Source organism: Geotrypetes seraphini, chromosome 2, assembly GCF_902459505.1.
Source record: "Geotrypetes seraphini chromosome 2, aGeoSer1.1, whole genome shotgun sequence".
NCBI lineage: Eukaryota > Metazoa > Chordata > Amphibia > Gymnophiona > Dermophiidae > Geotrypetes > Geotrypetes seraphini.
Window position 1 is genome coordinate 298,151,647 of NC_047085.1, and position 72,089 is coordinate 298,223,735.

Below are 72,089 nucleotides of genomic sequence, written 5' to 3' on the forward strand. Positions count from 1 at the left end.
TTAGTATAACCCCTAACTGATCTATAATTGGACTGTGTGAGACATAGCTTTCTTGCTTGTGAGAAAATCTTTTTGAAAAGGTACATGGCACCATTTGGACTAGTAAATGGGGTGGCAAAACTCTAGAATTGGCCAATGTGTAATGTTTCATGGGATACCCCATTAGCTAAACAGACAGACAACACAGAGACCACATGGCATAACAATCAAACAAATAGCAAAAAAAGAGGAATGGAGGGAAAATATACAATATATTAGAAAAAAAATCATTCTATCTGATCAGTACACACCAACGCCAGAAAAAGTATTTTAAGGCGAAAGAAAAGCCTCAGACATGAAGAGGTGTTCCCACTCTCTTCCACCCAAGCATCACTGGCAAAAAAACTTTCACATATAACTTATAACTGGCAGGTGGGGAGCCTGAAAATAGTCAAAACTAACTAAAAAAACAAGCTAGTTAGGAAAGAACCAGGCTGACGATCATTTTGTGGCTTTTAAACCACTGCTTCAGGACCGTGACAACAAACAAACAAACATAGAGCTCCAGCAGGCTTTAGGTTTTCTTCCCTGCAATCCAATCTACAAAAATAAGCAGGTCTTATTAGTATAAGGTATAGTGTACAGTTTAAAATGGACTACAAGCAGGGGTGCTCCAATCTACAAAAATACCAAAGGGGGTTTAACTGAAGGTATAATGGTTAACAGTGTTAGTTACCGAGGTATTTTGAAGTGTTACAGTACTAGGGATAAGAGGAAAAATAAATATTTTCAAGGTCACTTGGAGCAGAACTTTCATATTCAGCAAAACTTTTCTATATCATCAAGGTCGATTAATATTTTTCTGTGTTCTTGTCCAGCTCAAGGTCACTTAGAGCAATATTTGTACATATAGCCCCAAGGTCATTCAGAACAATATTTTAACTGTTTTCTTGTCCAGCCTACACCACATGTCTGCCAATTGAGTCACACTGCAATCTTCAGAGTGGTCCCTGTTGTGGAGAAGTCCAGTCCAGGCCGGATGCGTCTCCTCATGTCTCATAAAAATCTGTACTTTCAGGAAGGGCTGAGACAATGTCTCTTTTTGACAGAGTAGGAGAGGCAGCTATACCTTCCTGCTTATCTGGGGGAAAATTTTTCTCCTTATGGGAGTCTTGTGTAACAAGGTATAAAATTTGTGCTATGAGAAGAACATGGCTTGGTTCCTCATTCCAATACTGCATGCTCTCACCATAAGATTTTAAAATTTCACAAGCTAGCATGCAGTTTTCAGCATCTTAGTACCTGCATCTATGTATTAGGGTTTTGGATGCAGTGCTGGGGCCTGCTTCTGATATGGCTTTGGATCAGGGTATAAAACAGGTCCAGCTGCTGCTACTAGGTGTGAAGCATAAGGCTGATATTTTTGGACATTCATGGCCTTTATACACAGATCTCTAGCAGATGCAGGCTCGCCTGTTGCCCAAGAACACAAGGCTCTTGCTATGGTAGGATGCATGCCTTGACAAATCTCTCTGAGGTCCTCTGTGTCTACGTGGCAATCTGAGAAATCTTGTGCCAGTAGGCCTCTTGGGTCTCTTCCATCAGCTAGACCAGTCATTACCAATAATAGAACTGCTCTACGGACACAGTCAAGTTCAAGTTCAATTTATTTGATTTACTGCAAATAGAAAACCAAAGTTAAAATCAGTTTACAATAATGTAATAAATATATAAAAAGGGGAGAGGAGATGAAAGTAATCAATAAATCAATACATATAAACAGATATGAAACATAAAGAAAAGAAATAGAGGTTGATTACAATAAAAATTAAATTCAGAGGGTGAGAAAAGGAAAAAAAACTTAGGGTTGCATTACTGCGCTGTCATTCAAATTACTAGGTCAAAATACTTATGTAGAAGTAAAAATAAATGTATATTTTAATACTTAAGTTATTGCCTAATACTTGTATAATACATTTTGAGTAAAAAGTAAAAGTATCACAACCACAATGAATGCAACCATAGGCAGTGGAACGATTTTTGTTTGGGGGAGGCTAAAAGCTCCACCCTAGATGACACACAAGCCCCGCCCAAGCTCTGTCCCAGATCCCACCCCATAATAATAGTACAAATTGTAATACCATTTCTTTCATTCATTCTTCATATACACATAATATAATCTTATTAATATTACACAATGGTAACCACATATTATTATTATAATTAAGCTACACAAAGCACACTAGGCAGAGAAAATTTTAATTAACTATCATTTTTTTCTGCTTTTTTCAGAGAGGTCAAAGCAGATGCAATGTTACCGTAGTAACTGCTACAGAAAACTCCCCTTCAGTGCCAAAGAAGTATATCAAGAAGTAATACAAAACCCTGCAAAGAGCATAAGAATAGTAATACTGGGTCAGACCAATAGTTCATCTTGCACAGTATCCCGTTTCCTTTATTTATTTATTTATTTGTGTAACTATTAATTTCAATAAACAACATACATTGCACAAACTGTGAAGTGTTATGAGTTCTTCAATACCCACTCTCAACACAAATCACTGCAAAAAATACAGCAGAGTGATAGGACAGTGGTATTTACTAATTTTTAATTTGGGGCTGTTTTGAGTCCAAAAAAGCTGAAGGAGAGACAACAAATATTTTCCTACTTGTGGTTACGACACCAACCAAAGTTTCTGACTTCCATCCCCACCAGAACACCTGGCCTCATTTACACATGCAGAAAAAAAGAAAAAAAACCCTTTCAAAAGCAAACCCATAAACAAAAAGTACTATTGTACACAAATGAAACACTAATATGCCAGACTCTGTACACAGTACACCACAAAAAAAATAGAAAGAAATGTATTTCTTCCTGAATAGTTCAAAATATAAAAATTAACGATGTAAATTTTCAAAATTGGCATATTTCAATCACTAAATTGAAAATAAAAACAGTTTCCTACCATTGTTATCTGGCAATTTTTTTTCTGATTGTCTTATCCCTATGTACAATTAATTCTGTTTCCAAAGCTCCTTATGCATTTGCTGTTTCTATTCCTCTCCTTCTTCACCCTTTGCACGACATTCATCTTTGGCATTGATTTCATATTCAGTTTTCTTCCATTTTCTGCCTCCATCTCAAATCTATCTAACTTTCTATCATTTCCACTCATCCTCCATCCATTTGCACCATCTCTATAATTTTCCTTCCACCCATCCATCCATGGGCACCATCTCTTCCTCTCTCCTCTTCCCCACCCCTCCATCTATGTGCACCATCTTTTCCTTCTCTCCTCTTCCCCACCCTCCATCCATGTGCACCATCTCCTCACTTTCCTCTTCCTACCTCTTTCCTTCCTTTCCATCCATGTGCACCATCTCTTCCCTCTCTTTCCTTCCCTCCATCCATGTGTACCATCTCTTCCCTCCTATTCCACTTCCCTCCATCCATGTTCACCATTTCTTTTCCCTCCCTTCTTGCCTTCTTCTCCATCCACATGCCATTATCTTCTTCTCCTCCCCTTTATCCATGTGTCCCCGGTTCCTCTCCTTTCTGCCTCTCCCATTCAGCATCACTCCCTTCTTCCTCCCCACTCCCACTCCCATGTTCCACCATATAACCTCCCCACTCAGTTCCTAAGCCCCTTTATACCTTGAAAACTACAATGAGATTGTTGATGTTGGAGCAATTCTCTTGCGCTACCTGCGCCTCCTCTACACAGTTCCTATGCTGTGGTCCATCCAACCAGAAAAAGTAAGTTGCTTCACTGTGGAGGTTGACCACGGCAGAAAAACAGTGCAGAAAAGGACACCTCTCTTTCCCTCCTGCCAAGTTTCAAGTTTATCACTTTCTTGATACTGCCCATCAGGAACATCTCTGAGTGTATACAATGTAACATATCACATGGAAAAAGGAAATTGGAGAAGAAAAGTAATAGGGAAATAAAGGTTGGGAAGGTGGGTAGAATTACAATAATTTGATAGAATATAGTTGCAGGGAAAAAGGGGGCTGAGAGGAAATACACACACACAGACTGTCTTCACGAGAGGATCCCACTGCTCAGAACATTGCTGAAGGAAAGTCGTACCTTTTGGGTAAAGAAAGGAGATAGGCTAAATGCGTCAGTAAACAAAAAAGTCTTGAGTGTCATCTTGAATTTGTCCGGGGAGTTTTCTAGTCAAAGGAAAGTTGGGAGTACATTCCAAAAGGTAGGTGCAGTTATTGAGAATATACTGTGGTGAGTAGTATCATAAGTGATGTTACATGTTGCTGGTACTATTAAAAGATTTTGCTGAAGGGTATGAAGAGTTTGGGATGGAACATAAGGATCAACAGTTTGATCTAAGAAGGGACGGAGTACAGGCCTGTCTTATTTTTAAAGGCCAACCGGAAACCAGTGCGACAACTTAAGAAGTGTGGTGACGTAGTCAAATTTCATAGACCCTGAGATTAATTTCACTAAAGTAGTTACTGAAGTTTCTCCTCCTCTCTCTTCCCATCCCCCATAATTCAACATTATTCCTTTTCTTCGTTCTTCTTCCTTTCCCTTTGATGCAGCATCTCGTTCCTCCCTCCTTTCCACCTCCAGACCCAATATTTCTCCCTTTCTCTTCCCTCACATCTCAAGCTCAAACTTCTTTCTCTTTGTTCGATTTCTCTCCCATTCAGCATCTATCCCTCCCTTCCCATCATCCCTAGGCCACCATCTCTCCTTCTCACTTCTCAACCTGCCCTCCCATCCCGTTATGCTGCCTGGGGCCTCCTTGGTGCTCTTTCTCTACCACGGTCTACCCAGGAAGTGCATCAGAGGTGGTTTGGACTGCAGTATAGGAAAAGCGCTGAAGAGGCCCTAGACAGCATACCTGTATTTGGAATCACTGCCATACTGGCAACCCCTTGCAAAGCAAAATGCATTTAAAACTAAACTGGGAAAGTGAAGGAGACACTAGGTGAGTTTGGAGAGAAGGAGGACACAGCCAGCCTACAGAGATGTGGGGCCCTGAGCAACTTCTCTGTTTGCCCCTCCTAATGATGCACCATCACCATTTTCAAGATAGTAAGATAGTGGCCTTAGAAGAAACAGCAAATGGGCATCATTCTATTTTCAACTTTTAAGCTATGGGATATGTGGGAGTGTCTGGTTACCCACTAGACTTACAGGCTGAGCCTGGTCTGGGCCAGGTTCTAGGGGGGGGGAAGGGGAGGGGCCCTCCTGGTGGGTCTGAATCTTGACTAGCCTAGCCAAGGGAGGGGCGGGGATCCTACTTGATCACCAGGTGTTTGTTTTCATTTGGATAGGGTATGTGTTGGATGCCAAGGGGGTTAGCAGTTAGGGGACTACTGAAACACCAGGGGCCCTTTTTTAGTGTTGGGGTAGGGTGTTAGAGTGACCATCAGATCACCAGGGCTTTTTAGGGGGGTGAGAGGTGTGGAAGCCGGTGGTTAGATTGGTGGGAGGGGAAAGGGTGCCACTAAGGCACCTCTTCTGTCAACCAGTCCTCCCAATGCTGCCCCAGACCTGGCATTAGGTTTGAAACGCCTTAGCTTTTTTTTTTTCTTTTTGAGCATCCATGAGGGATGTTTAATGACTGCATTTAAATGTAGTCTGTGATAATGGCTTCAGTGTTCATACTAGTGCTAGTGCTAGTCCAGTGCTAATTTCCTTTAGCACTGCATCAAGGCCCCACCTCAAAATCCTCTCCACATAGTATATACCCCTATAGTTTTTCTCTTGGTGGCATCTGCAGCTGTCTCCTGATGACCTTCCTCCATAACTGAATCCCTTCATTACTTCTCAAGCTTTCTGTCTCCTTCACTTGCATATACCTGTTGCAATTCCCGCCTCATGCACACAGATATTTGACTCTCTCCCTTCCTGGCAGAAAGGACCAGAAACAACTCTTTGTTCTTCCCTCCAACTCTTATAGTACAAAGGCACCCAGCGCTCTCTCACCTCGACCACTATAGCACAGACACCCAGTACTCTCTTTCCCTCCAACACCTATAGCACACAGACACTCAATGCTTCTCTCCACCCCCCTACCCCCTGTAGTACCCAGACACTGGGTACTCCTCTATGCTCTGATTCCTGCAACACCCAGAGTTTCTTCTCCCCCCCCCCGAACCCTACAGCACCTAGCGCTCTCACCCTCCCCCACCCACAGCAACACAAGCACCCTGCTCTCAATCCCTCCCTCATCTCCTATGGCAGACACATACCCGGCTCCCCTTCCACCAGCTTGTCATAGACAGAAGCAAGAAGGAAAAGGGAGCAACCGCATGTCAGCAGCAACCTCCTCTTCTTCCATCCTGTTGAAATTTTGCCCAGGTTCAGTATCACGTGGCACGTTTATGTCTGACGTTCTGCAGTTAAATTTTGGGAGGCGTTCCTCTCTGTCCAGCGCCATTTTCAACTTGCCTGACTACTTTTGCTGTTTTACTTGAGAGCGTACAGTGATAGCAGAGCTGGTTCCTGAGGAAGAGGGGTTTCCCTTGAAACGGAGCCCCATTGGATGGGTTCAATTCAATGCTGGCTATTCATTTACTTTCTCCAGATTTCTACAGAGAAGTTAAGTACCTATCAATTTCATGTTCAGCTTGTGACCGTGCTGGCTAGGCTGACTTTGGATGCTGCTGCACCCCTCGGATGAGGGGCAGAGACAGCTTAACTTACCTATTGATGTGCTTTATCCATTTATTTAATTTATTTCCACTTTTAGCACACTGGTTTGTGCACTAGTTATTCACGTTAAATTTGCACTTGGGTTAGCCGGGGGATGCTTCACCTTTTGGGTGTATGACTATGACAGCTGGTGCATTAGGGGCTTGTTCCCACTGCAGGCTGTGAGACTGAGGGCTTCCCATTCACCCCAATAAATTTTGGAAGGTTGTTCCCGTTGGGCTGTCTCTTCCCCTCACCCTTCCTTTTGGGTCAGGGGACTTGGTCTCTCGAAATTTTGCATTCAGCATTGGGCATCACAAGAGAAGGCTGCTTCTAACATGCAGCTGCTCCCTTTTCCTTTCTTTTTTTCTATGCAGGCTTGGGCCTTGGGGGAGGGGAGAGAGATATACTGTATATTCTTGTGTGCATGTACATACATAAGCAAAGGAAAGAGATAATCCACTGGTGTTAGTGCTCGATCTCTGCAGCTCCAAAGGAGCTGCTTGCTGCCTTGTGTTGTGCTGGTAAAACTCAAGTGCAAGGTCCGGTCATTTAGTCACCAGAGCAACCTCACCCCAATGGTTTTGTCAAGTCCTGGCATATTTATATATAATGTGACTCTCCAAAAGGTTAATCCTACCCTGCTATGCCCTGTTAAAATAGTATTTTAATGCATATTTTATTGATTGATTGGGATTTATTAACCACCTTTATGAAAAAATTCACCCAAGGGCAATATACAATAGGTACAGTTTAACATAAAACCATTTTGTTAACAGCATAACAATAGTAAAAATGACAAAATGTAAAGCATACATATATACAATCAGTGCAATAAATTTGGAGATGACAAATTGAAACCTATGTAATAGACAAACATGATATAGTATCAGAAAATATAAACATTATCAGCACTGAAGAACATCATATAACAGAAATATGATAAATGTTGGTACCAATATACCATAAATAGCGTGAAGTAACATTCGTATAACATAAGCATGATACTCGTACATAAGCTTGATTTTTAGTGCATAGGATGAGGGAAGCCAAGGAGAGTGCAGAGGCGGCTGAACCGGCAGAAGGGAGAGGCAGGAGGCGGAGAGAGGCAGGAGTGGAGAGATCGGGAGGCAGGAGGGTAACAAGGGACACCCGAGAGCAGGGCACGTGAGAGAGAGGGGTAGAGGCGAGAGATAGCTCCGCCCACCCCTCCAACGTCACCAGCACGCCGAGGGCTGGAGCTCTCCCTTAAAAGGAAAGGGAGCCAAGTGGCGCACAGCTGTTCGGGCGCATGGCGAAGGCGAGCGGCAAAGACGCTCGCCTTAGTGAGAGCGCCTTTGCGAAGGAGCCTTAGAAGGAGCTGGGAAACTAGGACACCCAGCAAGCAACACAGCAAACCCTCACCAGGCAGGAAGACAGCTACAAGCCCTAGTCTTAGCTAGCTAGCCAACAGGGCATACTCCATCACATATCACATACCTAGAGGGGAAAACTAGCACTAACACAGTAACACAAGCAGCAACACCTAGAGGAGAAACTAGCACTAACACAGTAACACAAGCAGACTTCGGAACAAACAGTAGCACCAGCAGAGACAGTAACACAAGTAACACCAGCGGGACTCAGAACAAACAGTAACACCAGCAACCCACACCAAGCAGGAAGGCAGCTACAATCCCTAGTCTTTAGCTAGCTATGCAACAGGGAACACTTCCTCACATACCACACACTCAGAGGGGAAATGAGCACTCACTAGCACTAACACAGTAACACTAGCACTTACTAGCACTAACACAGTAACACTAGCAGACTCTCAAACAGGAAGCCAGAAACGTCCAGCTGACAGTGACAGAAGGGTTCACAACTGATTCGCTCAGACAACTCAGGAGGAGAGCAAGAGATGACGCCCAAGGAAGCCTGAAGATGAGCTTCCCAGTCTTCTGCACCGGCTGCAACATGTATGACTACTTCCCTTCGGGGATTCGGGCATACATTAGGCAGTCATTGCATGGAGCTGGATAGCTTGAAAAGGAAGGTCTAGCTGTTAGAGGAGACAGTGCTGGACTAAAAGAACTCCTCACCTTTGAAGAAGAAGTCCGCGAACAGGTAGAAGCTTCTAGTGGAGTACACAGTCCAAACGACGATACATCGAAGAAGCTCATCAACAGCATGTGGAGGACTGTACCCGAACAAACCCAGGAAGAAGGCCTAGATGAGATGAAGAGAAGACAAACCCCTTCAAATTCTGGAGAGACGGAAGCAGAGATAAAAGGGCAATCGCAGACCAGGAGTAAGAATGGGGAAGTCCCCCCCACCCAAAGAGCAGAAATCAACCTCAGGAGGGAGAAGATTGGTCCTTTACCATGGATGTCGACCGTGCGACCCCCAAGGAACCCACAAATATAGAAGATGGGGATCATCGTGGGAGACTCCATCGTACATCAGTGTGGACAGCCACACCGCAGGAGGGGAGAGAGGATAGAATCGTCACCTGCCTGCCTGGAGTCAAGAGTGAAGGATGTGGCCAACAGGATTTCCAGGATCATAGACAGCGCTGGGGGAGAGGACACTGCTGTGCTTATCCACGGTGGAACCAACGAGTAGAGCGGAGGGAAGTATGACAGGGAAGAGATGAAGGGACAGCTCCGCTCACTTGGAAGAAAATTGAAGATCAGGAAGGTGAAGGTGGCCTTCTCCGAAATCCTCCTGTACCAAGAGCGGATGCAAAGAGAGACAAGGGGAACGGCAAGCAATTCAATGCCTGGATGAGACGATGGTGTGAAGAGGAAGGCTTTGACTATCGTGTGCAACCGGACGGTGTTCCTGGGAAAAAAGCAAGTACTACAGAAAGGACGGACTGCACCTCAACAAGGAAGGAGCAAGAGTACTGCAGGCAACAGAAGAGAGGGCCATCGAGTAGGCATTTAAAGCGTAAAGGACAGGGGAAAGCTGACAGTCGACCATCAGTTGAGCAGGTGACAGGATGTCCCGAAGAAGGAACTACGACAACTACTCAGACACAGTAGGGGCCAACCACAAAGCAAATGAGGGAGACAACATAGCAGCAGAAAAGGGACCGTGGAAGAAACAGTAGATACTGGCTAAGCTTAGAAAGTCCAAGAAGATAACACATAGGGAACTCAAAGGTATGTATACAAATGCTAGAAGTTTGGGAAACGAAATGGGAGAGTTAGAAGCAATAGCAAAAAATGACGACTGGAAATCATTGGTATAGACAGAAACCTGGTGAAATGACGAAAACAAATGGGACACAGTAGATAGGGAGATAGAGTGGGGCAGAAAGGTGGAGGTTATTGCTCTATATGTTCGGGAAGGAATAGAATCCATGAGAGAGACTATGGCGGAAGAGAAAGAGAAGCTGGAATCCCTCTGGATCAGGATTCCCAGACACAACGATGCATGACATAAAGATTGGCCCTTTACTACCAACCGCCAGGACAGAGGAGGAGACAGACTTCGAAGTGATAGAGGAAATTAAAAAAGAATGTAAAACAGGTAATGTTCATAATCTTGGCGGATTTCAATTTCCCCGGGATAGACTGGGACCTGGAACCTCTAACTGTGGCAAGGAGGCAAAGTTTCTGGAAGTGCTATGGGACTGCTTCCTGGAACAGATGGTAGGAGAGCCGAAGAGAGGAAACGTCATCTTGGGCTTGGTCCTAAATGCATTACGGGACCAGCAAAGGAAGTAGAACGAGCGATCACAATATGATCAACTTCAAACTTGATGTCGGGAAAGGGAAAGGTAACCAAAACCTCAACCACGACAACTTTAAAAAGGGAAGATACGACAGCATGAGAGCTATGGTGAAAAAACAGATCAAGAAAAAGATGGACAAAGTCATAAACGTGGAACAGGCATGGTCCCTAGTGAAAAATATTATCACGGAAGCACAAAGCCTCTACATCTCCACGGATGTCCAAAGAAAAGAAAACCAAAGGCAAAAGAGAGTCGGCGTGTCTTACCAAAGAGGTGAAGGAAGCCATAAATGAAAGAAGGAGGACTCCTTTAAGACATTGGAAATGCACAAAACATCCGAAGCTTGGAGCAAACATAGAGATGCTCAGAAAAAAATATTACAAGGCAGTGAGGGTTGCCAAAAAGGTCTACGAGGAGAAAATAGCGCAGGAGGCCAAAAATTTCAAGCCCTTCTTAGATACGTCAAGGGGAAAAAACCCAGCAAGGGAGCAGTGGGACCGCTGACGACCTGAGAGGAAAAGGGTGCGTCAAGGATGACAAACAAATTGCAGACAAACTGAATTCCTTCTTTGCGTCGGTCTTTACAAAGGAAGACACCGCAACAATACCTGACACAGTGAAAGTGTTCAAGGGAGTCGTACAGTACAACCTCACCACAGTAGAAGTGGACTTGGACCAGATTTACCACCAGATCGACAAACTTAAGAGTGATAAATCTCCTGGACCGGACGGACGGAATTCATCTGAGAGTCCTAAAAGAACTAAAATTTGAAATTGGAGAACTATTGTAAAAACTTGCCAACCTGTCAATCAAAACAGGACAGATACTGGATGACTGGAAGATAGCTAACATCATGCCGATATTTAAAAAAGGATCAAGAGGAGCACCAGGCAATTACAGACCTGTGATTCTCACGTCTGTCCCTGGAAAGATGGTTGAGGCACTGATCAAAGATAGCATAGTCCGGCACCTAGACACACACGACCTGATGAGAGCCAGTCAACATGGGTTCAGGAAAGGGAAATCATGTTTGACGAAACTTACTCCAATTTTTTGAGACAGTGAATAGACAAATTGATAGTGGAGAACCGGTGGAAATTGTATTCTTGGATCTTTCAGAAAACGTTTGACAAGGTTCCATATGTAAGACTTCTCAGGAAACCACAAGGACAGGAATAGAGGGAGATAATACTACGATGGATAGGCAAAAGGCTAGAGAACAGAAAACAGAGAGGGGCAATAAATGGGAAGTTCTCAGAATGGGAACAAGTGACTAGCAGTGTACCCCAGGGCTCGATACTTGGACCCATCTTAATTTAATATTTTCATAAATGACCTAGAAGAAGGAACATCCAGTGAAATCATCAAGTTTGCAGATGACACAAAGCTATGCCGGGCAATCAGATCGCAGGACAGCGAGGAACTCCAGATCAACTTGAATCAATTGGAGAGGTGGGCAGATAAATGGCAGATGAAGTTTAATGTGGAAAAATGCAAAGTGATGCATTTAGGCAGGAAAAATAAAGAACACAAGTATAGCATGTCAGGTGTAATTCTGAGAAAGACCAAACAGGAAAAGGACCTGGTGTACTGATAGATAGGACCCTGAATGCCATCAGCGCAATGTGCGGCGATCGGCGAAGAAAGCAAATAGAATGCTAGGCATGATTAAAGAAGGGAATTACGAGTAGATCAGAGAAAGTTATAATACCATTCTACAGAGCCAATGGTCAGACCGCACCTGGAATACTGCGTCCAGCATTGGTCTCCATACATAAAGAAGGATATAAAACTGCTATAGAGGGTGCAGAGACAAGCAACGAAGCTAGTGAAAGGTATGGAGAACCTGGACTACGAGACTGGATTGTTCTCCCTTGAGAAGAGGAGACTGCGAGGAGACCTGGATTGAGACTTTTCAAAATACTGAAAGGATTCGACAAAATAGAGCAGGGGAAGCAGTTATTTACAATGTCCAATGTGACACGGACAATAGGACATAAACTGAAGCTGAGGGGGGACAGGTCCAGGACGAATATCAGGAAGTTCTGTTTCACGCAGCGTAGTGGTGGACACCTGTAATGCTCTCCCAAGGAAGTAATTGCAGAATCCACCGTTCTAGGATTTAAGGGTAAACTAGATGCACATCTCCTTAAGAGTGGCATAGAGTGATACGGGTAAGGGTAAATTAGATGCACATCTCCTGAGAAGCATACAGTGATATGGGGACTAAAACTAGGCCAGGGTACACTGGACTTGATGGACCCCAGGGTCTGATCCGGAGATGGCAATTCTTATGTTATGTTAATCTCCTGACATTGATATTATTCTATATGGTGTTTCAGATGTGTTAGAAATTACAATATTGATGCAGCTATCATAGAATACAGTACTATTGAATGCAGAAAGAATGCAGAATCTTTCCACTCTCTAGTTATTCTATAACCTCTACCACTAGATGGAGCCCTTTGCAAAGATTTGAGAACAGTTTCCGTAGTACTGTATATCTGTTACTTGGGATTTGGAATCTAGCTGCCTGTAGGATTATGCACAGCTCTGAATGGTTCCTTTAGCATTGGGTGTTTCTCCAGGCATACTCGAGCTGGTCTTATGTATCTCCCATGAGTGAATCGAACTCAAAAATCCGGATGCCTCACAGATGCCAAAGTGCTGGGGCTCAAAAAAGATGTCAGTCTTGAATCCAGCACCCCAGATATGAAAATACAGTGGAGTACATAAGTGAAAGACTGCACAGTGGGAGGCCAGAGACCTGGGTTCACATGAAGTGTAAGAAACCAGTGATGGGAAGAACACATGAAGCATCTTTGAGATTTATGAGCCTAAGAACATGGGAAGTGTCGTGTGATTCTCCACTGCACAAGGCCTCCCAATATAGTGAAACATGGTCCATACAGATTATTCAAACTCTAGCAATCAGATCTAGATTTTCAACATTAAAAGCTACTGGAAATATATTGTAATTAGGGCTATGTTTTGATTATAATTTTTAATCGCAATTAATTAGACTGTTAAAGGTATTTCATTTATTTATTTCCACTGTAGCCCCATGTGATTCTGGGCAGCTCACTTAACTTTCTATTGCCCCCAGGTACAAAATAAGTACTTGTATATAGTGTGTAAACCATTTTGATTATAACCACAGAAAACGGTATAACAAATCCAACTCCCTTTCCTTTCCTAACGAACTGGTAATCCTCCTTTCCTTCCTCTCCCAGACATAACATCTCTCCTATTCTCTTCCTTCCTTCCCTTTCCTCTTCCCCCAGGTCCATTATCGCTCTTTCTCTCCTGGGGGCAGTTTTTCTCCCTCCTCTCCACCCCCATGTGTGGCAACACAAATATGATGGTGAGCAGCACCAAGTTCTGGTCAAAGCTGCTGAAGCTCACAGCCTTGGCCATAGCTTTCACCAGTGGCCCTTTCTTATTCTGCTTGTAGGTATGTAGGTCACATCTGCCACCCCTCAATCCCCCCCCCAACTGTCTACCTTAAAAGTAGTTTTCTATTGGTCCCCAGGAGTGGCAGTATTGCACATATACTGCCTGAGGCCTGCTCCAGAGTTTTCCTTTTGACCCATCCCACCGCTTCTGACATAACTTCCTGTTTCTGCTTGGGCAGGACAGGTCAGAGGGAAAGGTTTGGAACTTTAGACCAGCCCAAAGGCAGAATATTTGCAATGCAGCTACTGCCAGGGACCAACAGAATATTATCTTTAAGGTAGACTGGTGGGGTGGAGGGGATGCTAAATCATGGATGGCAGGAAAGATGCCACATTGCACCAAAGACATGGATTGAGAATAGGAGAAAGCAGAAGAGATGTTTGGAAGAGACAGGGAGATGTGGTTAATTTGTTTAATCATGATTAATAATTAATGCATTAATTGTAGACTTGACTGCTATTAACTTACAGCTCTAATTGTAATACATTTTCAACTAAAGTTAGCTTTGGAAAAGAATGCCAAGTGCAGATTGGTGGCTTCCTGGAAGATGCATGCTGTATAGTACCATGGTGAGGAACCATCTTTGATTCCTGTGTCAGATTGCCTTTCCCTGGATAGTACAGAATTAGAGATGCGGCTGAAGCAGATTGAACAGCTTCTGAGTGAAGGTGGAAGCCTCATCCACTGCTCAATGGCGACACCTATTGGCCAGACACAGAAGGCCCATTATATTTAACACAGCACCATTTAAATTTGGTTGCTGATAGTTTGGAAGACATTGAAAAATGAGCTGTAAGTTGTTTATTCTTTGTTTGATTTATCTTTAAGAACTAGAATGAAAAGATTGCTTAACCACTTTGTCACTTTCAGAAATTGGCACTTACCTTGAGGAAGCCTATTGGGTGAAACAAGACCTGTCAGAGTCATTGGAATCATCAACTACCACTCTGACTGAGAAAATTGAGAGTCTTCTTATCGATAACATCGATTCTAGAGAGTGCATTCAGCCTTCAGCATATTAAAGATAAGTGGTTCGCTTTAAGCAGTAAACCTGAAGAACATTGAGAGCAGCCAAGCTGATGTATATTTTAAAAGGTTTTTTTTTGCGCTCACACTTCAGAGTGGTAAAAGCATTAGATTAAGTGCCATTCAGCTAAATGTGAAATTAATATTGATGAAAATTTTTTTGAAAACTTTTTGAAATTTTGGTACAAGAAAAAGAAATATAAATTAGAAAACAAATACAAAATGATGAAGGTTTTTGACCAATGAAAGAGAACTTGATCCAGTTATTACCAATAGATTTCAATATAGTCTAAGATCTCTGAGGTCTTTTCCTTCATTCATATTCATAATTACTTTTACAGTCACATTGAATATCGTGTTTTAGGGACATGCATGTTCATTTTGATAGGCCTTCAGTTGTGTGATATTTGATATTTGGGTTTATATAATTTTCATTTTTTACAGGAGCCCATATTACCACACTATAGAGAGGCATAGTTTGTAGTCCTAGGTCAAGGACTTACTCCACAGTAGCTGGGTAGTGTAGGATAGGAAAATATAAAAATAGGGGAAGGAGGGAACTCCGGTAGTTATAAATAAAAACTCAGCTGGAAGCCAAAAGGAGCCGCGAGAAGCTGCCAGACCAATAAAACCAGAAAGAGAAGTAGCAGACTGTGTGTGTTCTGGACCTTATAGCTGGCATTATGATGTCACACGCTCATTTGAGCAGGACATAATATACAATCATGATTGCTTTCCTGGGAAAATGTGGTTACCTAGAGTGAACTAACGTGTACACTGCAGTGGAAACCATCATTCAGCTATGTTGCTGCTACAACCATTTACTTGCTACACAGTGCCAACACTGAAATCACAAGGCATAAATACATCATTAATACCGCAGTGAGCACTAAAGAAGTACGTGGTTACCCTGTATTAAATCACTCTCCAATCCCCTCCTCACAAAAACTCAGTGTTAACATTTGTTTGTGTACTCTATTAGCACTCTCCTAAGCAATGACCAAGAAGCAGTGGTAATTTCCTAACAATAATTAAAACGGTATCAGAATGGAGCCAACAGGCGGTGGGAGACAGATACTCAAAGGGGTTAGGTGGGTTAATTTCCACTCCACCTGCAATGGGGAAAAAAACAAGCAAGTTCAGAACGGTTTCAGCTCAGTGATATGGCAGAAAATCATGACTGCCATGCAGTGATCATAGAGTATTTCATTATACCCAGACATATAAACTGGCACAAAGCCTGCAGATTTCTCTCAGTGCATTCTAGGCTATGATACAAGGAGCGTTCAATAATTTATCTACCTCAGTAGGAAAGAAAAGTTTTCAAAAAAATTTGTTTTATTTTTCAATATAGTCCCCCGATAGCTCCATCCACTTTTCCTGCAATGACTTTAACCCCTTTGAAAAGAATACTTCTATTTTACCTTCAAACCAGGACGTCACAGCTACCTTCACATCTTCAACACTTGAAAACCACTGTCCATAGAGAAATTTCTTCAAAACTCAAAACAGGAAATAATTTGTGTGAGCCAGGCCAGGATTGTAGGGTGAATGATTCAGCTACTAAAACCCACATTCTTGGATGCAGCCTGTGATTGTCATGACATGTGCACCGGCACATTATTGTGAAGAAGCAGTATGCCTCCTGTGAGTTTTCCTCTCTTTTTCCTTGATTGACACTCACAAAACTATCATTGTGTTGGCTTAACTCTCCCTGATTATGGCTGTCTCGTATGGCATGAATTCTAGAAGCAAAAGTCCTTCATCAAACCAGAAGACAGTTGCAAAGACTTTGCCTGCAGATTTTTCTGTCTTGAACATTTTTGGGGTGGGAGATGACTTGTGCTTCCACTGCATTGACTCCATGACTCCATTTTGGACTCAGAATCTCTAAAATAGACCCAAGTCTCATCTCCAGTCACCAAACAATGAAAAAAAATTCACTTGGTCTTCATGGAGCATCTCCAGTTCATCTGACAGCACAGGAGCCTCATGGCCTTCTGACATGGCGTCAGCATTCTTGGAACCCATCTTGCACTAGCCTTGAACATGCCCAACTTTTCATGAATTGTTTTCCAAACTGTACCTGCCAAGATGCCCATTTCTTCAGCTATTTGAGAAACTTTAATTTGTTTGTCTGACACAATAAATTCGACTTTCTTGCACATTTCTGTGGAAGTTGCTGCCATAGGCCATCCAGTGCAGTAGTGTAGTAAGTGAGAGGCGGTCTGCCCCGGGTGCCATCTTGGTGAGGGTGCAGGCACCCATCCTCATCTCTGCCCCCCCACTCCTTCCCTGCCCCCCCACTGCCACATGTGTGTGCTGCTTCCCTTCCCCCGTACCTCTGTAACATTCCTGGCACGAGAAACAACCCCCCAAGCTGCTGTCGCACCAGCATCAGCTCTTCCACTGACATACTTCCTGGACCCGTGCCTAGGAAGTGATGTCATAGGAAGAGCTGACGTTGGTGCGGCAGCAGCTTGGGGGTTGCTGCTCACGCCAGGAACGTTACAGAAGTACGGGTGAAGGGTAGCGGTGCGCATGCGGCAGGAGAGGGCATGGAAGGAGTATGTGGAAGTGGGGGATGGAGAAGAGGGCAGGAAGCACCTTTCACCCTCGTTACGCCACTGGTCCTGTTTTTGTTTTTTTAATTCTGTATTCATTTTCAATCTCAAAACAGTGCTTACAGGCATTCATACAAGATGTTTGAAAAACAGCACTTACATCCGTCAGTAAAATACATGAAAATTATTTTCACACCCCCCCCAATTTCAATGTAACCAAGAAAACCATACAATATTACATCCATATTTTAATAAACCAATCCCAATATACTGTTTCTCTCCCTCCCTGGATGTGTAAATGATAACTAAAAGTAGAGGATTAATGAACAATTCAATTAGGATCAATAAAATTGGTCAATGGGCCCATGTCACATTAAACCACTTATTATTGCCCCTTTGTTTAGAAATCATCTTTTCGTATCTGTTACACAAGCATAACGAATTCCACCAAAACATGAAATTTAATCGGTCAGAGTTCTTCCAATTTTTTGTAATCATTTGGATCATCTTCAGTGGACTCTCTACTCCACTTAAACTGCTTCTCCAAAATTTTACTTTGTAGGATGATGGGGCACACTCACCATAAACTGCAATCATGCATTCATGGATCTCCTTTGGCTCAAATCTAGCAGTTTCTTACTTGATTTGCACAAGGACTCTCCTGTCTCTTGGAATGTTAGACTCACACTGAGCTGCAACTGTGTATGAGTAACCTTGACACATGTCACAACATGCACAGACTTATTTCATCACACTTGCTACTTTCTTTTATAATCAGGTAGATAAATTATCGAAAGCCCCTCATAGTAACCACAGGGTTATACAAATATACTGAGCTCACACTATGGGACCCAAGGTCAAAGGTGAGGATGGTAGTAGGTTTTGAAAAACAAAAGCATTGAACCAGCTGCCAGAAATCCCTCTTGTCTTGTGCTATTCAGTTACATATCTCAGTTGCTGTTCTCTTGCAGTGTCTCTGGTCTCATCTTTCCTTCTCTCAGCAGTATGAGACCTCCCAAGTCAATGAGGAACTAGTGCACTGTGAATGACTACTGACAGCCTTTCCCTCTTGGCAAATAGAACATCAGAATACATCCTATGACCTTGCATTGTGCAGGTGATGGAATCAGAGCTGCGAGTTTCTCAGAAATGAAAAAATGATGGGATTTGTTAAAAAAATGCACAAACAAAATATAACTTAGAAAAATAAAAATATATTTTGCTGTGTACACCCCCCTCCACCCAAACTATGCAAAAAGTGAAAACGTTTCTCATATGTGAGTAGCTCTCGCCCTCCACACACACACAAACTTCCTGGGTACAGTTCTAAGATGAAGGCAGCAGCCAATTCCGGAGCTAAATTCTACTGGCTGCTTGAAATCCTGGCACTAATCCTTTGACAGTCTAAAGCAGGGTAGAGAACTCTGGTCCTCGAGAGCCGTATTCCAGTCGAGTTTTCAGGATTTCCCCAATGAATATGCATGAGATCTATGTGCATGCACTGCTTTCAATGCATATTCATTGGGGAAATCCTGAAAACCCGACTGGAATATGGCTCTCGAGGACTGGAGTTCCCTACCCCTGTTTTAAAGAATTTTCCTTCAAGATTCAAGGTCTATGACTGAAACAGTCCAGGGAGACACTTGGTACGGAGTTGTGGTGGGCCAACATATAGTCTCTTAACTGGGAACATGTTCTTCAGAGCAACAACAAATAGAATTGTAAGTTTTTGTTGCAGTTTTAGAGCAGACGGGGAGGCAGAGGATGAGTTTAGTTCTCTTTTTGGTAGCAGTTCAAGGAGCAGGGCATTCAGGGGTAGTAAAGGGAAAGGCAAAAGGGATGGGACTTGTATACTGCTTTTATGTGGTTACACATTCAAAGTGGTTTACATATATTTATTTATTTATCTATTTGGATTTATATCCCATCCTCCCAGAAGACTTTAGAACAGGTTACAAGTCTACATACATAATAAAGTATAACAGGGTATATAATAAGGTATAACAGGGTTTACATAATAAAGCAGAACATGATAATACGTTTTAGGTCATGACATGATAGGACAATACATAGTGAGTATAATAGTAGTCAAAAAGCATGGCAATACTTAATAGGATATGACAGGACATGACCTCATACAGCATGGGGGTAGTGATGTTATGAGCTTGGTTTGACTTTGCGGTAACTAATAGAGCTTCACAGTACATTATATTGCCTGACAGTACAAAGCAATGTAGGGCAGTACATAACAGAGCATGAAAGGGTGGTTGATCGTTGGAATGATCTTCCACTTCAGGTAACTGAGGCCAGCAACGTGCTCGATTTTAAGAAAAAATGAGATAAATATGTGGGTTCACTTCAAGGAAGTGCTTAAAGAGGAGGATTCTTCGAGTGGGCAGACTTGTTGGGCCGATGGCCCTTTTCTGCCGTTATATTCTATGTTTTTATGTTTCTATGGTAGTGTATTAAGATGTATGACAGTACAATGGATACCTATGAATGATAATATATGCTAGGTGTGGTATAGCATGGAATGTCTGGTTAATTGTGGAATTATCGGCAATGACAATACATGGCATGGCAAGATAGTACATAAGCACATGATAATATGTGTTAGGTATGACATGGTATGGAATGTATAGCAGGGCATGGTAGTATCAGTGATGATGTGTACACTGTGGTATTTAGACTGGAGCTATTTCATAGAAAGTTAGAGGAAGAGGTGAGTTTTTATTGCCGGGACAATGGAGGATTTAAGTGACTTGCTCAGGGAGCAGTGCTGGGATTTGAGACAGCAGATCTACTTTTCCTTTCCCCAGAGAACTCATAATCTAAGTTTGTACTTTAGCAGAGCTGCCAAGAGAGTGACCACTCTGAGAGATTCAGGCTCCTCTTCCAACCTGTGCTTCGCTCTACCCTGCTCTGCCCATTGCTCAGCCCAGCCCCTGGCACAGCTGATTGACAATCAAAGGCAAAAGGATTAGCCCCAGGATTAGCAGCAGCAGGAGATGATGCTTTATGAAGGTGTTTCCTGCTGCCCGTAGCATGGGAAGGCACCTCAGCAGGAGATCACAGCTAATTGGCGGGAAGGCAAGAGAAAACCCACAAAAGCAGAAGACTTGTCAGGTCTGCCTTAGGCAATATCACACCATCATTGCACTTTACAGGGCTTGGGTGGTGTCCCTGACACAGCTTGTTCCTGAGGCTGACAACAAGACCATCTGAACATGACCTTCACCTTTTCCCAGAAGTAGGTGACATGAACTCCTCCTTTCTAAGAAGCCCTCTTACTCCTCTTCCTGGGGCTGTGGTCAGTGAGTACATGCATGATACTGTGTGCTCTGACTTTCTCTGGTACTTTCCATGGTCAGCATGTAGTTCTGTTTTTTAGTCCTTTATCTGAGAGCAGAACTGTGATTAGGACATCTCCATGTAATTGCTTAAATGTTCTCAGGTTTCTTAGAAACTGTCAGCAAGCACTGTGGACTAGAGAGTTGCGCGGGGACAGAAATCCCACCCGTCCCCACCCGTCCCCGCCAAAGTCCCACCCGTCCCCACCCGTCCCCCGTGAGGACTCCCACCCGTCCCCACCCATCCCCGCGAGGAATTCCCTCCGTCCCCACCCGTCCCCGCGAGGAATCCCCTCCGTCCCCACCCGTCCCCGCGAGGAATCCCCTACGTCCCCGCCTGTCCCTATAAACTACAGAAATAGTTATTTCATTTCATTATGCTACTGATTAAAGGCTCTGGTAGAAACCCATTTAAAAATAAGCAAAAAGACTTTATTAATTTTGGAAATATTAATTGGGAAGAATACATACTTTGTAAACGGGTTTCTACCAGAGCCTCTAATGTTTATAAATTTTTATCAACACAACTAATATACTACTTTATCCTTAAGCAAAAAAAAAAATAATAATAATTTTTTTCCTACCTTTATTGCCTGGTTTCTGCTTTCTTCATGTTCTCATTCAATTCCTTCCATCCACTGCCTCTCTTCTCTCTGTGTCTTCCATTTGCTCTGTTACTGTGCCTCTCCCTTTCTCCCCCCTCCCAAATTGATCTGGCACCCATCTTTTTCCCTCCGCTCCCCCCATAGTCTGGCACCTGTCTTCTTCCCTGCCAGCGTCTTCTCCCCATTCCCTCTTCCCCATTTCCTTTCAGTGTCCTTCTCCCCCACCATCTTCCCCATGTCCTGTCAGGCAGCATCCTTCTCCCCCCTCTGCCTTCCCCATGTCCTTTCAGCGGCCTTCTCCACCCCTGTTTTCCCCATGTCCTTTCAGCGGCCTTCTCCACCCCTTTGTCTTCCCCAGTGCTTTCAGGGTCCTTCCTCCCCCCTTCCTCCCGTTTACCCCATGTCCTTTCAGCGTTCTTTTAGACCCCTTTGTCTTCCCCAGTACTTTCAGCGGCCTTCTCCCCCCCTTAAGCGTCTTTTTCTTCTCCACTCCACCTTTCCTCCCTCCCTGCCTCCACCTTTGTGGCGCTTTTGCACCCGACCGACAACAGAACAGGCCCGGTCGGACAAATCTCCCTGTCCTGTAGCCGCGAATCTAAATTACCTTCTTACAGCAGCTGGAGTAGTGAAGCTGCTGTAAGAGGTAATTTAGATTCGCGGCTACAGGGCAGGGAGATTTGTCGGCCGGGCCTGTTGTCGGTCGATCGGGGGACCTGACCGGCTGTGCACATTCTCCGGGGCGGACCGCCCCCCCCCCCCCCTCTTTCGTACGCCATTGCCTTCTTCCTACCTGCCTTGCCGCACACAGCCGACCGGAAGTCTTCCTGATGTCAGCGCTGACGTCGGAGGAAGGGAGGGCTTTGCTTAAGCCCTCCCTCCGACGTCAGCGCTGACATCGGGAAGATTTCCGTTCGGATGTGTGCTGCGACAGGGCAGGTAAGGAGAAGGAGACTACCCTCGCGGCTCGACCAACCCCGCTGCGATCCAACCCCGCAGGAACCCCGCGACCCTCGGAGGCGTCCCCACGGGATCCCCGCGACCCTTGGAGGCGTCCCCACGGGATCCCCGTGACCCTAGGGGGCGTCCCCACGGGATCCCCGTGACCCAAAGGGGGAACCCGCGGGATCCCCGCGGGTCCCGCGGGATTCCCGTCATCCCCGTTCCCGTGCAGCTCTCTACTGTGGACAGAGATGAAGCTTCAAAGAATCATAGAATCCATTTTGTGCTTGGCCTGATTTTCTTACAAGGCCTTTTTTGTCCCTTAGCCTTGTATCTCAGGCCCCCCTACTGGTGGATCTTCTCACACTAGGACACCCTGCCTTTCCTTCTGCACTCTGGGGGGCAATTCTATAAGTGGGCGTCTCCTTTTAGCAACCCCAGTACAGCACAGGGAGAGTCTATTCTATCATGGCATCTGCATATTGTAGAATACTAGTGTAACCCAGAATTGACCGACCATGCATTTATATACTTGCAGTTACAACAGCCATTGACCTGACTAAATGCGGCAAACTCAATCCAAAAATTCAGGGAACACACTGATCAAAAAAGTGATTGCTCAAACATAAAAAAAACAGTGCCCATATACCTTTATGGTTCAAAAAACCTCTCAACCATTACACAAATCAGTATTTTCATGAATCATAATGATGTCAAAAAACGATGGCTACTAGTAATAATGATAATGGCAAAAAATAACAATAATTATAATAATGATAATAAATAAGTGAACTGAGAGGGAAAAAGATGCCTAGGGTTTACCATATATTAGCTCACTACTCTTGCTTGTAACCGCTGTACAGGATTGAGTAAAGCAGAGCCGAAGAATGAGATGAATTGCAACCCCCGCGCTGGCCTAAAAACTACCGCCTGCTCAAGGGAGCTAGGTGGCCAGTAGCTTAACGCGCGCTATTACACGCGTTAAACCGCTAGTGCGGCTTGATAAAAGGAGCCCTTAGAATTTTGATTAGCGTTTCATCAAATTTTAATAAACTTGAGACTTGCTTACTTGGAGTGCGAGCTGAGGGTCATGTGTCCGTATGTATCCGAGCGTGTGGAACATTGTAGTGTCTAGTTGCCTCTGAGGCATAGATTATACAGAAGAAATCAACCCACTAATTGAAATAGTGTTATTCCTAAACAAAGAGTATTTTTCTACACAACTGTAAATTTCCAATGCTGTTAATCGTGTTATTATTAATGTTTTAAGGGTAATAAAAGCCTCAGAATTGGAGCTTCTAACTCATTAGGGTCTTATGCATGATATCTTCACTTTGCTCCTATTTCATTCATAGGCAAAAAAACCCCTTTTTCTATTTTTTCTCCTAGGGGTCTTTTTACTAAGGCGTGCTAACCGATTTAGCGCGCGCTAAATGCTAATGCGCCCATAGAATAGAAGGCTGACCAAAGTTATTTCGCCAGCAGTTGGAGTTATTGTGAGTCAAGAAGATTTTTTCTGAAGTATGTTTCCAGCCGGGATTTAATTGGATGTTCCAGCTCCTGAAGAAGTTTGCGAAACGGAGCTCTGTTGAGCCGAGACAATCACCCGTTGGGACTAAGATAAGTCTTGTGGATGGATTGTGATTTATTTTTGATCATTGATTATTGCTTGCTGGGACTTATATAAATTTTGTGAATGAATGACACCTTTTTATATTTTCAGCACTTAAGCATATATGCACTTTTTGAATAACATTTTTGAAAATATTTACTTGAGGGATGGGGCTTTTTGAGCCGCTCTGTTTTGTCCCTTATTCTCCTCTCAAAGTCTTTTGCTGAGCGTTTATTTATATTCACTATTTATTATCACGGAGACTGAATGATGTACGGGGCAGGATTTATTGAGGTTTTTTAAACCAGGTACTGGTCACCTATAAATTTTCTGCCCGGGGCCATAAAGGTTATATAGCAAATTCTAAGCGCTTAACCTAGGCCCGTACTGAGGTGTCTCATCTTAATCAATTTTTATTTAAATGATAGCCAGCAGATGCTTTTTGAGAGGTCAATATAGGGTTCTGCCAACTGGGGGTTTTTTAAAGCTATTTTTGGTTGCCTCCATGGCATGTTGTATCTCAGGTCTGCTACCTTCAAGTACTGGTGAATGAATGACGTGAACCCTTCGAACCCAAGGACTACTTTAGTTCATGCAACACTTGTGCGCTAGTAAGTACTGGGGTGTGGCCTAGTATGTAGGTTCAGGTTTATTGAGTGGAGTCTTCAGAGGTAAGGTGGCTAAGCTGACTTTCCCCTCCATCAGGCCCTGTGGATGCTTCAAGGGCCTTGGTTAGGGCCTCAGTAGCAGCTGCTTCCTTCACTAGTTAGAGCACCTTCAAGGCAATATCTAGCTCCACTTTCTTGCACTCTGCGATGGCTTCTGCCTCTTCATGTTCTGTTTTCATGCGTATAGCAGCCATAGCCTCTTTAGCTGCTGCCTCCACCACTGCTTTCTTCTGCTGTTCTTCTAGTATTAATTTCTGGTTTTCTATAGCGCTTCTTGGCTAAAAAGAGCCCTAGATTTCACAGCCTCTGCCCTGGTTATAGCTTGAATGGACACTGAACTGGCTGCAGACTGACCTGATTGGTTAGTTCTGTGTGATTTAGTGGATCTGGATGAGTTAGCTGTATGCCTGGAGGAGTGAGAGTATTGAGACATGCTGTCATGAGGATCTACAGAGTCATTCTATGACTTCCTTATGACCTTTGTTACTGTGACTCTGTGCTTCTGATCTTTGACTTCCTGGTGTTCCCTTTCTGAAATATTCTTCTATGTATTGGTTTTACTTAAGAACTGGATGTGTTCTACTTCCCTCTGCTAGTAATGCTGGTGTAGGGGAGTGTGTGGTGTAGTGGTTGGATCTACAGCCTCAGCACCCAGGGGTTGTGGGTTCAAACCCCGCGCTGCTCCTTGTGACCCTGGGCAAGTCACTTAATCCTCCATAGCCCCAGGTACGTTAGATAGATTGTGAGCCCACCGGGACAGAGAGGGAAAATGCTTGAGTACCTGATTGTAAAAACCGCTTAGATAACCTTGATAGGCAGTATATAAAATCCTAATAAACTTGAAACTTGAATAGATTGCAGTTGCAATATGTAGGCTTCACTGTCTGCCTCTGCCTGTAAAATACTGAACATGTGCCTGTCCACCTTCTGCCACAGCTTGGCTAGGTTGGCGAGGTGTTTTTCTTGTTCTGTTTTTGGAGTTAACTTACAAGCCCTTTTGGCCTTGGTCTCAGGTTGAAGCTGGGAAAGGTCTGTAAGCACAGTGTCTGCATTCGCTATTGGTTCAGCTTGTGTGTTTTCTACAGCAGATTCATTGCTTAGTTCAATCCGTGCAGTGTTAAATTCTACCATTGTGAGTTTGCTTGTTTTCTTTTATTGTATGAGGAAGCAGCTAGGGGTACAGTCAGACAGCCTTCTCTCTGTTCTCTGACTTGCAGGGGAGATGCTTGAAGCAAATCTGGATCAAATTTTGCAGACAACAAAGCCGGAGCAGGTGGGAGGGAGCAGGATGCTCCGAGTCAAGGATTAGAGAATGACACGCTGTTTCCCACAGCAAGCTGTGGAAAACAGCGGCAAACCTGCAGGAACGGGGAAAAATTTGGCCCATTTGCAGCAGGTTCAGGAACAAGGCTTTTCACCACCCTGCAGGAACGGTATAGGGCCTTGTTCCCACAGTAAAGGATGACTGCTGCTAGTCGCCTCTCTCCCCACCCCTCCTGGTCAGCAGCCTCCCTCATGATCGTGGGTCTAGCAGCCCAGCCCCTCCCTCCCAATCGTAGGCCCGAGCCCCCCTCCCTCCTTCACAATTGTGGGTCAAATGGCAAAAAATAAAATGCTGTGACTCCCCTACTGGGTCAGTCCCTTTGCACCTCCCGTCCTATGCCTACCAGCCTCTTAGAAGCTTCATCGATGAAGAGGTAACATGGCAGACCTGCTCTGGAACCTTCCTCTGGCTGAGTCCCTCTTTCTGATGTAAATTCTGGTTCTGTATGACCCACAATTATGAAGGAGGGAGTGAGGGAGGGGGTTGATGGACCTGCAATTGGGAGGCTGCTGCATCTGTGAAGGGGAAGGAGTTGTTTGGGCTGCTGGACTGGCTGGAGTTTTGTTTAGTCAAGTACATCGGGTGCTCCTGTCTTTGGCTTCAGAGGGGAACATATAAAAGTTGGCATGTCTGTAGTCAAGGTCACCTTATGGAGGGTTGCCCAAACTGGTCTTGACCAGTTCAGGCAGCAGCAGCTCAGGTTTTTAGTGTCTGGGAGAGGAGTTATTCTGTTCTTTCCTCCCCCTTAGCTATTTGTTAACTGGCTTTCAGTAGACAGCACTACCCACTTTTAGGTTACGCTGAAGCTCGATGGTTCAGTCTCCATCTGCTGATAGAAGTGTAGGATATCCATCTGTGCCAGTCTAGAGGGACTAAAGTAAAGTAAATTAGCATGTAAGACCTAATTTTTCCTTATTCAGATGGCTAGTAGACTGCATCTAGTTCACTTTAGCCAAGGTTGAGCTGACTCTGGAGAGTCATATCGCAGCTCACAATGCTAGATAGCTGCCATTGAACCTGCAACTTGGACTTCAGTTCACACAGTCACATATGTATAATGATTGATTGATGTGAACTGCCTAGAACTCTCAGGTGTGGCGGTATATAAAAATAAACTATTATTATTATTAAGGGAAGGGAGACAGGTTCTGGATATGGTCTTGGGATTGGGGGAATGGGAAAGAGGTGCTGGGTGCATGTGGTGGGGGGACTGGAATGGGAGAGAAGGTAGAGATGCTAGACCCACACCTGGGCACTGAAGGGAAGGGATAGAGGTATTGGACCCATGGGAAGAGGGCTAGAGAGAAGGGAGAGAGGTTCAGAAACTGCAGGGAGGAGGAGAGAGAAGGAAAGGGAAGGAGAAAGAGAAAAGTTGAACCACAGGGATGAAGGAAAAGTGAATGAAATATTGAAAATAGTGTAGGGAGGAAAGAGAGAGTGTGAGAGACACATTGGTGTAAGGGAGTAAGAGAGGGGAGAAGCTGGACACCGAGATATACAAAAAGAGGGGAGATGGTGGGCATGGATGGGAGCTTAAGAACAGGGACAAAAAGGGGAATGCTGCATGGGGGTGGTATATGGACACAGAGGGGTAATGCCAGACATGGGACCAGTGAGTCTCACTTCAATAGTGAGCAAACTAATGGAAACCCTAATCAAACGCCAATTGGATAGGATCATGGACGAGGGGAATCTACAGGATCCCCGCCAACGGATTTACTAAGGGGAGATCCTGCCAATCCAACCTGATCAGCTTCTTTGACTGGGTGACGAGGAAGCTGGATGTTGGTGAGTCCCTGGACATCGTCTACCTGGATTTCAGCAAAGCATTTGATAGCGTGCCACACCGCAGGTTGCTGAACAAGATGAGTTCTTTAGGTTTGGGCGACACATTAACCAAATGGGTTGGGAACTGGCTTGGAGGTAGGCTTCAGAGGGTGATGGTGAATGGCACCTCCTCCGAAATATCAGAGGTGATAAGTGGAGTGCCACAAGGCTCCGTCCTGGGCCCGATCTTGTTCAACATCTATATAAGAGACTTGACAGAAGGGCTCCGAGGTAGAATAACATTATTCGCTGATGATGCCAAACTGAGCAATGTAGTGAGCAAAAGCACAACAGACAAAAAAGCAATGGCAGACGATATGGTGCATGACTTACTTCTGCTGGAGCACTAGGTCCTGGCAACTCAGTTTCAATGCCAAAAAATGCAAAGTCATGCACCTGGGAAGCCAAAATCCATGCAAGATTTACACCCTAAGTGGCGAGATCCTGACCAGAACTGAAGCAGAAAGAGACTTAGGAGTGATTGTCAGGGAAGACATGAAGTCTGCAAACCAAGTGGAGCAAGCTTCATCCAAAGCAAGGCAAATCATAGGTTGCATACCCAGGAGTTTCGTCAGCCGTAAACCTGAAGTCATTATGCCACTGTATAGATCCATGGTGAGACCGCACCTGGAGTACTGTGTGCAATTCTGGAGGCCGCATTACCGCAAGGATGTGCTGAGACTGGAATCAGTCCAGAGAATGGCCACGAGGATGGTCTCGGGACTAAAGGAGCTCCCGTACGAGGAGCGGTTGGGGAAATTGCAGCTCTACTCACTCGAGGAACGTCGAGAGAGGGGAGATATGATCGAGACATTCAAATATCTCACGGGCCGCATCAAGGTGGAAGAAGACATCTTCTTCTTCAAGGGTCCCGCGGCAACAAGGGGGCATTCGTGGAAAATCAGGGGCGGGAAACTGCACAGTGACACTAGGAAGTTCTTCTTCACTGAAAGGGTGGTTGATCGCTGGAATAGTCTTCCACTTCAGGTTATTGAGGCCAGCAGTGTGCCAGATTTTAAGGCCAGATGGGATAGACATGTGGGATCTATCCGCAAAGGTAGATAGGGAGGGTCAGTGGAGTGGGCAGACTTGATGGGCCGTGGCCCTTATTTGCCGTCTATTTCTATGTTTCTATGATATATGGACACAGAGAGAAGATGGCTAGACATGGGGGAGAATAAGAACACAGAAGGAAGATACTAGACTTAGGGGGCATAGGGATATAGAGGAGTGATATTGTAGGGGGGAGGGGATCATAGAAGGTGAGATGATGAAGGCATGGAGATGGGCACAGGATAAATACTAGAAAGGGATGTATAGGAGACATAGAGAAGAGAGATGCTGAACATGGGGAACAATATATACACAGGGATAGAAGATGGATGGTGAGCATGGAGAAAGAAGAAATGTCAAATGCTAAGGAGACCCTGGCAAGTGAGTTAAGAGAAGACAAAAGAAAACAGAGACCAATATGATTTGAAGAATAAAATGACAAGACAACAAAAGGCAGAAAAAACAATTTTATTTTCCATTTTGTGATTAGAATATATCAGATTTGAAAAAAGTATCATGCTAGAACTGGTGTTAGATATAACTAGGGGCCGCGAAGCCCAGGCCGTGTTCTTTAGCTTCCAGCTGACTTAGGGCTCTCTCTGACCGGGGGCAGTTGCCCTAGTTGCACTCCACTAACACTATTCCTGCCATGTGTGACTGAAGTATTCTGTTAGCTTGATATTTCAATGTACTGTAGCATTCTTTGGCTTGTTCAAGTTTTCCCAATAGTGGAGGGGATATTTGTGAAGGGGAATGGAGACAGGGGTTTTGTTGATCCTTGCTCTGTATTAGTTGTGTTTATAAAATGACAATTGTACAGAATATTGTTTCTTTTTATACTTTAATAAAATAAGTTTCATATAAAATCATAACTATTCGAGGCTTGTGCAGATCGAATCAGTCAGGGCGGGAACTGAGCTCAAGGAGGTTGGGAACCGAGCGCACTAAACTAAACCTTAGGTTTGTATACCGCACCATCTCCGCGTGCGCAGAGCTCGGCACGGTTTACAGAGGTTGAGAGGAAAGGAACTACAAAGAAAGGGTATAGGAGAGGGACTGAGGAGATAGAGGGGGACAGGATACTAGAGCACGGGAGGTGATTAGATTTTTGAAAAGAGCCAAGTTTTCAAGTGTTTGCGGAAGGATTGGAAGGAGCTAGAATTTCTGAGCGGGGATGAAAGGTTGTTCCAGAGTTCTGTGGTTCTAAAGGGGAGGGATGTTCCAAGTTGGGACAGGGTTCGAGCTTGCAGGGATAGGGTGCTGACGAGGACAAATTCGCCCCCCCCCACCGCGTCATTCTCTATCAGGAATCTTCCCAGTGAATCTGTCTCTTAGCAACTGATTGTTGTACAGAGGGGAAGGGGAGTGAGCTACAGAGCAGTAGTTAGAAGGTGTGAATTTGCAATAGAAAGGCTGAATAGCTTGCTTACAGGTTGCTGTTCCAATACTGCAATGTTAATTTTAAACCAGCTATTCTTGTTTAATATTTCTTATACTCAGCTCAAATGTCTACAAATTCAGTCAATCTCTTTATTCACTGTGCTTGAAGGAAGGTTAAGAGATACCTTTATTTTCTAATCTCTATGAAAGCTTTGAACCACTGCTGGCAGAGCAAGAGAGGAGGGGTGTCCCTCGAGCAAGGAAGGGGGGCTTAGCAAAACAATATTGTATTTACAGTAAATTGCCCTGTGGAATGTGGTCAGCAGAACCACTTTCCACTGTATTTCAAATGCTGGTTTTGAACCTTCACAAACACTTGCTTTCTTGGTAAATGCACTGAAATCTTTTCATTTAAGTCAGAAAACACTAGGTTTTCTTGGCTTCTGAGGTTTTTTTTTGCACTAATTCAAAGTTAACTTCCACACAAACTTACTAGGTCAGACAAGTCCACAAGGCATTAATTTGATTCTAGTCTGAATAGCCTCGCATTGACTGAAATGGACTGCAGAGGGCACACAGTGCTTGATACAAAGATATTTTTTTACTGTTTTATTATCTTTTCATTGGTACTGTTGAAGCACACTGCTGTTGACTGCAGAAGACTTGTACTTTCAGATGCACGCTATACTGGATGAAATTTCTTATATCCCCTTTAATTACAGTCTTTTCACTATTCTGGAATATAGTGTGATGTCCTAGTCCTGGACTCTCTAAGTGGCCATATGCTATACTTTCCAGAGAGCTAAACCTTAACACTCCAATGCATATGGAAGTCCTTATAATTTTCTGAAATATACTTGATTGAGTAAATATAGTAGATGTACTCACAGTCAGCGGACCTGAATATTACAGCTAAAGATGAAGGTTTGACGAACAGAAGCTTTGTGGCAGAGGTGAGAGAATAGTTAGAGAGTAAGGTTTTCCAAGTTCTAGAGATGAAATGCTGAATTATGTATGCATGTGGTTGGATAGCTTCAGGTGAAATGACTGGTGCTCTTCTTGGAGAGGATAGATCCACATGTGTTTCATATGGAAGGAGAAATGTGAGTGCCCTTAAAATCCATAACCAATAAGGTTAGGGGGAGGGGGTGAAGGGAAGAGACCAATAAGGACAGATCTTGTCAACGAGTAGCAGAGAGAAGTCATACCTTTGCTGACCCATCAGGGCAAAGGTTGTAGAGGTGACCAGGAAATACAGCAGTAAGACACAGGTTTCAAGCTTAGATGAGTGGAAAAGGGAAGTTTTGCAGATGAAAGACCACTAGTAACAAAGCTTATACAGGGAAGCAGGGGTGGCTGCAGTATGTATGAGATTACATTACGCATAATGCATTGCTCACATGTCATGGCAGGAAACGACTGCAGCACTACAATTCTAAGAAGTGAGAATAACATTAAACACATTTCAAAGAGGTCATAAACTAGTGTAATACTGCTGGGGGCAGAACACTTTATCAGTATTATTATTGTTATTTTTTGCCATTATCATTATTACTAGGACATCATTATGATTTATGAAAATACTGATTTGTGTAATGGTTGAAATTGTTGAACTATAAAGGTGTTTGGATACTCTTTTTTTTGGTAAATGTGGCAAGCACAAATACATCAACTTACATTATGCTGTACTGGTAATTTACATGCATAAGTGGGATCACCACCCATTCCTCTGCCATCCTCTACAATGTGAATGCCCCCCTTGCATTTACACACTAGGCCACTGAAACGGACAGGATTCGTTTCTAGGTCCCGAAATAACATTCTGTCATCTGGAGGCAATTCCCCTCAGAAAGAAAGATAGATAGCCAGTATTCTGAAGAGATTTTTGCCTGATTTATTATGAGTCTGCAAAACATTTATATATCTGTTACATATCAGTGGTAACCATCACAAACAAAGGGGGATGGACAAGAGAGGGGAGGGGGTGCGTGAGCAGGATATGTACTTCATTGTTTAAATCTTAAAGGTGTTAAGAGCTGTGGGGGGTTGAGCCTTCCTGTCTCAGACAACTAACCTAGTTAACATAAATTAAATGACCTCTTCCCAAACCATTAGGAGAGCAAACACCCAACATTCTACATTTGATTACTTCCAGCATGGACAGAGACAGAAAACTTAAAATGTGTCCTTTCATAGACAGAGACAGAAAATCTATCCTTTCATTACAATCCCCTCTTACGTCATGAAAATGACGTCATAAATGCACAGCATGAGCGTGGAGGGAGAGATATTCTAGATATGTCTCTTGAGGAGGGGTTTTAGGGGCTGCAATGAGTCAAACAGCACAGGAACAGTCTAAAAATTACATAAGCAACAAGAGTGCAGATAATAATAAAGATTATAACAATAAGAAGGTCTAAGTTCAACATTCTTATTGATAGTAATAAGGGACTCAAACCTAGCCTTAACCTGGTCTCGGGCCTTGAATTCATCTGGGACCCCTATCTCATCTATGTATAGCTAAAGTGCACTGGCCTATCTACTGGCTGAGTAGTTTAATACGGAGCCGGAGGTCTCCACAGAGCCAGTAAATATCACCTAAAGAAAAATCTAATGCTGCAACAGTGAAGCATACCTATAATTTCCAAAAAAAATACTAGGCTGTAGTTAAATTTCCAGTATGCCTCGGACAATAGTTTCTGATTAATACATTAACACATTTTAGAATCAGGACTACTTGAAACCGTCTTCCTGCCCTCAGGGTCTATCTGCATCCCCTTGCCAGAGTCAGATTGATACAATTTCCCATAGGCCTTTGGTGACACCAGCTATGCCAACCGAAAATGCTGAACGCCTGCAACGGCTATGCTGACATCTTCCATATTCTTTGAAATGAAAGCAAACTTGTGGTACCCTTAGCCAGCTTGCCTCGCTTATGCCTTGCCAATCTCTAACAGTATATCATAGCTGTCCTCCAAGCTATGAAGATGAACAGTTCCCATTATGAGTTCAAACCTCTGTCTTAGGTCGTATAGGCCATAATCTGGGCGGGGATCCCAGTATGCCCATATCTTACCCGTCGTTGAGCGAGTGAACGTGCATAAGGGTTGTAGGAAACTTTCTCAGGAGGCCCAGGCAAAAAGATACAAAGATGTCATAAGAGAGTATGTAAGTATGGGATAATATTATCTCTGACCCTGGTAATGGTAATGCAATAGGCCATGCCGAATTAAAACCAAATTAGAACCAAATTAGCAAGTTGTCAGAGAAGATACTGGAAATTCATGTATAACTGCCTTAAAAGCTAGAAGGAACTTTGTGAGAAAAGAAATGTACACGTGTTTCACTCTACAGCAAAGGAGAATCATAACAATATATAGCAAAATTTGTAGAATAGTTAAGATAGGATGAATTAAAACATTAAATACATGGTTTGCAGTGGGCGAATACTCAAAGAAAAGTTCCAAAGCTTGAGACATGAGCATCTTGGAGCAAATTTTGTGCAATCTGTCCATTTTCAAAAGTGATAGTATGATTCACTTCTTTGGAGGTTTTCTTAAGTTGTTCAATGTAAGTATGGAGTTCAGTAAAGTTCAGCAGCTTTTGGAATGTCTCATTCCCCATTCCAAGAGGTAGTGGATGTACAGCATATGAAATAAAGTCTGAAATGTCCATAGAATAGGTTAAATAGGAGGAATTGTACAGCAAAGCGTTCTTAGGAAGGTGGCTTTCTCCGATGAACAGGAAACATTGTGTACAGCATGTGTGGAAAAGTCTTTGCAGTCAGGGTGCAGGAAGATGAATTACAGTCTAGCAGGAACCGGCAGTCTCTTTAAACTGGTGAGATGCACACTTGGGATGAAATGATGTTTGCACAGGATCTGTTGTTTGCACAGGATCACTGGAAATTAGTGGTGTTCACCCTTGAGATGAAATGATGTCTGTGCATACAGGGAGGGATTTGAAAAGAGTCCCGATATCATTCAGCAGCTGTACTCCAGTGTGATAGAAAATGGAGGAGAAACCATGTTGCCTGTACTGAATGTAGAGAGAGAGAAACCAGGTTGCCTGTACTGAATGCATAGAGAGAGAGAGAGAGACTAGTTGCCTGTACTGAATGTGGCAACATGTAACAATATTAATGCATTTATAGTTATGGCAAAAGACAGACAATAATCAGGTACTTAAGGTTCTTAATCAGACATTTCAAAAAGATATGTTTTTTGTGTGCTGCATATATCAAGTGAGCACCATAGAATATAGATATAGAATAAAACCTTTTCTTAAAATATAACCCCTAACTAAGCTACATTTAGCATATGCAAATTATAGGGAAAAAAGAACATTGCGCAATTTGGCTAGTTAAAAAAATTAGGGAAAGAGCTAGCTTTAGAAATGGCCAATATTATATATCCTGGGGTACCCCCTAAACTAAAACAAATAGACAAGAGACAGACCACATAGCACAGACAACATAAAACACAAATTTTGAGGCGTCGGCATTATTCTTCCATCTGTCAAGTGTTCAGGGCTGAATTTAACTCTGCAAATAAACACATTGTTATAGAAAAACAAAACAGAGATGAAATGCATATCATAACCATCTCATATTTAGAAAAGCTAATGTCTCTTTGGATCGTCTTTATCTCTGCAGTGACAAAGAGGATCCCTGGAAAACACCAGAAATATCCTAGTGCCAAAACTGGGATGGGCATGCGCTGCTAAGAAAAAGAAAAGAAAAACACATTTTAATTTTGCAACATCCTAATTTCAGCTAAAACAATAGGAAGGAATTTTTTCCATTCACAAATGTGCCAGCTGTGGCCTTCCAGATCTTATCTTTAATAGTCCTATTCATGCGTTCGACAACACCGAAACTCTGTGGGTGATATAGGAGATGAAATTTCCACTCAATGCGGAATGCGATAGCTAAATCTTTGCATACTCTGGCAGTGAAAGCAGGACCATTATCTGTTGATGTGTGTGGGACATCCCCACCTAGGGATGATTTCGCGAAGTAAAATGTTCACCATAGTCTGAGCAGTTTCATTTGTAGTGGGAAAAAACTTCAGGTTATCGGGAGAACATGTCAACAATAACAAGGGCAGCTGGTATACAGGATTTCCCCTCTTTGCACCAAAGTCCGTCCGAAGGGCGGCTTTGGGCACCGGCCAGATGGGCATTGATTAAGCCAGTGACCAGGGTCTCCGCAATTAAAACATCCAGTACTTCTAGATGGATTATTACCATCTCAATCGGAGACAGGGGCCCGCCCGCTACGAAACCCGTGACCCCTTCTTCCGCGAGGAGCGGACAGGCGCGGTCCCCAGGTAGGTAGCTGGCCCTAATAATGCAGGATTTCCCAAGGCTTAGAGATCTCAAAGCGTAGGAGAGTGTTGCGTAGTGGTTAGCGCTACAGCCTAAGGAACCTGAGGCTTGGGGGTTCAAACCCCGCACTGCTCCTTTTTTCAATCTGAAATTATGCACGAGAACTAGTGGGCCATTCTGAAATCATTTGTTTGACCAGAATCTGCAAAGGAGAACGGAGGTTAGAAAGGAAAGTCTGAATAAGTAGGGAATCCATATTTGCATGGGCACTAAGACTCATTAAGCCTCTTCCACACCTATCAAGCTCTGTCTGCAATCCTAATCGAATCACATTGGATTCCTGTTACTCATCGCATTACCTTTAAAATCCTACTTTTAGTTTTTAAAACACTGTCTTTGAACGAACCCCAATTCATTAATAACTATTTACTCCCCATAGTATATCACGTTCTTTAAGATCCATTAATCAAAAACTCTTAACAATTCCATCACTGAAAGTAAAATAGGTAGGTAAATTCATTCTGAATTAGTTCTCCCACTGAATTAGCTCTTGGCACCTGGCACTTTGGTCTGTAGGAAAATTTCTGTTTAGTTTCTGGACTTCCCTTCTATCTCAGGGGTGAGTGTGCCACTTTTCTCACCAAGATATAAACTTGTAGGATTAGAAACAATTATAAAAAATTATTGAAGAAGAAAATGACCTAAACCATTTTAAAAGCAATCTGAAGAGCTTCCTTTTTAAAGACGCCTTTAATTTATTTATTCCCTATTCCTATTGCCCTCACCATTCACGTCTTCCCTTGTGTTCTATTAATACAATTGTAGTTCTGCCCTTTCTTCCTTATGCATCTGTTAGTTTGTATGTCAATATGTCAGGCTCATGTAATTTACTATAAATAAGCATATGTGTACACCTTTTGTTTTTTATGATCATATTAGCACTATAATTAAATCTACATTTTACAGATTACGTAGGATACGATCTATTGCAAAATTCCTATGTCAGAACATATCCATTAAACTCATAGAAAATATGACCATGTTACACCCCTTTTGATAGATGCACATTGGCTTCCAGTTAATTTCGGATAACGTACAAACTCTGTCTGCTTGTTTTTTTAAATCTCTTCTTCATAAGACCCCAGCATTCATATTTAAACATTTAATTCCTTATCATTCAAACAGAACCCTGAGGTCTAATGAGCAAAACTTATTAACCATTCCATCACTTAAAATTATTAACACTAGACGTCAATTTATTTATTTATTTTATTTATTTTTTTTTTCTGTAACTGCTCCTCAAACTTGGAACGATCTTCCCATTTATCTGCGGAATGAGCAGGATTTAGGAAAATTTATTTTACCCAATGTTATTATTTAAAGTTTGTTTTTGTATTGTATTGTCCTTATTTGACTATATTTTAATATGTTCATCGCTTAGAATTTGATTAAGCGATTAATCAAGAAAAATAATAAACCTGAAACTTGAAACTTGATTTGTAAATCGCTTAGCAAATTAAATTAAGCTATTCAATAAGTTAAAAATAAACTTGAAACTTGAATCTCACAAATTTCCATATTTTTCTTGCTCTATCTGTAAAACTAATTCTGGAACCTGTATTAATTAAAGTTAATTTATCCTGACCCTCTTTAAGACAATTGCCTCCAAATTATTCAAAATACTGCCATTAAAATCATTTCACCTTAAAAGCTCAAAAATTTGATCATGTCACCTAATAAACTTGAAACTTGAAACTTGATACATAAAACCATAGCTTCCGGTCTACCTGATTTCATCAACAGGTTATTAATCTCCCACAACCTGCATCACACATTACATTCTTCTTATCAAAACCTGCTATCCATTCCCTCTTTAAAACACCTTGGCACCGTGCATACTAATAAAGTTCATCACTTGATAAATTTAAAACTAGCTTGAAGGCCTTTCTTTTTAAAGACGCATTTGGAGTATAATAGTCCTTTTAAGGACTGTAATGGGACTTTGCTCCTTGCTTTTCTTATTCATTTTAATCTTTTCTACAAAGTGCTAGATTATTTATTTTTTGTTTCCTCCCTTTTGTTTTCATCCTTCTCTCTTTCTTTTTCATTATAATTTGTTTTGCTTTGTTTTTAAATATATGCCTTTCTGACTGTCTGTTTTAATAATTACACAAATGTATTTCTACCCTTTTTCATTTTGTTTCTGTAAGTTCCCCAAACAAACCTGAAACCTACTGGCCTACAAACAGTGCTGAAAACTAGTCAGCCTGCTTGTCACTACAACAAAGGACAAAGACTGCCACAGAATCAGCTCTAGGACACCCACTGCAAAAACCAAACCTGATCCAATACATATTGTGACAGGGAAGTGCCTGTCAGCAGTTTAAACCCGGTTTTAAACCCTGCCTTGCAAAGGGCTGTCCCTGGGGATGTCCCTATTCCTAAGCCCAGGAAACTGCCTAGTAACCCTGTGCCTATCACTAAGAGCCAACAGGTAGGGCAAGGCAGAGAGGCAAGGACAGAAACCATAGCGTTCTTTCTCCCTTAGTCTAACTGTGAACTAGTATGAATAAATTACTTAGAGCCTGAGAGGAAAGCCGGAGGTGAGAACCTGTAATTAACCTCTCCCGAAAGCTTGCACGGAACTTAGAGTCCCGAGAATTCTTAACCCTTAAGAGCAGTCTGAAATGGTTGGGTAATAAAGTTCCCTAACCCTACCCTGGGAGTTTGGGGTAGTGGGGGCATTGGGCTTCAGGTGGGACAGTGCTAAAGCTTCCTAAAGATTTTTCAAACAGAAAAAGCAAAATCAGGAGAAAACGTTTTTGGTTTTATTTTTTGGCTTTTCTGCCTGGACAGCAGGCTGGACTGTATGAAAGTATGCTTTTGTCCAAGTCTCCTCAACACAGAGGGACTGCTGGAACCCTAGTGCTGTAAACTGAGGGAAATAAAAGAAAAGCTGAACTTTACCACTAACGCAGCCTCCACTAATTATTTCACTGTTTCCCAGTGGGAATCCTCCTGGGAGCGCCTGGTCCCCACACCTGGGGCGGGAGCTGGGTTGCCAGCGCTAGGCTTAACCCCGGCCCCGCCACAATATATGCAGACGACATCTCCATCCTAACAGCATAACAAATGAAATCTCAAAATACATTACTCATATAATGACTGAAATAGAACATTGGACAAGCAACTTCAAACTGAAACTTAACACAGAAAAAAACAAAAATCTTCCTTGCAAGCCCAACGGATAATAAAATTACCAATTCAACGCTACATATAAAAGACCATGATTACCCAATTACCAACAATAAAAACATTGGGAGCCACACTGGACACACACACCTCACCATGACTGAACACACGAATACCGTGGCAACAAAATGTTTCATGATGCTATGGAGATGAAAGACCATCAAAAAATACTTTGACCCACTTTCGTTTAGATTACTAGTGCAATCACTAGTGCTTTCTACCCTGGACTATTGTAATATCGTTTATTTGGGTATCATTCAGAACTCAGCTGTCCGCTTGATACTGAAGCGAACAAAGTCTCATCTGTCTAGGAGGTGGAAAATCCTAAGTGTCTTTATGACCCATTAGAAAAACAATATCACAATGCAGGAATTTTTTCAATAACAAAAAAACAATGTGAAAATGCAGAAATTTTCGCTTACCTTACCTTATAAGCGAGGTACATTAATAATATACAATATAATCTTATACTCTATAAAATCTTATCTAAGCAATAGACGAGAAAGCGCATGCAAAGAATAGCACAGATGACAGAATGCGCAGACGTTTCTATAAATCCACAATAGAGACTTTCCAAAAGTCTTCACTTAATTTCATTCTTCCCGAAAGAATGGCAGCTGCTTATTTTCGCGGCAGGAATTTACCGAAAACTCCACATTAATATTTGTCCTTACCAAAAAGACAGTAACCGCGGCGGGTTTACCGAAAACCCTACAATTTAAATAAAGGGTTGGAACATGATGCCAATACCTGTGAGTATTAAAGAACAGAATTCAAAATTCAGAAATACTCACAAAATATTGGTAATGTCAAGTCCATCCCGGACGTAGCCCCCAAATTGAAACGGACAGGATTCGTTTCTAGGTCCCGAAATAACATTCTGTCATCTGGAGGCAATTCCCCTCAGAAAGAAAGATAGATAGCCAGTATTCTGAAGAGATTTTTGCCTGATTTATTATGAGTCTGCAAAACATTTATATATCTGTTACATATCAGTGGTAACCATCACAAACAAAGGGGGATGGACAAGAGAGGGGAGGGGGTGCGTGAGCAGGATATGTACTTCATTGTTTAAATCTTAAAGGTGTTAAGAGCTGTGGGGGGTTGAGCCTTCCTGTCTCAGACAACTAACCTAGTTAACATAAATTAAATGACCTCTTCCCAAACCATTAGGAGAGCAAACACCCAACATTCTACATTTGATTACTTCCAGCATGGACAGAGACAGAAAACTTAAAATGTGTCCTTTCATAGACAGAGACAGAAAATCTATCCTTTCATTACAGCCACTTACATGCACCCTTAAAGAATAGCACTTACGTGCCCTGCTGGCACTTTTGTAGGTAAGTGTATAGTTGCACCCATAAGTGCTAGCATTCTGTCCAGTTTTTTAAAATTATTCAATCTTTATTGAACAATCTGGACGGCTGCAGACAAAAACGCGTAGCCTATAAATACAATACTATCTGCAGAATCCAGAATGCATTTTTATATTAAACAGTTAAACCACTTGCAGTTAACAGACCTTTATAAACAAGAAAATCAGAAATTAGGTACAGTAAAATAAAGTACCAAAATCACATAGAAGGGGAGCATGAATGTGGGTGCCTGGTTAGACTTCCTCTGGACTGGCACTGTGCTCTGTGACGCCTGTAGTCCCCTCATGGCAGCCGTTTCTCCAAAAACTTCAGTATCTCATCATATCTCCATTTCTGATCTCAAATAAAGCCCTGGCTGGGCAGCTCTCTCCTTTAACATAACATAATATAATTTTATTCTTCTATACCGCCATAACCAAAAGATTTCTAGGCGATTTACACAAAAGAAGGCTGGACAATCAGCAAAATACAAATAGTTAAAAATACTCAAAATAGAGTTTTGCTAACAATAGTACCCACATTCCGTATGGCTGAGCATTTATAGATAGCATCTGACAGACAAGCCCCGCTTCTGCACAGATCCTCATTCATGCCTGGAAATCAGATGAAAGTTCTCTTACCCTGTGAAACACAGACCCAGAGTGAAAAGGTTTATTGTCCCAGAATGGGAATATTCTACATATAGGGTTACCAGATGTCTCTGATTTTTGAGGATTGCCCCTGATTTCAGACCCCTGTCTCGGATTCTCCCTTGTTTGGCGACAATCTGCCTCCAGTTTTTGTAATGGGGACAGAGGTGCTGTAGTTCAATTTTCCTTTGCCCCGCCTGCCTCCTCTCAAGTGATCCTGCATTTCCCTCTCTTGTCACCACCTGCCGCTGGTGTCAGTCCTCCTCTCGTACCCCACTTTGCACGCTCAGCTCCTTCCCTCCAGCATTAGCATTAGGAAGTTTATTGCTGTGATGCAGAGATACATTCTCCTCAACAATGCTGTGCATCTCTGCTGGGTCTCGCTCCTGCTACGACTTATCATTTCTATAGTGCTGCTAGACGTATGCTGCACTGTACATTAAATATTCAAAAGATAATCCCTTCTCAGTAGAGCTTACAATTTAATCAGAGAGAAAACAGGACAAATAGGGGGCTAGGGAGTTTCTCAGACAGGTAATGATAAAACAGGCTTGAGTGATTTACAAGCGAGTGGGAGTTAGGAGTTAAAAGCAACCTCAAAGAAGTAGGCTTTTAGTCTAGATTTGAATATTGCCAGAGATGGAATTTGATGTACTGACTCAGGCAGTCTGTTCCAAGCATATGGTGTACACTTTTGGTTGCATTGGGGGCTGGTACTGGCAGAGATGCACCTCATGGTTAAGGAGAACTACTGCATCACAGCACTAGACTTAGTTGTGCAGTAATATATTTGGTACAATTTTTCTGCCCTTTCTTTATTCTTCCAGGTGTAAGTACTTCTGCAACCACAGAATGGCTGAAACATTGTGTCACCAAAGCTGCTGCTCAGGTTACAACTTCTGTCTCTGTGCAGACAAGAAATGCTACCCAGGTAGAGGAAGTGGTTCCATGTAAGGCCAGTACTGGACAGACTTGCACGGTCTGTGTCTGTGTCTGTGTATGGACGTTTGGTGGGGGATGGGCTGGGAGGGTATAGATGGGCTGGAGTAGGTTTTAATGGAGATTTCGGCAGTTGGAACCCAAGCATAGTACCGGGTAGAGCTTCGGATTATTGCCCAGAAATAGCTAAGAAAAAAATTAAAAAATTTAAATTGAATCAGGTTGGGCAGACTGGATGGACCATTCGCATCTTTATCTGCTGTCATCTACTATGTTACTATGTGCAAGCTGTCTTCAGCTTGAATCCCTCATGAAGAAAGTAAAGGAACTGACAGAGGAGGTGGCAAGATTGAGAAGCATCCATGAAAATGAGAGGTACATCGATGAAATGATTCATGAGGCATCAAAGTTTTTCAGCACTGGGGAAGAAGAAGCTGTGCTGAGGAAAGACAGCTGGACTCAGATTATGGAACCCTGCAAAATTGGTACTGTGATTCCACCTGCCCTTGAATTGAAGAACCAGTATGCTGCCCTGTAAGTGAAGGAGATGAGAGCAAACCAGGGAGAGGAAAGACCAAAACTTGAAATCCCCAAAATTACTGGATCCGTGCCCACTAGGAGGCATAAGGTAATGGTGGTTGGCGATTCCCTTCTGATAAGTACAGAAGTGTCCATCTGCAGACCAGACGTGATGTCCCGGGAGGTACACTGTCTGCCTGGTGCCAAAATCCAAGATGTTATGGAGAGCTTGCCGAGACTCATCAAGTCTAAAGACTATTATCCGATGCTGCTCATCCACATTGGCACTAACGATACTGCTAGGTACCCCTGTGAATGTATCAAAAGTGACTTTGTGGCTCTACGAGAGAAGGTGAAGCAGTCAGGTGTGCAGGTGATATTCTCATCCATCCTCTCTGTCGTGGGTAAAGGCCAGGGCAGAGAAGCTTGCACCCTGGAGATGAATGTGTGGCTACTTGGATAGTGTAATCGAGAGCGTTTTGGCTTCCTGGACCATGGGATGATTTTCCAAGGGCTGCTGAGCAGGGATGAGAAGAAGGGAAGAAGTGTCTTCGGAAGCAGGCTGGCTAATCTACTGAAGAGGGTTTTAAACTAGAAGTAATGGGGCAGGGTGATCAAAGCCCCCGGGTGAGTATAAGCCCTCAGGTAAATCACTTAATACCTCTATGCGGATGGGAAAAGGGGGCAATGTCTGGAAAGCAGTATATACTAATGCTTAAAGTATGGGAAGATTCTGGATCTAGAAGCTGTGATGGAACAAGATGAGTTGCATATAGTGGCGATCATGGAGACATGGTTCATAGAGAGCCATGACTAGGATGTAGTTATACTGGGCTATAATCTGTTCAGGAAAGACAGGGTAGGAAGAAAAAGGAGGGGGAGTAGCATTATATGTTAAAGATCATATTAAAGCCACACAATTGCAGGATCTGAAGGGCAAGGAAGAGGCACTGTGGATCAATTTGGAAGAGGTAATGGTGAATATATTTACATTGGTGTGATATACAGGCCTCCTTCACAGACGGAAGAAACAGAAATTTAATAGTAGACATTCAGAATATATCTAACAAAGGGGAAGTTTTACTAATAGGTGAATTTAACAGTTGATTGCGGTATCCCTATTGCAGGGTCTTCTAGATGTAGGGAGATCCTGGATTCTCTACAAGGAGAACTGTTCCAGCAGTTGGTAATGGAACCCATGTGGGATGGGGTCATACTGGACTTAGTGCTTACAAATAGCAAAAATGTTTCTGATGTTACAGTGGGTGATCATCTGGCATCCAGTGATCACTGCATGGTACGATTTAATATTAAGACAGGTATAGAGAAGGCTCATTCAAAAGTAAAGGTTCTAAACTTTAAAAAAAACTAACTTTGTTTGGATGGGGGATTACGTCAAGGAATTGTTGTCTGGATGGGAACATCTGGAAGGAGTAGAAATGCAGTGGGCAAAAGGGAAAGGAGTTATTATAAGGGTGACAAACCTTTTTGTGAGCCATGTAAGTAAAAGTAAGAGGAAAAGAAGGCTGCTTTGGTTCTCAAAAGTAGTAGCTGAGAAGGTAGAGAATAAGAGGTTAGCTTTCATAAATTACAAAAGATTGCAGAAAGAGGAAGACAGGCAAAAATATCTGGAAAAATTAAGAGAGGCTGGTCGTGTAGTCAGGAAAGCAAAGATGCAAATGGAAGAAAAAATAGTTGACAAGATAAGATGGGCAGACAAGACATTTTTTAAATATATCAGTGATGGGAAGAAGTGTTAAAGTGGCATTGTGAGGCTCAAAGGTGAAGGGCAGAAATATGAAGAAGCTGATAAAGAAAAGGCTGAATTGATTAACAAATATTTCTGTTCTGTATTCACGGCTGAAGCGCCGAGAGTGGGACCACAGAAGACAAATACGAATAGGGATAGAGGAGTGGTAGACCCTGATTGATTTTTCAGACGGTTATGTTCATGAAGAACTAAATTAAAAGCGATGGGGCTGGATGGTGTACACACGACAGTGTTGAAGGAACTTAGGGAAGTTCTGGTGGCTCCGCTGACTGACCTTTTTAATGCTTCTCTAGATTCAGGAGTGGTATTGGAGGACTGGAGAAGGTCCCTCTACACATAAGTGGAAGTTAGGAAGAAGTAGGGAATTACAGATCGTTAAGTCTGACTTCGGTGGTAAGCAAATTAATGAAAACGCTTTTAAAACAGAGAATGGTGACGTTTTTGGAATCCAGTGAATTATAGGACCGGAGGCAACATGGATTCACTAGAGAAAAGTCTTGTCAGACAAATCTGATCAACTTCTTTGACTGGGTGACCAGAGAATAGGATAGAGGGAGTATGCTAGATATTTAGATTTTAGCAAAGACTTTGACAGTGTTCCGCACAGATGTCTAATAAATACACTGAGTGCCCTCAGGATGGATCCCAAAGTGAAGGGCTAAGTCAGGAACTAGTTGAGTGGAAAGCGACAGAGCGTAGTGGTCATTGGACATTGTTCTGAGAAAAGGGATGTTACCAGTGGTGTGCCTCAAGATTCTGTTCTTGGGCCTGTTCTTTTTAACATAAGAACATAAGAAGTTGCCTCCACTGGGTCAGACCAGAGGTCCATCATGCCCAGCGGTCCGCTACCGCGGCGGCCCATCAGGTCCATGACCTGTGAAGTGGTTTCTGACTATTCTTATAACCTACCTCTACTTCTATCTGTACCCCTCAATCCCCTTTTCTTTTAGGAACCTATCTAGATATTGCTGAAGATCTGTCAGGTAAAATTTGCTTCTTTGTGGATGATATTAAAATCTGTAATAGAGTAGACACCCTAGATCGTGTGAATAACATGAAGAAAGACCTAGGGCTCCTTTTACTAAGCTGCGATAGCGTTTTTAGCGTGTGCAGAATTTTAGCGTGCGCTAAACCTGTGCTACACAGCTAGAACTAACGCCAGCTCAATGCTGGTGTTAGCATCTAGCACGCGTGCTAAATCTGCTGTCGCAGCTTAGTAAAAGGAGCCCCTAGTGAAGCTTGAAGAATGGCCTGAAATTTGGCAGCTAAAATTTAATGCTAAGAAATGCAAGCTTGTGCATTTGGGCTGCAAAAACCTGAAGGAATGGTACAGTTTAGGGGGTGAAGAACTTATGTGCACGACAGAAGAGAGGGACTTGGGTGTGATTGTATGGGATGATCCTAAGGTGGCCAAATAGGCTGAAAAGGTGACAGCGAAAGCTGGAAGGATGCTAGGTGCATAGAAGAGGTATGGCCATTAGAAAAAAGGAGGTATTGATGCCCTTGTATAAGACTCTGTTGAGACTTCATTTAGAATATTGTGTACAATTCTGGAGGCCGCACCTTCAAAAAGATATAAAAAGGATGAAGTCGGAGGCAAGATGACGACTGAGCAGCACATGTGAATGAAGGCTTCTGCTCTGAGGGAATTCTTTTTCTAAAATTGCTTCAGATTCTACTTTTTTTATGCCCAAAAGAAGATGGAGGCAGAGGGTTATCCCTCCACTCATTCCTGTAACTTCATCGCTGCATCAGACTGTAATTACAGCTTTTACAGTCTCTCCAGTGACCTCGGGCATTTCTGCTTCTGAGCTTTGGGAAATGCTCAGCTTAGACGGTGATCCTTCACTGAGCCTGGTGATATCTGACCCACATCCTGCTCCCGGAGAGGCCGCTGGGTACTAACCATTCATGGAGGGTCCTCGGAATTCACGGAGAGTGAGTGAAGTGCTACCAGAAACAAACCCAGGAAGGGAAGCTCCGACACCTTCAGCGCTGCTGCAACCCAGTGGGGAAGGTGTACCAATGTCGAGTGGTGGAGAGTTCAGAGGAGGTATGGGTCCAGCTGCTGTTAGAGGGCCCAAACAAGCTCAGTCCTTCACACCTGCACTCAAGACACTCATCAAGCCCCCGGTGGTTACATTCAACTCTCTCTGGATAGCAATTGAGAATCTCCATTTGGTATGTACTAATTTAATGACTTTAACATTAAATCTTCCTACAAAAATTAATCAGCTAGAGACGGAGGTTCAGAAACCTACTGAGAATATTGTGGGGATTGATAAATCAACTACAGAAATGAAAAACTTATTTAAACAACAAATAACTGATAACGATTTGCTTCTAAAGAAAATTGAAAACCTGGAGAATCAAAATAGGAGTTTGAATTTAAGACTGTTGAATTTGCCTGTTCCATTATTTATGACTCCGCGAGAGTTGTTTAAATGCTTTGTGACTACTATTTTGAAGGTCTCAGAATCTAATGTTCCCTCATTACAAAAAATATATTTCTTGAAAAGGTCGCTAAAAGAACTGAAAGAAGTTGGAGAAGAAATGGAAGTCTCAGCTTTCTTAGAATCATTGAATATAGAACTTTCAGAGTGAGCTACACTTTTGGTGTCCTTTGTGTTTCATCAAGATAAAGAAATGGTGTTGAAATTTTATTATAATTTGAAATAAATCTCCTTTATAGGAGATAGGATCTATATTTTTCCTGACGTCTCAAAATGGACCCAAACTAGAAGAAAAGAGTTTCTTACATATCGTATTAAAGTTATATCTTTAGGTGCTGTATTCCAACTAAGATTTCCATGCAAATGTTTTATTTCTTATCAGGATAACAGATATATTTTTTATAATCAAGCTGGGAATACCTCTTTGACACTGATCTTTGCCTATGCCTGACTGTACCTCCACCCCTGCAGACCAGTGGACATGCTCAAGGACGGACGGAGTTGAGAAGACGCATCCGACACCTGTGAGACACCACTGAGTCTCCTACAGATGCCAAACAGCCTATGCTTGAACCTTTGTTTGGCAGAAGAAAAAAGATGGAGACGGCCCCATGCTTCTGTGAAGTAAATGCAGGCTGGCTAACAAGTACCATTAGGATTGGCCTGTCAGCTGCAGACCGAAGACTGTGTGATCTCACTGCAGGCAAATCTGAATAATTTCTCCTAGCACAAGAAACCCCCAAAAATGAACAAAAAAAAATAAAAAATAGAATAAATAATAAAATGGAAAGAGCAGAACAAACACACTCTTGCTGGCAGAAGGGAAAAACTGCAGGTGGAACTAAGGAGCCCAGTGAAGTATAGCAGAGGCACAGAGAAAAAAATCTGAAGTGGATTCCTTCTGCAAATGGTACCCAACTGTCTAGAATGTTTCACCTATTCACTGGAAAAATAATTAGCACATAATTACAGGGCGCTAATGATAAAACTAATGCAAGACACTTTACAATATCCTGCATTAGCCTATTTTTGCTTGTTAAATACACATTAGCACTTAACTTGGCTTAGTAAAAGGGTCCTTTACGTGTATGGATTGCTGTTCATATAGACCCTCTTTTTTTCTAAGCTGTGGTAAAGGTTTCTACCATGGCCCAGGGTGCTAAATGCTCTGACACAGCTCTGACCCTCATGGGAATTCTATGAGTGTCAGAGCAGCATTGGAGCATTCAGCTCTCCGGGCCATGGTAGGAACCTCTACCGCAGCTTAGTAAAAGGAGGGATAGTTAGGTGGAATGCCATTACTCTACCCCAGTGCTATTTGAATAGTGCCATGACCATTAGATTTTCTGTGGCACTATGCATGTAGTGCTACTGGAAATCCAAGCTCTTCTATTGCTGCTTCAAGTTTTTTCTTCAGAACATTCTTAGGCTTTTCTGGCCAATTTTCATGAACTATAATTTTGTGGTCACTCCTACAGTGGAGTGCCCTAGTAGATGGTACAGTCCATGCCAGTGGCGTAGTAAGGGTGAGCGTTGCCCGGAGTGGTGGCACCCTTTCACTGCCCTCTTCCCTGCTTCTGCTGCGTGCCCCATTTCCCTTTTTCCATACCTTTTAAACTTCTCTGGCGTGAACAGCATGCCCACGTCGGTGTCAGCTCGCCCTTAGACAACACTTCCTAGGTGCAAGTCCCAGAAGTGATGTCAGAGAGAGTGCCGATGCCCATGCAGATAGCAACCTTGCGCTGGGAAAGTAAAAAATATATGTGCTTTCATTTTTAACCAAATTATTTTTAAATTTTTAATGTCTTTTTTAATACAATAGGTTGTATTCAGTTTTTACTATTTTGTATTTCACTGATTGTCCAGTCTTTTCTCTTTTGTGAAAACCGCCTAGAATTCTTTTGATTGGGGCGGTATCGAAAAATAAAGTTAAGTTATGTAAGGGGTGCACGCATGGCAAGGAGAGGATCGGGGGGGAGGGGGGTCAGAGAGGAGGAGGGGTGCTGCACCCTTAGAAAAACCATGCCCAGGGCGGACTGCCCCCCTCTTATTATGCCACTGGTCCATGCACTGCTTGGAGAACCATAATTTGGCCTCCACTGTGAGGTGTGTAGACTAGTAAAAGGATCCATAAGCCTGTCAACATAAATACCGTATTTGGTAAGAGCAAATTGATATTTGGTAAGAGTAAATACGATCATGTTACTCTTCTGTTGAAAGTCTTGCACTGGCTTCCAGTTTATTGGAGAATCCAATTCAAATGTGGCAGTATAATATTTAAAATTCTATATGGGATTTTTTCCCCCATTGATTGCTCTCTTGTTTAATTCTCAACAGCCTCTGTCCTCTAGGGTAATTCATAAATTTAAACTAGCCTTTTCTTCTATTAAGGAAATCAAAGCTTTAGGTAAGTTTTGTCAATCTTTTGCTTTTTCCTTTGCAAAAATTTGGAATGATCTTCCTGCAAAAGTCAGACTCCTTCCTTCTCTGACAACTTTTCAGAAAACATTAATAATCTATTTCAGAAATTTCTAACTGACTCTTCAACATAAATATGGATTATAAATGATGATGCCTTTGCTCTAATAATTTAGCCCCGTCGTTGGGATGATTCAGTATATAAGACCAAGGATTGGATTGGATTGGATTTGAAGAGTCCAGAATATCTCCATCTTTGGCATTGCATGGAGGAGGAATGTGACTACTGTATTTCTGTGCATATACCATGCACGTTATATGTATTTTTACAAACCCCCTGCATGCTATATGTGTGGACGCATTTGCAAGTACCTAAAAAGAAACCCCCTTAAAAACAAATGCATTAGTTTTGCAATTATCACATCTTAGAAAAATAAACTGGTATAACATGCGATAAATGGGTGTGCATGCTATATGTGTGGGTGCCTTACATGTGTAAAAATAGGGTACAGCTCTGTAATTAGTCTGGAAAGGGAGAAATGTGGAGGGCTACCTGTGCTCCTCTCACTCTTCTGTTAGGTTATCCAGTGCTCAGGGTTAATCATTGTATTTCCTGCCATTGCCTCTAACATGCAGGGAGGTGGGGGAGGGGGGAGTGGAGATTTTGCTCACCTACCACAATTGTCTTGGAAATAAATATTTTGGACATCCTTCCTCCCCTCCCCACCTCTCCCCCTCCTTTCACACTGTCGCTCGGTAATAAGATGCTGTTCAGCATGCAGTTGATTTTCCTGGAGAGATTTATGTGCTGAAAGCCTTCTCTCTGTTCTGGGGCCAGCCATGCAGAACTAAGTCTTTCATAACTCGGTGGCGGCACTGAATGCAGCAGCTACCGTCAGCTTCCTAGTGATGTCATCCATTGGAATTAACCCTCTGCTAGACTGCAGAGCCTGGCCTTGGCGAGAGCCAGTTCAGTCCTACCTGGGTTCACAGGTCGAAAATGTTATCCCAACACCATGGACCCGTGTGCTGAGCTGTTATGAGTAAAGCTAAGGGACATACGGTGCATGCAGCTATAAGAGGAAGCATCTACTAACATCTCCTTTCATTATCCCTCTTCCATTCTTATGAGTGTCACTTTATTCCAAAGAAATGATTAATTAAGAACATAAGAACTGCCATTCTAGATTAAAGTTCCATCAAGCCCAGTATGCTGTTCCAACAGAGGGTCGATCTAATCACACCTGACAGGATCTCCAAAATTGTATAGATTCTAGGCTGTTTAAGGGGAGGGAGGGATTTTTGGATTTAGTTCTTACTTTTTTTTCCCAGCAGTAGTGGAAAGCACGTATCATTCAAGTACACTAGGTATATAAGTTTATACCTGAGACAGTGGGGTCTTAAATGGCTTGTTCTAGAAGCCACAGTGGGATTTGAACGGACTTCTGCAATTTTCAACCTGCTGCACTAACTATTAGGGCTATTTCTCTACTTTTGTAGGGTCATGAAATGGTTAACTTTTGTTTAAAATATTGCTCTGGCCTACATAGCTGAAAACAGTGTATAATCTATTGACTGCATCTGCCTAAAATGTATGTCCCTACCTTACCACATTGTAAGCTGAATAGATAAGAGTTTGAGCCATGATGTACCCTGCCCTTCTGTACATTTATCTGTAAGAGTTAGATAGGTGTCCTGCTAGTGACCTGCTAGTGTGAGCTTAGAACCAATGAGTGTTAAGAAAAGTAACACGTGAAAAGCTTTTTCTAGAATTCAGTTGTATAGCCAGAAAAATGAATAAATATCTCTGTAACTTCCTGGTTTCGGCACTTCTGAGCCAGCTTGAAGCTCAGGGGTCCAACATGCATGCTGTGAATAAAACTTGTATTTTCTTCACGCCTCTGACTTTGTGTATCCAAGTGACCTTTCATTTGGCGCCCGAACAGGGACTTGAAGGTCTCTTGACCACTGGTTACTCGATTGGTCACTTGTTTCTGGTCCTACGGCTGATATGTCTGCTTAGCCGGCTGCCTTCCTTTTGGGGGGTTGGCAGACCTCAGGACGTTGGACCGCTTCAACTGACTTATCTAGTCTCAGTTTAAAGTACAAGAATCTGTATCTGTATCTGTACCTGGAGTGGCCACTATCTGGTAAGTGGGGATTGATCATCCCTATCCTGTCTCTCGTCTCCTGCCTAGTAAGCCACGTGATCTGTCGCTGAAGTCGTGGGAAAGGGATTCTAGGAACTGTTATTTTCTGGTTGAGTAACTGAACTGAAATCTGTTGTGTTTTGTGTGTTTGAGAGTGTCTGAGACGTCCTTGAGGACGAAGCGAGTGTGGACCTGTTAGTACTGCGTTTCCCTAGCCCGGAGACGGGCGGGGCCAGGAATACAGGGAAGTGTTTTTGTCCTCCATTGCACAATGGGGGGATGTCTGTCTACCTGTGGGGATCCCTTGATATGTTAGCTAATTTTAAAAAAGGAATTTGTCTTTGATTATACTTAACAAATCAACCCTTATTTGTCTGTGCCAGTTAGAATGGCCGATATTTGGTGTGGGCTGGCCCCCTCTGGCTCCCTGGAAGAGGACATAACCCGTTAAGTTTTTATGCATTCGTTTGCTGTCGGTTCCTCTTCCAGTCAGCCTATTTTGCATTCCTATTGGAAAACCCTTCACCGTCCTTGCTTCAGACCTTGCCAAATTCTTCCCTTCATCTGATTCCCAAGTCCTGCAGTATCCCGGGTTCTTTATGACTTCTGTCTGTTCAAATGTTTCAGTGAAGTTTAAACTGTCAGTTGTTCACAGCATGAGAGGAGAGTACTTTTCCTTTTGTGCTGATAAGGGCCATGAAGTGTGTAGCACTTCCAATGTGGTTTCTCCTGAAACAGATAAGTGGTTTTGCATTTTTGGCTATGTTATAAAATGTATATGCATATTCAGAAATGCATATAAACGAAAAATATGATTTCTGGAACTTATATTCCATGCTAAAAAGAAGTTCTTTGTCCAAATTTAGTAGTTATTTGTCTAAATTTAAAAGTTCTGAAAAGGACTACATCTGTAATTTGATCTCTTTGATCTTTAAGCAACTCTCTCTCCTTTGTGAAATTCTGTAGGAAGGGGGAGTAAGTCTCTACTGAGACCCATGTTGATTGTAAAAAAAAATAAAAATGAACAATGTTTAAACTTGTGAGTACAGTAAAACTTTGGTTTGGGAGCATAATTTGTTCCAGAAGTATGCTTGTATTCCAGGGCACTAGTGTACAAAAATATACATACTTGTATTGCATGCCCTTGCTCGTTTGGAACAGTCACTGCATTCCTGCAGCGTTATATAGAGAGGAACCATTGGCTCAGTTGTGAAAATGTGATGCTTCTATACTGTATGTACGTGTATTGCAAGACGTTGCTGGTATAGCAAGTTAAAATTTAATCATTGCTTGTCTTATAGAACACTTGCAAACCAAGTTATTTGCAATCCAAAGTTTTACTGTATATTCCAATCTTTGTTTTGTATTTCTGTTTATAAATCATGTAAGCTTAGTATAAAAATGTAACTTTTAGGAATAAGAATGTAATTTTTAGGAATGCTTTTATAAGGAAGTAAATATTTTTGCCAGTCAGCTGATAGTGAAGGGACTGCTGCTTTAGAGAGCGCTTGTGTCAGACTACCCTGCTTAGTGGGTGGATCCAGAACTGCATTTAGCTTAATTTTATAAGTCAGCTCTTTGGGGTAGGAACCTGATATAGAATAGGGATTGAGAACAATTCTTATGTGTTAGTACACATCTTAAGTTCAATTATTTTGTACCTTCTCTAATCTTTTGTAAACCACATAGCTCTTCACGGTATTGCGGTATATAAACTGTTATTATTATTATTTATCTGAGTCTTTCAGATAGTGGGTCTGCCTTTTAAATTTTCCTGTGGCCATATTTACATTGATTTCAAGTATGCCTTCCTCGTGTCACCTACCTTGGATTTCAAATCTCCAAGGGTACCAGGTCCCTACACCGAGGTCCAGGCTGTCTGTAGTCTCCCTGTCCCTGATAACTGCAAGGCTCTGAGCACCTTTCTCAGTATTGCAGGATACTGTCCCATCTGGATCCCTGATTTCTCTACTATTGCTCGTCCTCTGTATGATTCCACCAAAGGCGCTGACTCAGCCCCTTTTGTCTGGACCCAACTTCAGGAGCGGTCTTTTCGCTGCCTCCAAAAACTTCTGACTCAGGCCCCTGCCTTCTGGCCCTTCTGCCCAAGAAGCTGAGCTTTATGCTCTCACTTTTGCCCTGCGCCACTCTGCCTCTCAGTCTTGCAATATATATACTGACTCCAAATATGCTTTCCTTAACTTGCATTCCCATAGGGCCATCTGGAAATATCGAGGTTTCATTACAGCTTCCGGCCGCCTGATCCATCATGCTCCCCTCATTCTTGACCTTCTTGAGGCCGTACAACTACCCTCACGTGTTTCTGTTATGCACTGCCATGCTTACAGATGCGTGACGGACCTTGTCTCTCGTGGCAATGCCCTTGCCGACCGCACAGCCCGAGCTGCCAGTCTCTGCCCCCTCTTTCGACTCCTCTGTATACAATCATTCCTTTTCTGGATTCCCTTACACCCCAGTACGCTTCTCAGGAACAGACTTGGGCATGCATTATTTTGGGCCAGTCTGTCCTGAAAGGGGGGTGGATACAAAATGCACCAATTCAATGCACCAATTCAAGTGCCAATCCAGACCCACACACTGATACTTCAAACGCAAGCACAGCGGGTACCCTCATATTCATTCCTCAACACCTGGCCCTCATGATTGTCAAAAGATGCCATGATCTGGCACACTCTGGAGAACCCGCTATGAAAATTGACTCTCAAGAGACATTTCTTTATCAATCACCTTGATCAGCTAGTCCGGAATATGGTCCGACAGTGTGTTGTCTGTTCTAGAATAAAATTCCCAATCAGATGACTGCCACCTCTTGGATACCAACCTATTGGAACAAATCCGATGCAGGTTCTGTCTGTAGATTTTACCCACATGCCCATTTCCCGTTCCCTCAGTCACTTCCTAGTCTTCACAGACACCCTGACTAGATGGGTCAAAGCCTTCCTTACTTGCACTGAACGCGCCAGAGACGTAACCAAACACCTCCTGAATAATTCCGTGCTTTGGTCTCCCTGTTTTTATAGGCAGTGACAATGGCCCTGCTTTCATTGCCGATGTTGTCCAACAAATTGCTCAGGCCCTCCAAATTGAATAGAAATTATATGCTGCTTACCATCCTGAGAGCTCTGGTCAGGTCGAAAGAATAAACAGAACTCTTAAGACCCTTCTCACAAAATGAATTGAAGAAACTAATCTGTCCTGACCTGTCCTGCTGCCTTCTGTTCTTTTTCAGATTAGATGCATCCCATCTAAGCCCCATTTGAGCTCATGTCCGGCCGGCCACCACCCATTGTGAACCCAGATCCTGGTTCCTTTGCTACTCTGGAATCAGATATCCTCCAGAGTCAGGTCCAGTCTTTAGCTAAAGCCCTTTAAGAGTTCCACAAATGGGTCCTGGAAAGGGCCCCACTATCGATAGCTACACAAGTCCATGGGTATGTCCCTGTAAATACAGTATGGCTAAAACTTGGAAGTCAGACCCCCTGAAACCTAGGTGGATAGGTCCTTTTACTGTCCTAATTTCTTCTCTTACAGTTGTCAAGGTGTCCGGACATGAAACTTGGTTCCACTACAACACGGATCTTCAGCTGAAACTTTCTAAGACCTCAAAAGTTCTGAATATTTACCACTGTACTTATCAGGTGTTCTGAATATAATTCTTTATAAGTGTTTGAGTTTAATTGACTGCCTGTGGTTCACACTGCCTTTAGCAAGTGTCTTGAGTATAACTGTTTGAAGTTTTCTAAGTTGTGCCTGAAAGAAAAATGAGTTTCCTATGTTAGTATATATATATATCTGATATTTGTGTTGCCCTTACTTATGCTTCTTTCTTCTGTATTTCTTTCCTATTGTACTTAACAAGTGCAGCCCCTTTGCCTGATGTTTGTTTGCATGAAGGAGTTAAGTACAGAAAATGTCAAACATTTGAGGGTATTTTCTGTTTCCAACCTACTGGTGATGAAGTTTAAAAGTGGGCGGAAATCTGCATTTATAATGTTGAGGGTCCACTTATCAACTAGACTCTTATTGTAGACCCCACTCGCCCGGTGTCTTTGTATTGTGATACATGTGTGCTATTTGATGTTTCTCAAGGTCATGGTACTACCCCTAATTCAGTTTTGTGTGGCTCCCTAGATTGACAGCGTTATTATACCAAATGTGCTAAGTATATAGGTCTGTATAACCTGATGCCTTTAAGAACTGCCCCTATGAGGAAACCTTCACTAATGGTGGAGCCTGTCCTTTATGAGAAAGAATACCCCGTCTGCCTCCCTTACTATAGGTCCTAGCTCCGGCCCCTTGTGTACTACAGGCTACTGTAATCCCATGGTTTTCACTATCACTGACCCATATAACTGGAATGCCAATGTCCAAGTCCAGAAGGCCAGAGACTGCATGGCATTGTATATTGATGGTAAAAGGTGAGACTCAGGTACTGATGTATATGTCCGAATTGTATCCCACTCATGTGCTCCTGTCTATCACTCTGGTGTTTCCCCAGTTTTATGAAATTATGAAAGTAGATACTAATATCCTGTAATCACTAGAAATCTGTTTATATAGTTTGCTGAAACTATAGGTCAGACTCTTAATGTTAGCAATTATTTTGTATGAGGAGGGACTGGTATGGGAGAACAGTGGCTATGGGAGGCAATGCAGCTGGACATGTTAAACCTGACTTCACAGACCCTCACTTTTACGTCAGGTCCACGACCTTCACGATGGGCCTTGTGAACCTCCATTGTTGCTTCCCACTGTCTTCAGCCCTTCAGACACTGCTTAATGGAACTTCCTATGAATTATGGTCAGCTCCTGATAGTTGATATTGGCTCTGTGATCCGTTTGCCTACTCTTGGTTGCCTGCTTAATGGACTGGTACATGTGTGCTTTGCATGATCCGTCCCAGCTTCTTCCTGTTACCGCTGGCCGATGGTGAACACCTGGGAGCCCCTGTATTCAACACCAGAGGTCGCCAAAAGCGGTCTACTTCCACCAATTCCCTTAAAATAGGTGAATGGGGTGATGACTGGCCTGCAGAACGGATCATTGCTGCTTATGGACCTGCCACATGGGCCGAGGATGACACCTGGGGCTATCGGACCCCAATCTATATGCTGAACTGCATTATTTGTCTATAAGCTGTACTTGAACTGATAACCAATGAGACCTCCCGAGCTTTGAGTACTATTGGCAGAGCGGAAGCTAAAATGCGCACTGCTATTTATCAGAATCGTCTAGCTTTGGACTATTTACTAGCTGCTGTGCCTGTGATAAATTCAACCTCTCCAACTGCTGCCTTGAACTTGAGTAAAGTGATTGAGAACGATGTGGATCGTATCACCAAACTGGCTCATGTTCCTGACCAGACCTGGCGTGACCTTACTGCAGACTGGATCTCTGGTACCTTCAGCTCCTGGTTGCCCTCTGGTTCAGCATTGAAGATCATCTTGCTGGTTGCTGCCCTGTCTTCTCTGCTCCTTTGCTGCCTGCCCTGTATGGTCCCCATAGCCATAAAGCTGCTCCACTGAACTATGGACTCTGTTGTCAAACGTTCCACTGCTGCATTGGCCCTCTCCCAGTATCGTCCCTTACCCACTGGGAACCCCGACTTTTCTGACCCCTAACTTTATTTTGTCAGGCTTGGCTCCTTAGGTACGCCAGCCTGAAAGGGGGGAATGTAGGGTCATGAAATGGTTAACTTTTGTTTAAAATATTGCTCTGGCCTACATAGCTGAAAACAGTGTATAATCTATTGACTGCATCTGCCTAAAATGTATGTCCCTACCTTACCACATTGTAAGCTGAATAGATAAGAGTTTGAGCCATGATGTACCCTGCCCTTCTGTACATTTATCTGTAAGAGTTAGATAGGTGTCCTGCTAGTGACCTGCTAGTGTGAGCTTAGAACCAATGAGTGTTAAGAAAAGTAACACGTGAAAAGCTTTTTCTAGAATTCAGTTGTATAGCCAGAAAAATGAATAAATATCTCTGTAACTTCCTGGTTTCGGCACTTCTGAGCCAGCTTGAAGCTCAGGGGTCCAACATGCATGCTGTGAATAAAACTTGTATTTTCTTCACGCCTCTGACTTTGTGTATCCAAGTGACCTTTCACTTTAGCATGACTTTCTTCAAGTCTACCTATTTACTAATGGTTTTTGAGACTATAGAGAGAACCAGAGCACTCACCTAATGGGGTGTGGGGGTGTGTGGGGGCTGTTCCCTTCAGTGCAGGCAACAGTATGGGGATGGGCGGAACAAAGCATCATGATTCTCCCCCTCCCCCCACCACATCTATTTCACTGATTGTGGAGATGCATTGTGTCCCGCTGGAAGCAAAAGGTGGTAGGACAAGGAGAGTGGGGAACAGGATGTTTCTGTGATGCTCTACTAGGATTGGCATATGTGCCTGGTTTATGTCTGGAAGCAAGGAAGAGCCTGAAACATGGATTCAAGTGAACATTTAGAAAGATCATCCACAGTTAGGCACCTAGTGTTTGAGCACTAAGCACATCTATAAAAGCAATTACATATGTAAGTTGTGGTACTACAATGTTCCCCTGCGAATTTGCGGACTCGCTCATTCGCGGACTGCTCCGACCACCTCTTCCTGTAGTAAAGTCGGGCTACACCAATCGGGAGCTGCGGGTCAAAGCAGCTCCTGATTGATGTAGCCTAACTTTACCACAGGAAGAGGCAGTCGGAGCAGACCGCGAGTGATTTTCTTCACCCGCCAGCACTCCAGCTGCCCTCTCCTGCCTCCTCTGCCTTTTGACAGGTGAAAAACCGCATTCATGGGTTTTTAAAATTTGCGGGGGTTTCTGGAATAGAACCCCCGTGAATTTCAGGGGAGTACTGTACTACTACTACTACTATTATTTCTAGAGCGCTACCAGACGTACGCAGTGCTGTACAGAGTCACAAAGGAGACAGTCCCTGCTCAAAAGAGCTTACAATCTAAACAGACAAACAGGATGCCAGGGTGGGGATACAGTTAGGGGGGATGGTTAATCTGCTGGCTAAGGTGGTGAGCAGTGGGCAGAAGGGAGTAAGATTATGGACTGCAAGCTAAATCAAAAAGGTGGGTTTCTGTCTGGTTTTAAACAAGGTAAGGGAAGGAGCATGACGGATAAACTCAGGTAGTTTATTCCAGGCATACGGGGCAGCTAGATGAAAAGAACGAAGGGCTAGATTCACTAAGCATACCGATCGTGTACCGATCGGTTTGCGACCCCTTTGCAACCCCGACCCGATTCACTAACTTGTGGCCGATCCGATTCACTAACCTTGTGGCCGATCCGATTCTGAACCGTGCATGCAATTGAGGGTAAACGGCATGCAAAGTAGGAAGAACGCGATTCACTAAACTTTTCAAGGAACACCAATTGGGCTGGCCAATCCAAAAAGAAGCGACTGGTGGGGACCAGTCGCTCACGTCCTTTCCTGCTCTCTGTCGACCTCCCCTGCCCTTTTCAGCCCCGACTATCCTCGCCCTGTCCTGCCCTTTTCAGCCCGACTTCAGCTCTGACTCTCCTCTTGCCGCCCTACACCCCAGCTCACCACCCCGACTCTCCTGCCCTTCCCCCGCAGTGCGAGCCCATGTGTGTAAAGCGGGTTAAAACCACGGGCTTGCGAAGTATTAGTAAAAAAACAGAAACAAAAGCAGCATGTGGTCAGTGGGGGGGGGGGGGGGTGTTCCTCCGATCGCCCCCATTTGCATGCTGAGCCTTGGTGAAATTGGTTGGCCTGTTGCGGATCGGCCACGGATTGGGCACGGAGAGGCAAGTTAGTGAATCTAGCCCAAAGTCTGAAATTGACAGTGGAGGAGAAGGGTAAAGATAATAGCAGCTTATCTGAGGAACAGAGTGCTGGGTGGTGTATCAGGAGAGATAAGAGAAGAGAGATACTTCTCATTCCCAACCCATCCCCTAGCCCACCCGCTGTACCCAATAGGACACTCACTCACTCCTGCCTCCAGCACCACTGCGGATAGGCTGTAGAACATAGTATCCAATCAGCACTGCTCACGCACTGAAAGGAAGGGTGACATTGGCAGTTGAGCTGCAGTTCTAACACTAGGCATGCGGCATCGGCCTCTTGGTGTGACCCAAGGACTGGGCTCATAATCCCTGTGCTAGTTTAACAGTATCAGTGCATGCCATCCTACTTGGATCTGACAGTTAACTCTTTAGTACACTAACATTGTAATTTAGCAATCTGATGTATATTGCAGTATAAACTAAAGAAACAGAAATAGTACAAGAATACTGTACTCCTGCAAGAACCAACAGGAATCAAAAGTTAGTAGGAATGATCACAATGGATGGCCTAGGATGAGTACAGACAAGACTTTATTACAATAATAAAAGGGACTTGATTGAACTTGGGCCTAATCTGGGCCATGTTTCAGCTGACAGGCCTTCCCCATATCTCCTGAATGCGATGACTTCCTCACGGCCGATTCAGAGGAGCTGCACTAACATAAGTCTGCAGTTACATGCATAACTTTAGGCCTGGACAATTCTATCATGCCAGTAGCTCATGCCTAAATGCTGACAGTTATGCGGATTAACTGACAGCATTCTCGCAACACTGGAGAGACGCAAGGTGGGAGACTTGACTCTTGGCCCGGGTCGCAAATTTTGTCAGGTGTGGGAGCACATCTGGCAGGACCTCACACCGCGTGCTCGCAGTAGACTTTTGAATCTTTAAGATTTTATTCCCACTCTCAGGTGTTGAACTGGCCATGGATTCTTGGGGAGGGGAGGGGAGGGGAGGGGGGATGGGAGGGGAACTGATTATATTGTTGAAAATGTTATTTCCTGAATGGTACTACTGTTTGTATTTGCTTCTTACTGCTGGAATAATAAAAATCATTTAAACATAACTGACAGCATTCTGTGGCCTTGCAACACACAAACTGACGTTAACATCATTAATGTCATCAGATGTACACTGCTATATTCTCTCATTCGAAATATACGAAATATACAATGCTATACTCTTTAAGTAGCTGTTCGTAAAGTTTCACTTGATTGTATTTACAGTTTCTTATTGTAAACCGCCTAGAAGTCGCAAGATTGTTGGCGGTATATAAGAATAAAGTTATTATTATTATTATTATTAAAGGATGGTGCATAATTGCTGGACATGCCCATGATTCATCCCAGGTTCACACACCCCTACAGCATTTAGGCGCAATGTTATAGAATAGTGTCGTTACACACATATCTACCGTTTAGTCACTATTTAGTTGTGTAACTGCCATTTTAGCTCAGACGTTATATGACTAATTGGCACATAACATTTGGAACACTGTATAGAATAAGGGCGAAACATTGTAATTTTAAAAGGGGGTGCCTAGCTTTAGACACAAAGACTGCTTGTAAATGACAGTAATTTAGCGACTTTATAGGTACACATGTAGACTCATGGGTGAAGTTTGGGTGGAGGTTCAAGTTTCAAGTTTATTAAAATATTTTTTAAACCGCTTAATCAGGTTTCTAAGCGGTGTACAATATAAAATTTACATAAAAACATATTAAAACTGGGGATACTGGATAAATCAAGTGTCATAATAAAGCACTGATAAGACGTATAGAACTACTTTAGTCAATAGGAAAATGGGGAAGAGCTACAATCGTAAAAGAAAAGTGCAACAAAAAAGGGAAAATACAATAGGTTAAGGTAAAAAGTAATAATTTTGATTTAATTTTTTGTCCTTAAGAGGACAGTTGTTGTCCAAAAGCATCCTGGAACAAGAATGTTTTTAGTTTTGCTTTAAATTGTTTTATATCGGATACACTGCGCAAATGGTTAGGCAGCGAATTCCAGAGAGTAGGAGCAGTGACGGCAAAATTATTGGAGCGCAACGCATTGATTAATTTTAAAGAAATTATGACGAGAAGATTCTGAGACATTGAACAAAGAGATTTTAAAGTATTATAAGGCTGAGTGCACAATTACACACTTAGGGGTAGATATTCAGCTAATGGTGGTCATCGTTTTGCTGACCACCAACAACTTTATGCCTGGAAAATCAGTACCGAACCCTGTCTGGGCTCCGGCATTGAATAGCCAAGCATATGGGCATAGTCAGTTAAGAGCTGAATATCGACACTTAATTGAGACCAAGTGCTGACTCCCCAGAATGCTCACAAAGCAGCCAGTTTGGGCTTATGTGTTATCTGGGCATTTTCAGTGGTTTTAATCTTTTAACTGTTTTAATGAGCTCAAACAAAGAAAAACTGCAGACGAGAGTACAAGATGCAGGCTAGGTTTATTAACGCAATTATTTGTTGCGGTTAATGTCACTACCTTTGAACAAATCAGGGGACCCGACACAGTCCGTGTTTTGGTTAGCACGCCTTCATCAGGGGTCCCTAAGTTGTAGAGGTATCAAATCAGGCCGCAACTGAAATAAACGTGAGCCCGTGTGATACAAAATTGATCGCCAGAAAAGTATCTCCGTAGAAGATTTGCAATAATGCAACTACGGTACTTTAATGAACCTGGTTAGCTCCATTTAAATCGCTTTAAATGTCAACCCCATTGATTTAAAAAAAATCCTATGATTTGCATATGATCCTTTGAAATTTAGGTGTTAGCATTTAGACAAAATTTGGGAGATGGATGAGCCCAGGAAGTGCATACACTGTATCAGTACATACAGTCAAAGAGGAAGATTTCCCACACGAGGGAGAGGAATAGGGAGAGGCAGGGGTTTTTATCCCAGGAAATTATGGATATTCCCATCTGTAATCAATCCCAACGTAATTTAACCAACACAATAGTAGATTTATTAAAGAAAGGTTTGACCAATGTTCCAACCAATATATATGATGGTTTTCAGACACACATTGGTATGCTTATGAGAGGTGCTGAAAAGTTCTCAGCCCAACCAAGAAGTGAATGACATGGATATGGTTCAATCAATGATCTGAAATAATGTTAAAAAACATAGAATTTTGTTTCTGCAGATTGGCATATAATGAAATAAAATACAGTAACTCTCTTTTCAGCTACAGTGGCAAAATAATGCTAAGAATATAGGAAGTTGGTTGGTTGGGCTAAGAAATTGTCAGCATCCCCTCATAAGTTCATTAGAAAGTTACAAATCATTCACTTTTTTTTTTTTTTCTTGAAAAAGATGACACTGCTGATCTTTCTGTTGTTGTTAAACCAGCAGACAAAGGAGAAGACATAGTGATTATGGACAGGAACACACATGTACAAGAGACAGAGACACAGATATTGGATAAGAATATTATTTACCTTTGGAGAATGATCCTACGAATGCTTTAGCAAAAGAAATTATAAAAATGGTGAACTTTGCAGCACATTCTGGCTTTATTACATCAAAAGAAAAAGCCTGTTTGCTGGTTGAACATCCTGTAGGGTCTACTGTATATATACTGCCAAAACCCCACAAATCCACTACTGATCCACCTGGGAGACTGATTATTTTCACCAATGGGTCCCTTAGAACCTCTTTCCGATTTTATTATTTTTCTTAGACCTTTTGTTCCACAAATGAAATCATATGTGTGAGACTACTCACATGATTAATCTTTTGAATTGTTTTGATGGGATTTGTCTAACATTATATTGGTTACTTTGGATGTAGAATCCCTTTACACAAACATCCCTCAATTAGAAGCACTTACCATAATTGAAAAGGTTTTGAGACAAAGGATTACACATCATAGAATTGCAAACTGCTTCATCTTGTCCTTGGCCACCATTTCACTGACAAAAAGTTTCTTTTGTTGTTTTTTTTTTTTTTTTAAATCTTTATTGACATTTCAAACTTTATAATGTATACAATTGAAGAATCAGAAAAAAAACCTGTATGAAAATACATTGTAATCATCACAGTTATTACATTAAACAATTTTTATCCTCTTCTTATCCTAATTATAAACAATAAAATTATATATTATACTATCAATATAATAAAAAAGAATTATTTTTTCTCTTCCAACTAAATATTCCACCCCCCACCCTCCCACCCTCTGTGGATGTGTAAAGGAATCTAACGGAAAAAGAAAAAAAAAAAAAGAAAATCATAATTTTAATTATAACGTAATAAAATTAGTCAATGGACTCCATACCTCATTAAAGGACTAAATTCCAACAAATCAAAGGCACTGTCTTTTGGCACCCAACATGGCAAACCTTTATGTTTCGGACACTAATAAGTCTAGTGTATGTTGCAGCTGCAAAAAAGAGGTGGGTACACTTGACTATCTTTTGTTTAACTGCCCATAGGTTCAGACATTCTGGCATGATGTGTGGAATAAAATACAAAGCATATTAGAAGTTCATATGCCTTTATCATATGGTATGGTGATAAGCAGAGCACGTGCTACTTCAGCAACTTTATTGACAGTAAATAAAAACAAATTGTTTTTGATTCTGTCTGGAGTGGCAATACAGTCAATAGTTAAGAACTGGAAGGATTTCACACTGTTGAATTTTCATCTTTGGTGGGAAACAATTTGTTTCTTCTATAGGTATGAAGCTAACTTGACTGAAAGATCAGGGAATATGACCTTAGAGGGCTTCGTTAAGCAGTATGAGTGATGGAATGATTGGCCTGCCTGACAAACAGGAGGGTGGGGGTTTGGGTTAGGGAGGGAGGGATAGGTAGATAATGACATGTTTCTGTTAACAATTATTTTATGTATGTTTACATATGTTTATAATATATTTGTGGGTTGTATTTTTCTGTAGAATGTATAAATTTGATAAAGATTGAACTAAAAATGTTTCTAATTTTGAAGAACTTTTTTTCCCCCCCAAAAATCCCTTCTCAGGAGAAGTTAGGTTTTATCATAGGCAGATCGCTGACTTTTATCTAATGAAGAGGGGATGTTTTAAAATCAGAAATGTTTCTGAATGGCTCAATATTAGAGATGTGAACTTAAAATTTAAAACTCACTACGATGCAAATGAAATTCCCTTTTTGGATATAATGATAAAAGAAAACTAGGGGCTGTGCTAGTGGTTTTAGCACGCGCGTGCGATTCAATGCCCTGCATGCAGGGCAGGAATAATTTGTCGAGGGCCCCTAGGCACACAAGTACACTGGGCCCCCTGACCCGCCCCGGCCACCATGCGCCCAGGCAGAAACAGGAAGCTGCGTCAGAGGGAAGCTTTGGGCAAGCAGCACCGCTTGCACAATTACAGTTCCTGTTGCCTTTCTTACCCGCGTTTCTTGTTTGTCTTACTTTCCGTCAATTGGGGGGGAGGGTTTGCATTGCCGATCGGGGAGGGGCCACATTGCCAATCGATGCTGGAGGGGCCCATCACCATTTGGAAAAAACAATGTTGATGCCCTCCTTCATTGGGTCCCCTGACCATTTCAGGCCCTAGGCAGGTGCTTACTTGGCCTATTGGTTAATCCTGCCCTGCCTGCATGCTAGATGCTAATGCCTCCATAGAGCTGGCATTAGTTTTTCCACGTAGCGCAGGGGTTAACGCGTGCTAATCTTCAGCACGCACTAAAAATGTTACCGCAACTTAGTAAAAGGAGCCCTAAGTTTAGTTTTGAGATGAACATGTACAGAAAAGCAATAGATAAAAATAAGTGTTTATATTATGACAGTTTCCATCCTAAAGGCTTAAAACAGAATTTACTTTTCTGTCAGTTTTTAAGGTTGAAGAGATTTTGCTCTGACTTTGATGAGTTTCAGAGACAATCTTCAATAATGGCTAGAAGATATATCAGTAGAGGAAGGATTCAAGAAAGCTAGAACTTCCAGCCGTGACATCCTACTTACTAAAAAGGAGAAAGATAAGCCAGATCTCATTTGCACCCTTAGATATTCGTATTTTTCAAATGAGATCAACAAAAGTATTTCTGGATACAGTCAAACCTCGGTTTATGAGTGCACCGGTTTGTGAGTGTTTTGCAAGAAGAGCAAAACATTCTCGCAAATCGTGACTCGCAAACCGAGCATTAACTCGATTTGTGAGTCCCCCCGCCCCGTAACAGGCATCGCCCCCCCCCCCCCGCCCGCATACGCTGCCCCCCCTGTGAACCGGCATCGCCCCCTCTCATGAAAGCCCGCCCCCTCACGTGAACTGGCATCCCCGCCCGCCCAAACTGAAAGCTTACCTCCCAATGTGGCACTGACACACAGCACCAACCCACAGGAGGTGCTGGTGCCCGAAGATCATGCCTCTCCTCCGACTGGGCCTTGAGCATCTGCGCATGCTCAAGGCCTTCTGGCTCTCGTTCTCTCCAAGAATCTTGGAGAGAGGAATATCTTGAACTAGCACACCTGTTTTAAGGAAATAAGACCTGTTTATTCATATTCTAGACCAGTGTCTCTCAAACTTTTATAGCTCCGGCACACTAAACAGTGGAAATGTTTTTCATGGGGGAGAAAGAAAATCCAACGTAGTCTGCAGTAAACAACAGCAACCAGAAAACAACGAACAGACTGCAGATAATGTACAAGATGGAGGCGTTGTTTATTAGTAAATGCAGTAACATATACAACCTTATAGCCAACCAAGGGACCCATTTCTACTTCAGCCACTTTCATTTCATTAATCTTAACTTCTTGCTTCTTCACTTTTTCCTTTAAAGTAGATAGCAATACCCCCTGTTGCTCCACCTTGAAATGGACAGTCCTATAATCATAATAGCTGAAAGAGTCAATTTTAGATTGGAATCCATAACCGATATGGCTTGCCAGAGCGCTTCTAAATCAACCTTCTCTGGCTTTTTCAACTCCCCAAAATTGATGGCATTCTCACCTGAAGCGGTTCCTAGATCTTCTTTAGCTGTGCTAGGAGAATACAGATGAAAATGACCTGCTCCTTCCTCCAATGAGTCTGGTGAAGGCATCCCTCTCATGCTGGAATCCTCACATCCCTCTTGGGGTAACCGGACACCAGCTGCTCCTTGCACTGCAATGCTTCTGGGTTGGGGAGGAACCAGTCTCTGCTCTGGGCTTAGTGATGCCTGGCTCGGTGACGCGCTGAGGTTCGCAGTTGAACCTGGATAAACCTCCAAGGTAGGTCTGTGATCTTCACCCGAACGGGCTAACACGCTGAGTATGGTCGACTGTGTCATTCGCTGGGAGGTTCCAGCCGCCGGAGGGTTAGGGCGAGTACCGTATTTTCACGCAGATAACGCGCACCCGTGTAAAACGCGCACACGGGTATAGCGCGCAGAAACCACGATTTTATGTACAAAAACTTTTGTATACCGCACTCACGGGTATACCGCGCATGCAGCCCGACTGTCCTTTCGCCCGCCCCGACTCTCCTCTGGCCACCCCGACTCTCCTTTCGCCCTCCCCGACTCTCCGTGCGCTGTCCCGACTATCCGTTCACCCTCCCTGACTTTCCGTGCACTGCCCCGACTCTCCGTGCGCTGTCCCGACTCTCCGTTCACCCCGGCAGGACCACTCGCACCCCCACCCCGAAGGACCGCCGACTCCCCGACAATATCGGGCCAGAAGGGAGCCCAAACCCTCCTGGCCACGGCGACCCCCTACCCCCACCCCGCACTACATTACGGGCAGGAGGGATCCCAGGCCCTCCTGCCCTTGACGCAAACCCCCCTCCCTCCAACGACCGCCCCCCCCAAAGAACCTCCGACCGCCCCCCCAACCGACCCGCGACCCCCCTGGCCGACCCCCACGACACCCCCACCCCCCTTCCCCGTACCTTTGGTAGTTGGCCGGACAGACGGGAGCCAACCCCGCCTGTCCGGCAGGCAGCCAACGACGGAATGAGGCCGGATTGGCCCATCCGTCCCAAAGCTCCGCCTACTGGTGGGGCCTAAGGCGGGTTGGGCACATGTGCCTCAGGCCACGCCCCCAGGTGGGACCTAAGGCTCCAGGGCCTATTCTGATTGGCCCACGCGCCTTAGGCCCCACCAGTAGGCGGAGCTTTGGGACGGATGGGCCAATCCGGCCTCATTCCGTCGTTGGCTGCCTGCCGGACAGGCGGGTTTGGCTCCCGTCTGTCCGGCCAACTACCAAAGGTACGGGGAAGGGGGGGTGGGGGTGTCGTGGGGGTCGGCCAGGGGGGTCGCGGGTCGGCTGGGGGGGCGGTCGGAGGGTCTTGGGGGGGGCGGTCGTTGGAGGGAGGGGGGTTTGCGTCGAGGGCAGGAGGGCCTGGGATCCCTCCTGCCCGTAATGTAGTGCGGGGTGGGGGTAGGGGGTCGCCGTGGCCAGGAGGGTTTGGGCTCCCTCCTGGCCCGATATTGTCGGGGAGTTGGGGAGTCGGCCGGGCAAGAGGGCTTGGGCTCCCTCTTGCTCCGATCGTGGATGCAGGTGCGGGTGGGAGCGCGTGCGAGCGGTCGTTCGGGGTGGGGGTGCGAGCGGTCCTGCTGGGGGGGGTGAATCGGGCGTCGGGCGGGGTGGGAACTATGTAAAAAAAATTTTATATACCGCGCTCACGCGTATAACGCGCGAGGGGTATGCGCGGTAGGTAAAAACGCGTATAACGCGCGCGTTATATGCGTGAAAATACAGTAGTCCCTTTCCTCTTCCCCATATTAAACGGGAGAGAGTCGCACCACGCGCTGAACTCAGCCGATATTCAGCGCTGTCTGCATAGGTGTCCGCTCCCGACGCCATCTTGATCCTCCAGTCCTCTTTTTTTTTTAAATTTAATTTCTTTTAGAGCTGAAAATCCAAGTTTGCAAAGATAAGACGATCCAAACAGTAACAAAGCCTTGATTGCTTTGTTACTCAAGTGAGGATAACTACTGCATAAAAAATAAAATTACTTGCTGTTAGTTTTCAAGGACCAATCACATCAAAGAATTATGCTTGTCTGGTCAATACCCTTACGCACACAGACGCTCATAACATTGACAGACTCTTGTGTATGCAACGTACATGTCATCTATTCTACTGTATGTTTATAAAGAAAATTTTAAAAAATAAAGTAAAATTCTGGAGTCTCTCGTGATACATCCGGAATCTCTTCAGGGCACAGTTTTATTGTTATTTGAATAATAACAAGTTCGTACTAGTACTGCTGCAAAGCAGAAAGTTAGTTTAGTGATAAGTAGGCAGTTGAAAACTGAGTTGCTGTCACATTTTAGGATAAAAACTAAGAAGTAAGAATATCAAAGTCTAGATGCAGTGCTGAAGTATGGCTGCTATGGAAGGGCACTGATGAACTGTTCGTTCACATCTTCCAACCAATGGGGATGCTCTTTGATTGATGATGTACTTACACACTGACAAAAAAGACTGTTTTGAAAGAGGCAGCTCATCTGGCCATGCTCAAGATCTTGGAAATTTGGCAGCATGCAAGAACACCACATCAGAAAATAGACTCAGGGATTCATATAATGATAAAGCTTTATGATGAATATGAGAAGCTAAAAAAGAACCAGCACAGATGCAACAAACATGATCTGGTGAATAAAGAAGCCTTCAAAGAACATCTTGTCCATCTTTTTAATGTTGCTACCAGTGTATCACTGGTAAAATTCTGGAATCTCTCGTGACACACCTGGATCTCTTCAGGGCACTTTAGTTACAATGAAAATTGAAGAAGACAGATAATTTCTAATCATGCAGAGGCAAGATGTTTCGTCATGCAGCTTGACTGACATTGACAATGTACTTGTACAGGAGGATAGAAAGAGAACATGAGAAGAACAATTTGGTACATATTCAGCCAAAGTATAGGCAGAAAATGTAATTGTCAATGGTTCTACACAACCAACTGCCACTTCTCTTCCTCTGTCTAGTGGAATATCTGATTCCAAGAATTTTGCTGAAGCTCCCTCTGGCAGTTGTTCAAATTCAGATGCTGATTTTGAAGTTAGCAGAATCCCTTGTTCTAGTTCTTGGTCTAAATGGCCAAAGGTGAACATCCTTGCACATCCTGAAGTTATCAGACATCCTGTTAATTTACCAGACAGGAATGCCACATTTGTCATTGGTGCTGCTGCCAAAGCACTTGGCCACGATGTACTAAATGAAATTACATTGTCAAGAAGCTCATTTTGACGTTCATGGTGCAAGAACCATGAGGAGGCAGCCACTCTGAAGGATGAATTCCTTGATGAAACAACAGAAACTCCATTAACTGCTGGAGTTTCTGTTGTTTCATCAAGGAATTCAGCTCTGGCATCCTTCCCTCTCTCTCTCCCCTGGTATCCTTCCTTCCTTCTCTCCCTCCCTGCTCCGACATCCATCCCACTCTGGCATCATCGCTTCCTACTCTAGCATCCATCCCTCCCTCCCTCATCCCAAAGTACAATCCTGATCCGACTCCATGTGCTCTACCTGAACATCCCTGGTGGTCTAGTAGCCTCATTGTGGGGCAGGACCTATGAAGCCTTTTAACTGAGGTTCCTTTTTTCTCCAATTTTTATTGGTGCTCCTCTAATTTGATATTTTTGTGGTTTTGAATGTAGCAAGATTGAAATAAGTGTTGAGCAGATATTTTTTTTCTATATATTGGGGCAGGAAAGAACCCAACTCTTTCCTTTTCCAGCCGCTATAGCTACCATGGCGAAGAATTTCAAGATGGCTGCCATCTTGAAATTCTTCTGAGCAATTGTGGCAGTGGCTATAGTGGCAGGGGCAAGAAAGAGTTGGGCTCTTTTCTACTTCCCTGACAAGGCCACTAGTCTACCAGAGAAGTTAGAAGGTAGGCTTGGAGAGGGCTGTGCTGTACCCCCATTGCCATGGTATTACAGTGGCAACGGTTCATATTCCTGTGGCACTAATGCGGAATGACCTACCGCTACCACCACGGTAATACCAATCACTTTGATCCAGGGCTCCCCATTACCATTATAATTACCACAATAACCATGGTAACCATTACCATGTCACTCTCTAGTTTCCACCTTCTTGGTGTAGTGCTGCTATTGCATTTGCCACCTCCCAGCGAAAGTCTGAAATTGCCATCAGTCTGACAGGGCCGAGATAGAGCACAGGAAGAGTCATCACTCAGTAGCATGCCCCAGATTTTCCCTCTTAGGATGTCAACAGTTAGACTTCTGCATGGAGAGAGATAGGCTGGGGAGGGAGGGGGAAGGGCAGTCATCAAAGAGCTTTGGAGATGGAGAGAATGCCAGTCAGACTGGAGGAGTTAGAGTCCTGAGACGAGCATTTGGGCTATGCTCTGGGAATTCAATGAACTTAAATCATCGCAAGGGAAATAAAAGTCAAGCATGTACTCAGTGCAGTGATCATCAGCCAACAATGCGCCCTGGCAGTGATGACAATCAATCAGCTGATTACTGGTGTGTGTGTGTGCAAGCAAGCGCCCATGTGCACATCTGAGAGAGGCAGTGTGTATCTGAGAGGATGTGTATGAATGAGTATGTTTGAGATATATATGTTTGTTTGTGTGTATGTGTGCGCGTGCATGAAAGCAAGAATGAAAAAGAGATAGAGAATGAATGAGTTTATTCTTCTGTGTTTGTGTATCTGTGTTTAGGGAGAACATGTCAAATTTCTACGTGAGAAAGAGTCAGTGATGTGGATGTTTTTATTTTGTAAAAAACTGGAAGAGAAATCTGCTTTCTCCCCCTCCCCATGCAAACATAAATAAAGGCTGTGTAATGAGAGGGTGGATGGCCAGCACTGTGTTGATGACCACGATAGTGTCAGAGGTTGAAATACTGAAAAGTGTATGAGGTCATTACAGTATGTGTGCAGAGACTGTGCAGCACTCATGGGCCACAATGGGTTCTTAAATTTGACAGAGGAGCCAGACCAAGAGTATCTTTCTATCGCTCCCTCCCATCCCCCTGTGCAGCAGAACCCTTGCCCAGCTTCTATCCTTCCTTCCTTCCTTCCCTCCCTCCCTCCCATCCCTTGTGCAGCAGAACCCTTGAGCACCCGCCTCCGCCATGCAGCTGAACCCCTGCTGACCCTCCATCCTTCCCTCACATCCAAACCCCGCCGACTGTGAGCCCTACATACCTCCCTCCAGAGCAGTGTTGGGCTGGCAGCACTCTAAACAAGCTGCTTCGCGGCCTTCTCTTGTCAGTGATGTGGCAGAGAAATTCCCCAATGAGAGAAGGCTGCGAAGCAGCCTGTTTAGAGTGCTGCTGGGCAGACGCTGCTCTGGAGGGAGGTATGTAGGGCTTGTGGTCAGCGGGGTCGGCGGGGTTGGATGGTCGGTGGGCTGGATTACAAAAATCTAAACGGGTCGGATATGGCCTGCGTCCGTAGTTTGCCTAAGTCTGGGCTATGCTGTGCTTGTGCCGGGGTGTAATCTGAATCAGTAAAAACACTATACTGTGTGTATTAATGCAGGGTTCATAGTGTGTTTGGAATCTGCATATTCTGGGTGAAAATGCAGAGGGGGTTTATACACAGCACAGGCAGTCTGTGTGGAATTCATGCACTGCGATACTTGAATGCTGAGTGCAGAATGGGTGCAATGAGATGTGTACTGTGTACTAGAGAGTTGCGCGGGGACAGAAATCCCACCCAACCCCGCCCGTCCCCACAAGGATCCTCTCCGTCCCCACCCAGCCCCGCAAGGAATTACCTCCATCCCCGCCCTGCCCCATAAAAAGTAGCAATTACTTCTGACAATTCCACAGTTCCTTTTGTGTTTGCGCTGCTGTTTTCCTTGTGGAATCTCTTTGGTGGAACCCTTTTTTGTTTTCTGTTCAGGTAATTAACTTATAAACCCCCTCTTTTACTAAGGCTGACGTGTCCATTATATTATATGGACGAACCCTGCTTCCAAAGCCTTCCATCCCAGTGGGAGTCCCGTTGGCTAGAGGGGGTCCCCGTGGGAGTCCCGTCGGCCAGAGGGGGGTCCCCGTGGGAGTCCTGTGGGTTAGGGGGATTCCCGCGGGACCCGCAGGATTCCCGCGATCCCCTTTCCCGTGCAGACTTTTACTGTGTACATTCTAGAAATTGATGTATCTTTTTGAAATGTATATTCGCTGGATGTTCAGCCTTATCTGATGTGAACCACCTAGAACCATTCATGGTTTGGCAGTATATAAGAATGAATTATTATTATTAAATCGGTGCATGGTGGTGTAATAAGAGGGGGGGGGGTCAAAGGGGGCAGTCCGCCCTGGGTGCCATGTTGGTGGGG